Source organism: Chiloscyllium punctatum, chromosome 17, assembly GCF_047496795.1.
Source record: "Chiloscyllium punctatum isolate Juve2018m chromosome 17, sChiPun1.3, whole genome shotgun sequence".
NCBI classification, from domain to species: domain Eukaryota; kingdom Metazoa; phylum Chordata; class Chondrichthyes; order Orectolobiformes; family Hemiscylliidae; genus Chiloscyllium; species Chiloscyllium punctatum.
The window spans coordinates 48593511-48665599 of NC_092755.1; the positions used below are offsets into that span (position 1 = coordinate 48593511).

General features: G+C 48.6%; 2 protein-coding genes across 2 annotated transcripts in view; both read right to left on the reverse strand.

Annotated features, from left to right (window-relative positions):
• Positions 1–1745: 1745 nt before the first annotated feature.
• LOC140487685 (uncharacterized) lies at positions 1746–25385 on the reverse strand. The gene is made up of 5 exons (XM_072586955.1): positions 24854–25385; positions 21919–22062; positions 17743–17836; positions 2957–3011; positions 1746–2069 (listed from the first exon to the last, which is right to left on the reverse strand). The coding sequence occupies exons 1-5, from the start codon at positions 25362–25364 to the stop codon at positions 1971–1973; spliced, it is 903 nt and encodes a 300-aa protein (XP_072443056.1). The 5' UTR covers positions 25365–25385; the 3' UTR covers positions 1746–1970.
• Positions 25386–71074: 45689 nt separating this feature from the next.
• depdc5 (DEP domain containing 5, GATOR1 subcomplex subunit) overlaps positions 71075–72089 on the reverse strand; it is a 221816-nt gene continuing 220801 nt past the window's right edge. Inside the window, 1 exon segment of the mRNA XM_072587095.1 lies at positions 71075–72089. This exon segment is cut by the window's right edge and continues 153 nt beyond it. Within this exon segment, the coding sequence (XP_072443196.1) occupies positions 71947–72089 (143 nt within the window). The 3' untranslated portion in view covers positions 71075–71946.

Here is a 72089-nt window from a genome sequence, read left to right on the forward strand (position 1 = left end):
TATAAATCCTGCGCCTGTGTGCTTCCCTCCACTTCACCTGACAAAGGTGCAGCGCTCTGAAAGCTTGTGATTTCAAATAAACCCATTGGATTGTAACCTGGCATCGTGTGACCTCTGACTTGGTGAGAATATAAAGAAAGACCTCACCACCACACTGCACTGTCCGAACATAGCTCTTTCGAAAGGATTTAATGACCTTAGAGGAAGGAACCTTCATCAGAATCTCACCTGGATTGGGTTCTGAAGGAGAGATGGCGTGACGTGGATTCTTTGGAACGTTGCAAGTTAAAGCTGACTTGATTGAGGTTTTTAGGACCTTGAAAGGGACCAACAGCAGAGACAAATACACTTCCAGATGAAGAGGGAGGTTAGGAAAACAGGACGTTACCTTAGACTCAGAGCAGTTGGTGTGTTACGGGATCGGAGAAATTCTGAGATCCTGAATATTTGTTTGTATTTATTGGTGCGATCCTTACTGTGGATGACCCTCTGTGTGAGAAACAAGAAACTAAAGTCCAAGTGAAAGCAACTCTTCTGACAAATGTTGTGACCATGCACTGTCAGCTTCAGAGCTCCAGCCAATCACTGACCAGCTCAGAGCATCATGGGACACAGTACCTTGGCCACTGCTTCTCCTGTATCCGACAACTTACCGCATCGTCAGGGCAAAATATCTGCTGGAACTTAGCTTTGTTACGACGCTAGAGAAGGAGACGTGAGATGCAGAGGAATCAGCTTTGAAGGAATGACTGAACTCTCCAACCTCCAGGGGGGCTTTGGGGTCTTTCTGGATGGATGGATGGTTTAATCCAGTCTGCATGGCCTTCCACAGCCCAGACTCTACACCGGACTGTTCATCGCGGTTAACATCTCCATTGCTGAGCCCATAAGGGCCCTGTCCTACAAGCTTTCTAACGATTCATTTGGCACAGTGGGACTTTACAAATCCAAAAGGGAGGCGCAATCAAAATTTAAACAAGATAAACGAGTGGCACAGTCCTGTCTGTGAGCAAAGTCCTTGCAGGTTTCAATCATTTTTATCAGGATGAGCGTGTCACCTCTGTCTTCACTTCAATTGCTCAGCCAGTTTACTGCTTCCTGGGTCAGAAACTCCTCCACGTCTGAAAAGGCAGCTGTCAGTGTTACTCTCTGCACAACAGGAAGGGATGGGAGTCCCAGGACAGGCTCATTCCCACATCTCCGCCTGCACCAGTGGGTAGTGTTACCTGAGGGTGGCACCGGGAGAGAACTGGCAAATCAGCTCAGTGAGGAGTGGGAGAGTTTAATTTAGCCAGCGAGGGACTCCATTCCAGATGAGAATGTCTGACAGGGAAGTGGAAGCAGATGCCAGTAGGAGCTCTGGAAGGACATTGTAAAGATCAAATGGGCAGGTTGAGTCGGGGAGAGTGACCGTATGGATCAGGCACGGTGACCTGAACGGCCTCCCGCTGACCAGGTCAACTCTACAACCAGTAACACCAATCCACTGACCGTGGTCAAACTAGTCAGATCAGACTCCTGAATGGGATAACTAGTAATGCCAGGGCCCTGACCGCGGTATAACTAGTAACACCAGGGCCCTGACCATGGTATAACTAGTAACACCAGGCCTCTGACCATGGTATAACTAGTAACACCAGGCTCCTGACCGCGGTGTAACTAGTAACATCAGGCTCCTGACTGCAGTGTAACTAGTAATACCAGGCCTCTGACCATAGTGTAACTAGTAACACCAGGCCCCTGACCGCGGTGTAACTAGTAACACCAGGCCCCTGACCGCGGTGTAACTAGTAACACCAGGCCCCTGAATTCAGTGTAACCCCCTGGAAAGGGCTGTGTTGTAAGGTGGACCCAGTCACTGAGCCTGCATCAACGTCCCCTGACTCCAAAACACACCGAGATGATAGAAATATTGCCCGTTTGCTGGTTGTTCCTTTTCCTTACGAACCGTGCTGCTTTGTGACCGATGGTTAAAGTGTGTAGGCCTCTCCTCGGACATGTCTCCTCTGGGCCTCCGAGAGTTGGATCAGGGCCTGTGCTGCTATCTCCAGCTCACTCTCTGCTTCAACCTGAAAGAGAGTAAACAGGTGTCTCACTGCTTCCTCCCAATGGTCACCGCTCCAACCCCTGTCACTGACAGGCAGGTACCTCCTTACCTCTGTGTCCCAATCTACCAGACCTCGAGTTTACAAACCAGCCCCCACCCCTCCCTCCACAGTCTTGTTCTCCAATGTCTAAGGTGAGAGAAGAGAGATTTTAAAAAGACATGGGGGGGGGCAATTCTTTGATGCAAAGAGGGTGGTTCGTGTGTGGAATGAACTTGCTGAGGGTGTGGTGCACATGAGTACGGTTATGACACTTAGAAACGCACTTGAGCAAGAAAGGTTTCGAGGGATATGGGCCAGGGGCAGGTGGGAGTAGTTTACTTTGGGATAACAGACTGGTTGGAGTGAAGGGTCTGCTTCCGTGCTGTCTGATGCAATAAAGCACACCCTTACTGAAGGGTTTCCTCAGAAACACAAGTAGCGCATCTGGATCAGGAATGTGATAAAAACAGTTGCGCTTAAAGGTGGAAATCTTGGCAGTGACACCTGTGTTAGTGGTTATTGTATCACAACAACTTGTCTTAACATAGCACCTTGAACACAGTGGCATCTAACCTGTGAGCACTCCGTTAGACGTCACATCTCTGGCAATGATGGGGTTGGTGGTGAACAAAAGCTGGGGGTTAGCTCTGCTTTGCTGCCTGGCTGTGACTAGAGCGCAGTTTATCAAAAGGACAGCAAAGTCTGACAGACCTTTCCAGGAAAGGAGCTTCACTCTGTCACCAGTGTGCGATATCGGAGCCAGAGACTGTGTGCAGATCCAGAGCCCACACAGACCCTCAGGTGCAGGTCACCTTGGCTTGTTCAGTGTAAAAGGGAAGGGAGAGGTTTACTTTCGCTCGGTGACTGACCTGATTGCATTCCAGGCTGCAATTTTCTTCCGCCAGGACTTTCAGATGGGCCAACCTACAAACGCAACAGCGAAATGAAACATGACCGCTTTTTGTAAATGCAATCCATTGCTCTTTATAAAATGGCGTCCTGGTCAGCACAGCGCGTCACAATTAAACTCGTCCCATTGCCCGCAATTGCTCCATATCCCTCCATACCGATCCCATCCATCTACCTGTCCAAATGTTTCTGAAATGATGACATTCTACCTCCCTCTGCGAACAGCTGTCGCCGCTGAGTGTATCTGCAATGGAGGCTCGAACTCTCAAAACCTTGGAGGCTGTTTGAGATCAAAATCTGACAGCCCCGGTCTTTGGAACATAGCGCCCACTGTTTTCATGACAGGGATGGTCCCCAGATGTAGCTGTCTGCCTAAAACAGCAGGTGCTACAGTCAGCATTGACTTTCAGTGGCCAGGAATGGGGACACGGAGAGGTACCAATTGATCTGGCCAGAGCAGGTCTGAACTTGGCAGCGATGTAAGACACCCTGGTAGGGGCCGAGGCCCAGGACACCACTAGAAGGGGGAGGGAGGGGCGAAGGTGCTCTTTGTGGGAGGTCAGTCGTCCTTTGAGATGGTCAAAAATAGACACGTGTGTGTAACAAGTGAACAAACGTGTTTGAACGATCAAGCTGTTTGGAACAAGAGAGCTGTTAGAAGTAGAAAAAAGGAACTATCAGAAGGGGCTGTCGAAAGCAGTCTCCATCTGCCAAGGTAAGATAAATACCTACTGTTTACAGACACCTGCAGCACATTTCACACGGATTGACCCGAGTCTGAGGGTTAGCACTCCAGCACCAGCACTGTATGACTGGGGCCAATCCCTCCCACTAACTCAGTGGGATGCCTGCCACTTCACAGTTTGATTGGCTTAGTTGTTATAACCTGGTTAAGGTGAATTATGAGTTCCAACCCTTGATTTTACAGACTATTTGAGGTTAAACGTAGTGAATGGGCTCTTATAGATGTGGTGGTTTGTTTTATTACAGAGAATTTATCAACAGACACAACTTTTATTTTATCACTCCTCAGCCTGGGTCCCAGATATCGATCGATGGGGAACAGTGAGTGCTGGCACAGTGGGTGGAAGATCAGAAGGTGGTAACCAGGAAGGCCTGGCACTAAGCTGGTATTTGTCTCAAGAAGAACACGTGCGGCATTGGGGATGGGTGTAGGGTAGAGGGGCCCAGGTTGTCATGCAAAGTAGAGAGAGCCATGATGGGTAATTACATGGGTCTAGATTGTCATGGAGGGTATGAGTGGCTATGGTAGGGGGCAGTTACACAGGTATAAGGGACATGTAGAGGGTATGAGTGGCTATGGGGGTAATTACAAGGGTATAGGGACATGTAGAGGGGTATGGGTGGCTATGGGGGTAATTACAGGGGAATACGTCCACGTAGAGGGGTATGAGTGACCATGGGGGTAATTACAGGCGTATAGGGATATGTAGAGGGGTATGAGTGGCTATGGGGGTAATTACAGGGGTATAGGAACATGTAGAGGGTATGAGTTACCATGGGGGTAATTACAGGCGTATAGGGATATGTAGAGGGGTATGAGTGGCTATGGGGGCAATTACAGGGGTATAAGGGACATGTATAGGGGTATGAGTGGCTATGGGGGTAATTACAGGGGTATAGGAACATGTAGAGGGTATGAGTTACCGTGGGGGTAATTACAGAGGTATGGGGACATATAGAGGGGTATGAGGGCCCATGGGGGTAATTACAGAGGTATGGGGACATATAGAGGGTATGTTAGCCATTGGGTGTAATTACAGGGGTATAGGGACATGTAGAGGATATGATACCTCTTGGCAGTAATTTCAGGGGTATAGGGACATGTCGAGGGTATGAGTGACCATGGGGGTAATTACTGAGGTATTGAGACATGTAGAGAGTATGAGTGGCCATGGGAGTGGGTGATAGACATGGATGGGGCATGAAGGGTCGAAGCCCTTTTATATTTTACTGCTTCTTTTAAAATTTTGATGAAGTGCTGGAGGCAAGTCTCTCCGTGCCCCGCCCACCCACCGTGGGTCACCCTCGATCGGGCTAGGCCCGTGGATCTGGGAACTGCACCGGCTCTGTGTACATGACCCCAAACAGGCAGTGAGCCTCCGAGCCCTGTGACGGCACCTCCAGCGCCCGGAAAGGTCTCACTGTTTAAGGAAGGGTGGCGTGGGGCATATCCCCACTGAGTGGTGACCAATATTCATCTGTCAACACACTGAACCTGGGTTGTGGTAACCATAGCAATGCAGTGTCCAAAATGGCCGCCCCCTTTCCTGCTGCACCACAGTGACTACACCAAAAATATTTTACTGGCTGAAAAGCACTTTAGGGTGGTTATAAAGGCGCGACGTAAACACAGACTTTCCTTTCACAGATTCTTTGCCCTTTGTTCTGTTTCAACATGAGGATCTTGAAACTTGGTGTGAAAGAGCTGCCCCCGTAACACCCCACAACCAAGGGAGAAGAAGTCAGCCATTGTACCTGCTCGATCATTGAACTGGCAGCTATCAATTCCTGTCTTGAACCTGGGGTTAGAGATTTCCAAAGATTCACTATCTTCCCTGTGAAAACATTTCTCCTCAACTTAGTTATAAATGGCCTACCCCTTATTCTGAGACTGGTTTTAGATTCAGTAGGCGGGGGGGGGGGGGGGGGGGATTGTCCTATCGACATCCATCCTGTCAGAATTCTCATTGTTTCAAACTGTGGCGAATACAGACCCAGGTTCCTCCTTCTCTTCACGTAAAACAATCATGCCGACCCAGTGATTAATCTGGTGAACCTCTGCTGCATTCCCTCTGTAGTTATAGAGTCATAGAGATGTACAGCATGGAAACAGACCCTTCGGTCCAACCCGTCCATGCCGACCAGATATCCCAACCCAATCTAGTCCCACCTGCCAGCACCCGGCCCATATCCCTCCAAACCCTTCCTATTCATATACTCATCCAATTGCCTTTTAAATGTTGCAATTGTACCAGCCTCCACCACATCCTCTGGCAGCTCATTCCATACACGTACCACACTCTGCGTGAAAAAGTTGCCCCTTAGGTCTCTTTTATATCTTTCCCCTCTCACCCTAAACCTATACCCTCTAGTTCTGGACTCCCGACCCCAGGGAAAAGACTTTGTTCATTTATCCTAACCATGCCCCTCATAATTTTGTAAACCTCTATAAGGTCACCCCTCAGCCTCCGACGCTCCAGGGAAAACAGCCCCAAGCTGTTCAGCCTCTCATTATAACTCAAATCCTCCAACCCTGGCAACATCCTTGTAAATCTTTTCTGAACCCTTTCAAGTTTCACAACATCTTTCCGATAGGAAGGAGACCAGAATTGCACGCAATATTCCAACAGTGGCCTAACCAATGTCCTGTACAGCGCAACATGACCTCCCAACTCCTGTACTCAATACTCAGACCAATAAAGGAAAGCATACCAAACACCTTCATCACTATCCTATCGACCTGCGACTCCACTTTCAAGGAGCTATGAACCTGCACTCCAAGGTTTCTGTTCAGCAACACTCCCTAGGACCTTACCATTAAGTGTATGAGTCCTGCTCTGATTTGCTTTCCCAAAATGGAGCACCTCGCATTTATCTGAATTAAACTCCATTTGCCACTTCTCAGCCCATTGGCCCATCTGATCACGATCCCGTTGTAATCCTGGGAAATGTTTTCCGAACCCTCTCCAGGTTAATAATTTCCTTCCTCGAACAGGGCGACCAGAGCTGGACACCCCACCCCCTGAACAGGCCTCACCAACTTCCTGTCCAATCTCAGCATGGCGTCCCAGCTCCTATCCTCAAAGAACTGAGCAATAAAGGCAAGTGTGCAAAACACCTTTTGTAACCGCACCATCTGCATGTGACCATAAACTGCAAAGAGTTATGTACGTGCACCCCTCTCTGTTCTACGACAAGCATTTATTACTTTTCCTGAATTGCATTTGGGAAGGTGGTGAGTCACAGGAACACTAAGGTACAACAGGCACTTTTAACCTGAGGAGGGGCTCTGGATTCATTTTGTTTGCACGTGAAGTCCAAGGCAGAGTATCCTCACGGATGGAGCTTGCTCAGTGAGGATATGGAGATAAATGTGAAAGAAACCAAAGTGTTTTGCACAAACGTTTGAGCGTGACAATGTAATAGTCAGGCCTCATTTCTGGGAGTACCGCTGAAATGTAAAACAAGTCTATCAGCAACCGGGGAACACAACAGATTAAAAGCTGGCCGGCAGTGAATATCCCAACGTGGCTGGAACCCAGTTCCCTTCCTCCTGATTGTGGGGAACGTACTTGCGTCAGTCAGAGGGTTCACTGCGTCGAGTCTGCTCTTCATTCAGGAGGCTGCAGGCATCACTTCGTCTCCAGGCCCCAACCGGCTCAGAGAAGGAGCTGCCTTCTTCAAACACCGTGCTCCATCTGCTGTCGGAAGATCCGCGGTGCTCTTTGGGAGGGAGTTCCAGGATTTTGACCCAGCCAGAGTGAAGCAACGGTGAGATAGTTCCAAGTCAGGATGGGGTGCAGCACTGAGGGAAACCTTTCAGTGTGGTATCACATCTCTGCTGTTCTTGTCCTTCCAGGTGACAGAGAGGTTTACAGCATGGAAGCAGGCTCTTCGGCCCAACCTGCACATGCTTCCCAGTTTTCACCGAGGTCAGGGAAGGTTCTGTTGAAGGAAGCTTGGTGAGTTGTTGCGGTGCATCCAAAATCACGAGGGACACAGATAGGGCGAACAGCCAAGGTCTTTTCTCCAAGTTAATGGAGTCCAACACAAGAGGTTTAAAGTGAGAGAGGACCTACGGGGCAACCTTTTCACACAGAGGGCGGTGGGTATATGGGACAAGCTGCCAGAGCAAGTGGTGGAGGGCTGGCACAATTCCAACATTTCAAAGACAACTGAAGGTACGTGGACAGGAACAGTATTGAGGGATAGGGGCCAAAGCACAGGCAAATGGGAAACCGGTCGGAAAGGACGAGTTGGGCTGAAGGGCCTGTTTCTGTGCTCAGTCAACACTGGTGTTACTGAGCTGTTGGGTGAAAGGGGGGAATGTTTGCGGGTCAGGTATCAATTGTACGGGCTGTGTCCTGGATGACTGTAGAAGCTGTACGAAAGTGGAGTCTATTCCATCACATTCCTGACCTGTGCCTTAGAGATGGTGGACAGGCTTTGAGAAGTCAGGAGAAGAGTTACTTGCAACAGATGTCCTAGCCTCTGGGCTGTTGTCGTAGCCCCAGCATTTATCTAGCTAGTCCCATTCAGTTGCTGGTTAATGTCACCTCCCAGGATGGTGACTGTGAAAGATTAAGCAATAATAATGTAGCTGTTGAATGTCAAAGGTTCATGGTTAGATTCTCTGATGCTGCAGATGCTCATTGCCTGTCAGAAATGCCACTTACCAACCCACTGTCACAAAAACAGAAACTGCTGGAGAAACTCAGCAGGTCTGGCAGCTTCAGCAGAGAGAAAGCAGAGTCAATGACTTCAGGCCTGGTGACCCTTCTTCAGAACTGGATATTGTCCAGATCTTGTTGCATTTGAACATGGAATGCTTCAGTATCTGAGGAGTCGAAAATGGAGCTGAACATTGTGCAGTCATCAGTGGACATCCCCAGGTCTGACCTTCTGATGGAGGGAAGGTCATTGATGAAGCAGCTGAAGATGGTTAGGCTGAGGACACTCCCGTGAGGAACTCCTGCAGAGATGTCCTAGAGCTGAGATGACTGTCCTCCAACAACCACAGCCATCGTAATAACTCCTAAAACCACCACAGACCAAATTGGAAAGGAAACAGTGACCCCAAATGGAAGCCTAGGAAGAGGAAACCCTGCTAGCACACAGAAGGTCAAGCAGCCTCTGTGGAGGAAGTGACAGATAATTCTTCAAGTCACTGGCATTCCTTCAGAGTTCTCACATTCAGGCTAATGGTCATTGACCCAAACTGCCCTGGTATTTACAGAGCTGGCTGTCTGAGCGAGAGGAGAATCTTCAACTCTGGGTAAGGAGGACCTCGAGCCAAAGTTAGCCGCAGGCTCTTATTAACATTTTCCTTCTGTGTCAAGGTCAGGTGGAAGTCTTGAAGATAGAGAGTTCACAGAACCTTAGAGCCGTTCCAGTGCAAGAGGCCATTTGGCCCATCCTATGGCTCTCCAAATCGGCAATTCACTCAGCTGCTTTCTCCCTGCGACCCTCGCACTTTCTTCCTTCTCAGATCCTTGTCTAATTCCTTGCGGAGGTTTCACCTGAACCCGCCCCCAGCGCGCCCTCAGGCAGAGCGATCCAGACCCTAACCTCACTGTGTGAAAACAAATTTCCCCTTTGTCGTATACGCTGACAACTTCGAAGCCAGGGTCAGCGCCCCGGGGGGTCAAAGTGCAAATGATGATTTAAGTGACAAATCAAATATTGGCCAAGGAAAACACCGGGTCATTCCTTTGCCTCAACCCTGGTTTGTAGACTTGGGAAAATGGTTTGGAAGAAATCAGACAGGAGCCAGACCTTTAAGAGGTACATGTTTGAGATGGACATTTGCAGGAAAATGTGTAACGACATTAAAGCCCTAATCTAGGTCTAATCTCGACATATGGACTATTCCTGCTTCTACTCCTTAAGCTTCCACATGGAGCAATAAAACAGGTGCTGAGAAGACTTGGTGGAATGTGTCATGTGAGGGGGTAGTGATGTATGTGTGAATGTTTACTGTGTAAATCTCTGTATATTACTAAATATTCACCACTTGGATGTACTTGTGAATACTTAATGTGGAAATTTGTTCTCGTCAGTGATTCTTCTCTCTTGTAGGATGTATTTATGAATATTCACACGACAAATGCCCTGCAGTTGGCCTACTTATGTCATGTTTAACGCTTTCCCTCCTTCATCTCACTTTTTAACCACGCCTTGATCCAAGATTCTATCATTAGAGGCAACGTTCTCTCCACATCTACACTGTCAAGAACCTTCAGGATCGTAGATGTTTCAATCAATTTTCCAAACGTCAGCAGTCGTCAGCCTATCTTGTCCAACCTTCTTTCCAAAGACAGTGCCCCCATTCCAGGTTTTTGTGTGGTTAAACCTCCCTAGACTGCCTCTCGTTGAACCATCACTAACTCTGTTCTGCTCCTCAACAAGACACGGTTATAGAAACGTAAACGTTTGACAAAAATCGCAAGGAATAGTGGATTTTTGTTGTTAGTAGATGGGTAAAAAGTGCAATGGGATGCCTGTCAGAGAGGATTAGTGTAGATGTTAGCATAAAATTACAAAGGGAAATTGAGAGATTAAGTGAATGGGCAAGATGGCCTTCAATGTAAGCAAGGGTGAGGTTATCTATTTTTGGACCGATATAGGAGCGATTAGGGTACTTTCCAAATTCTGTGATGGAAAGTATAGTGGATGTCGAAAGAAACGAAAGAGTTCAGGTGCATAGATCTTTAAAATGTCACAAACAGGTACAGAAAGTAAATAAGGCGGCTGAAGGGTGCATCTTGAGGACTGGAATAGAAGGATGCAGAGGGTGATGCTGCAGTTAGACCCCACTTGGAGCAGACCCTGGGCATCACACCTTAGGAAATTTATATTGGTCTTGGAGGGAGTGTACTGCAGGTTTAAAAGAATAATACCTGGACTTTAGGGGTTAAGTTACGAGGTCAGATTATAAAAAGTAGGCACGTTTTCTCTGGAATTTAGAAGGTTAAGAGGAGATCTGATTGAAGTCTTAAAGATATTAGCAGGAAAATACAGGGTAGATAAAGACAAACTATTGCCAGTGGTTAGAGACAGGGACGACTGTAGATGTTGAGGATCAGAGTCAAAAAGCACAGCATCCCGTGGAGCAGGAGAGTCGACATTTCGAGTATCAGCTCTTCATCAATGGTTGGAGATTCTAGAAAGAGAGGGTAGTGTCTGAGGATGAGGGCCAGACCATTCTGGAGAGATGTTAGGAAACACTTTTACACACAAAGGGTGGGAGACTCGAATCTCTCTTCCACAAATGGCAGTGGATGCTGGATCAGACGTTAGTGTTAAATCGGAGGTAGATATATTTTTATTGGGCAGTGGCATCAAGGGACATGGTCAAAGGGAGGCATATGGAGTCAGGCTACAGATCAGTCATATTGAGGGGCTGAATGGCATCGTTCTGTTCCTATGTTCCAACAAATACACCCAGGTATCAGAACCCAGTCAGCCAACGCACTGCTGAATGCAGTGATGCGAAAATCTGAAGTATATGAAAATCAAAGTCCAGCATGTGGGTCTTTTTGTCAGAACGCTAAAAGAGCTGGGACAGAAAGGTCATCGCTGCAACCTGTCAGGATATCTCAGAGGGTCCAATGCCTCACTGCCCAGAGAGAGTGAGTATAACCCCCTCTCACTGTCCAGAGTGAGTATAACCCCCTCTCACTGTCCAGAGTGAGTGAGTATATCCCTCGCTCACAGCCCAGAGTGAGTGAGTATAACAATCTCTCACTGCCCAGAGAGAGTGAGTATAACAATCTCTCACTGCCCAGAGTGAGTGAGTATAACCCTCTCTCACTGCCCAGAGAGAGTGAGTATAACAATCTCTCACTGCCCAGAGTGAGTGAGTATAACCCTCTCTCACTGCCCAGACAGAGTGAGTATAACCCTCACTCACTGCCCAGAGAGAGTGAGTATAACCCTCACTCACTGCCCAGAGAGAGTGAGTATAACCCCCTCTCACTGCCCAGAGTGAGTATAACCCCCTCTCACTGCCCAGAGTGAGTATAACCCCCTCTCACTGCCCAGAGTGAGTATAACCCCCTCTCACTGCCCAGAGTGAGTATAACCCCCTCTCACTGCCCAGAGTGAGTGAGTATATCCCTCGCTCACTGCCCAGAGAGAGTGAGTATAACCCCCTCGCACTGCCCAGAGAGAGTGAGTATAACTCTCTCTCACTGCCCAGAGAGAGTGAGTATAACCCTCTCTCACTGCCCAGAGAGAGTGAGTATAACCCTCTCTCACTGCCCAGAGAGAGTGAGTATAATCCCCTCTCACTGCCCAGAGTATAACCCTCACTCACTCCCCAGACAGAGTGAGTATAACCCTCACTCACTGTCCAGAGTGAGTATAACCCTCACTCACTCCCCAGACAGAGTGAGTATAACCCTCACTCACTGTCCAGAGTGAGTATAACCCTCACTCACTCCCCAGACAGAGTGAGTATAACCCTCACTCACTGTCCAGAGTGAGTATATCCCTCGCTCACTGCCCAGAGTGAGTATATCCCTCTCTCACTGCCCAGACAGAGTGAGTATAACCCCCTCTCACTGCCCAGACATTGAGTAAAACCCTCCATCACTGTCCAGAGTGAGTATAACCCTCTCTCACTATCCAGAGTGAGTATAACCCCCTCTCACTGTCCAGAGTGAATATAACCCTCTCTCACTGTCCAGAGTGAGTATAAAGCTCTCTCACTGCCCAGAGAGTGAGCATAACCCTCTCCCAATGCCCAGACTGAGTAAGCATAACCCTCACTCACTGTCCAGAGTGAGTATAACCCCCTCTCACTGTCCAGTGAGTATAACCCTCTCTCACTGCCCAGAGTGAGTATAACCCCCTCTCACTGCCCAGAGTGAGTATAACCCCCTCTCACTGCCCAGAGTGAGTATAACCCCCTCTCACTGTTCAGAGTGAGTATAACCCCCTCTCACTGTTCAGAGTGAGTATAACCCCCTCTCACTGTCCAGAGTGAGTATAACCCCCTCTCACTGTCCAGAGTGAGTATAACCCTCTCTCACTTCCCAGAGAGTGAGCATAACCCTCTCCCAATGCCCAGACTGAGTAAGCATAACCCTCACTCACTCCCCAGAGTGAGCATAACTCTCTCTCACTCCCCAGACTGAGTAAGCATAACCCTCACTCACTCCCCAGACAGAGTGAGCATAACCCTCTCTCACTCCCCAGACAGAGTGAGCATAACCCTCTCTCACTCCCCAGACAGAGTGAGCATAACCCTCTCTCACTCCCCAGACAGAGTGAGCATAACCCTCTCTCACTCCCCAGACAGAGTGAGCATAACCATCTCTCACTGCCCAGAGTGAGTATAAGAGCTGAAAAAGTGTTGCTGGAAAAGCGCAGCAGGTCAGGCAGCATCCAAGGAGCAGGAGATTCGACGTTTCGGCATGAGCCCTTCTTGAGGATTCCTGAAGAAGGGCTCATGCCCGAAACATCGATTCTCCTGCTCCTTGGATACTGCCTGACCTGCTGCGCTTTTCCAGCAACACTTTTTCAGCTCTGATCTCCAGCATCTGCAGTCCTCACTTTCTCCTAGAGTGAGTATAACCCTCTCTCACTGCCCAGTCAGAGTGAGTATAACCCTCTCTCACTGCCCAGTCAGAGTGAGTATAACCCTCTCTCACTGCCCAGACAGAGTGAGTATAACCCTCTCTCACTGCCCAGTCAGAGTGAGTATATCCCTCTCTCACTGCCCAGTCAGAGTGAGTATATCCCTCTCTCACTGCCCAGAGTGAGTATAACCCTCTCTCACTGCCCAGTCAGAGTGAGTATATCCCTCTCTCACTGCCCAGAGTGAGTATAACCCTCTCTCACTGCCCAGTCAGAGTGAGTATATCCCTCTCTCACTGCCCAGAGTGAGTATAACCCTCTCTCACTGCCCAGTCAGAGTGAGTATAACCCTCTCTCACTGCCCAGTCAGAGTGAGTATATCCCTCTCTCACTGCCCAGTCAGAGTGAGTATAACCCTCTCTCACTGCCCAGTCAGAGTGAGTATATCCCTCTCTCACTGCCCAGAGTGAGTATAACCCTCTCTCACTGCCCAGTCAGAGTGAGTATATCCCTCTCTCACTGCCCAGTCAGAGTGAGTATAACCCTCTCTCACTGCCCAGTCAGAGTGAGTATAACCCTCTCTCACTGCCCAGACAGAGTGAGTATAACCCTCTCTCACTGCCCAGTCAGAGTGAGTATAACCCTCTCTCACTGCCCAGTCAGAGTGAGTATAACCCTCTCTCACTGCCCAGACAGAGTGAGTATAACCCTCTCTCACTGCCCAGAGTGAGTATAACCCTCTCTCACTGCCCAGAGTGAGTATAACCCTCTCTCACTGCCCAGACAGAGTGAGTATAACCCTCTCTCACTGCCCAGTCAGAGTGAGTATAACCCCCTCTCACTGCCCAGACAGAGTGAGTATAACCCTCTCTCACTGCCCAGAGTGAGTATAACCCTCTCTCACTGCCCAGAGTGAGTATAACCCCCTCTCACTGCCCAGAGTATAACCCTCTCTCACTGCCCAGAGTGAGTATAACCCCCTCTCACTGCCCAGAGTGAGTATAACCCTCTCTCACTGCCCAGAGTGAGTATAACCCTCTCTCACTGCCCAGACAGAGTGAGTATAACCCTCTCTCACTGCCCAGTCAGAGTGAGTATAACCCTCTCTCACTGCCCAGTCAGAGTGAGTATAACCCTCTCTCACTGCCCAGACAGAGTGAGTATAACCCTCTCTCACTGCCCAGAGTGAGTATAACCCTCTCTCACTGCCCAGACAGAGTGAGTATAACCCTCTCTCACTGCCCAGTCAGAGTGAGTATAACCCTCTCTCACTGCCCAGTCAGAGTGAGTATAACCCCCTCTCACTGCCCAGACAGAGTGAGTATAACCCTCTCTCACTGCCCAGAGTGAGTATAACCCTCTCTCACTGCCCAGAGTGAGTATAACCCTCTCTCACTGCCCAGAGTGAGTATAACCCTCTCTCACTGCCCAGTCAGAGTGAGTATAACCCTCTCTCACTGCCCAGAGTGAGTATATCCCTCTCTCACTGCCCAGAGTGAGTATAACCCTCTCTCACTGCCCAGTCAGAGTGAGTATAACCCTCTCTCACTGCCCAGAGTGAGTATATCCCTCTCTCACTGCCCAGAGTGAGTATATCCCTCTCTCACTGCCCAGAGTGAGTATAACCCTCTCTCACTGCCCAGTCAGAGTGAGTATAACCCTCTCTCACTGCCCAGTCAGAGTGAGTATAACCCTCTCTCACTGCCCAGTCAGAGTGAGTATAACCCTCTCTCACTGCCCAGAGTGAGTATATCCCTCTCTCACTGCCCAGAGTGAGTATATCCCTCTCTCACTGCCCAGAGTGAGTATAACCCTCTCTCACTGCCCAGTCAGAGTGAGTATATCCCTCTCTCACTGCCCAGAGTGAGTATAACCCTCTCTCACTGCCCAGTCAGAGTGAGTATAACCCTCTCTCACTGCCCAGACAGAGTGAGTATATCCCTCTCTCACTGCCCAGAGTGAGTATAACCCTCTCTCACTGCCCAGTCAGAGTGAGTATAACCCTCTCTCACTGCCCAGACAGAGTGAGTATAACCCTCTCTCACTGCCCAGACAGAGTGAGTATAACCCTCTCTCACTGCCCAGACAGAGTGAGTATAACCCTCTCTCACTGCCCAGACAGAGTGAGTATAACCCTCTCTCACTGCCCAGACAGAGTGAGTATAACCCTCTCTCACTGCCCAGACAGAGTGAGTATAACCCTCTCTCACTGCCCAGACAGAGTGAGTATAACCCTCTCTCACTGCCCAGACAGAGTGAGTATAACCCTCTCTCACTGCCCAGACAGAGTGAGTATAACCCTCTCTCACTGCCCAGACAGAGTGAGTATAACCCTATCTCACTGCCCAGTCAGAGTGAGTATATCCCTCTCTCACTGCCCAGACAGAGTGAGTATAACCCTCTCTCACTGCCCAGACAGAGTGAGTATAACCCTCTCTCACTGCCCAGACAGAGTGAGTATAACCCTCTCTCACTGCCCAGACAGAGTGAGTATAACCCTCTCTCACTGCCCAGACAGAGTGAGTATAACCCTCTCTCACTGCCCAGACAGAGTGAGTATAACCCTCTCTCACTGCCCAGACAGAGTGAGTATAACCCTCTCTCACTGCCCAGACAGAGTGAGTATAACCCTCTCTCACTGCCCAGACAGAGTGAGTATAACCCTCTCTCACTGCCCAGACAGAGTGAGTATAACCCTCTCTCACTGCCCAGACAGAGTGAGTATAACCCTCTCTCACTGCCCAGACAGAGTGAGTATAACCCTCTCTCACTGCCCAGACAGAGTGAGTATAACCCTCTCTCACTGCCCAGACAGAGTGAGTATAACCCTCTCTCACTGCCCAGACAGAGTGAGTATAACCCTCTCTCACTGCCCAGACAGAGTGAGTATAACCCTCTGAGAGGAGAGGATGCTGCCTAACTCACGGTGGATGGAACCGTTTTGAGTTGTTCATTCACTGATGTTGGGTGTTGTTAGTTGCACCTACATTTATTTCCTTGATGCATATTGCTGAGTCAGATGGGCTTTTTACAACAATCAACAGTGTGTCCACGTTCACCATTTAGCTGACTTCATGTTCCCTGTCTTTACTTAATGTGTCATATATAAGATTTGGATGTTAACATGGGCGGAATGGTTAGTATGCTTGTGAATGACCCCAAAATTGGTGTTTATGGTGGTCAGTAAAGAAGGTTCTCTAAGATTGCAGAGATCTTGATCTATTGGGTTAATGGGCTAAGGAGTGGCAGATTGAGTTGAAGTTTTATAAATGTGAGGCATTGTATATTGGTAAAGCAAACAAGAGCAGGGGTTATAATGGTAGGGCTTTAGGTCGTGTTGCAGAACAGAGAGACTTCAGGGTTCAGGTACATAGCTCCTTGAAAGTTCCGTCACAGGTAGAAAGGGGGTTATAAGAAGGTGTTTGACACACGAGACTTCATTGGTCAGACCTGTTGGGATGTCATGCTGTGACTATACCAGTCTTTGGTGAGGCCACTTTTGGAGTACTCTGTATAGTTCTGGTCACCCTGCTATAGGAAGGACAGTATTTAATTAGAGAGAGTTCACAAAAGGATGTTCCAGGATGTGGCCCGGATTGGAGGTTTTGAGTTATGAGGAGAGTCTGGATAAGCTGAGACTTTTTTCACTGGAGCATTGGCGGTTCAGGAGTGATCTTAGAGAGGTTTATAAAATCATGAGGGGCGTAGGTAAGGTGAATAGCAAAGGTCTTTTCCCTAGAGTCGAGAAGTTGAAAACCAGGCGGCATAATTTTAAGGTGAGGGGAGAAAGATTTAAAAGGCACCCGAGGGGCAGTGTTTAAACACGGGGTGGGTGGGGGGGGGTTCCTATGTGGAATGACCTGCCAGAGGAAACAGCAAATGCAGGAACAGTTACAACATTTACAGACATTCAGATAGTACGCAAATAGGAAAGGTTTCGAGGGATATGGGCCAAATAGGACTAGTTTAGTTTGGGATACTTGGTCGTCATGGACAAGTTGGGTGCAAGCGCTTGTTTCCATGCAGATCAACTATGACTCGATCTGCCACCGTGAGATATCAAAGCCATGACCCTAGAACATGACTCTGGGGTTCTCACATTACTGCTACATCACTACCTCTCCTGCATTTGAATTGGGGGATGGAGACAGAAAGAGTCAGTGAAGGTTTCCTGACTTTAGCTGCAGCCCTTTGCTGCTTGTGTATCCCGGTGACTGGGAAGGACGGTGGATGAGGTTAGACACCTGGTTGGGTACAGTAGTCTTGTCTCGGGTTTTTTCCTTTTTTTCCAAACTGTAGCCGGAAATGTGAGGCAAGTCCTGTCAATATTGTGCGCTATTTAGACTTCCATTTAAAAGATCACTCACAAAATCACTAGAAAGCCCTGCAGCGCACAAGATCCTTCCTTGAGCCTACACACCTTCCACAACGTATCTCGCCATGTTCAGTGTTGCTTTGTGGACTGGCATCTACAGAGACGGCTCTGGGGGTCCATTGTGACTGCTGCCTGAAATCTGAAGGAAGAGGTTAGCGTGCAGCACACAGTGACTCCACTAACAGGAGGACAGGATAATAAATACAGACATTTCATAACAAAGCACCTGAAAATTGCTAAAAGCTAAATTGCTAAAGCTGAATTGATCACCACTCTTTTTTTCCTGTGGTATAAATTGGTCGTGATTGTTGGAAATAGGATACTCATCCTAATGAGGGCAAGACAGTAAAAATAACGGTCAACAAAATACCTCTCTCGATACAGAAAAAGGATAAAATAATGTGAAGGGGTAAATGGAATTTTTTTTCCCGCCTCAGGCGACTGACTGTGTGGAGTTTGCACGTTCTCCCCGTGTCTGCGTGGGTTTCCTCCGGGTGCTCCGGTTTCCTCCCACAGTCCAAAGATGTGCAGGTCAGGTGAATTGGCCATGCTAAATTGCCCGTAGTGTTAGGTAAGGGGTAGATGTAGGGGTATGTAGGGGTTGCGCTTCGGCGGGGCGGTGTGGACTTGTTGGGCCGAAGGGCCTGTTTCCACACTGTAAGTAATCTAAAAAAAATTCCCTCTGAACCAGACCTGGCTCCTCATTTCCCGAATCAGAGACGCAGTTCTCAGTCAGTGTTTATAAGCTGAGGTGAAATGGAGCCTGATGGATCTGTTGTAATTCCCAGGTTAGACGATATCTCAGCTGGCTTGGGCTGAGCTTTGACATGCTGCCATTAGCCTGGTCTGAGAGAATTCAACCCATCCTGGAGTGTCCCCATCTCTCTAACGCTTGACGAGCTCTCTTCTGAGGGTCAAGGAGAGGACGAGAGTTTAGCTGTTTTGGCGTCCCTAGTCTACCAGACTGCTCTGAACAACTCCTGAGAATCACAGAGTCCCCTCAAGAGTGGAAGCACGTCACTTGGTCCATACTAATGCTCTGAAGGGTATCCCAGCCAGACCCACCCCATCCCTCCATTCCCCGTGGCCAATTCACCTGCTCTGCACATCTTTGGACTGTGGGAGGAAACCAGAGTACCCGGAGGAAACCCACGCAGACACGGGGAGAATGTGCAAACTCCACACAGTCAGTCGCCTGAGGCTGGAATTGAACCCTGGCGCTGTGAGGCAGCCGTGCTAACCTGCCTCTTGGCTGAGGTAAACAAGTTGTCAGTGTTCTCGAGGGAATGTGTGAAAAAGGATAGATAGGTTTGAATGAGGGGGCTTGACATTTGAATATAGTGACGTGAACGAATGGAAAATCACGTCCCCTCCTCAGATGAAGGCAGTTCTGGGCAATGATAACCCAGTCACCAGGGACTCTCAGTTCAACATCAACTTTCCAGTGATTCCTAAAGGCCACAGGACATGAGACAGTGCACAGTGAACCAGTCAGTTTGACTGCTGAGAGGTTTGATCAGAGATTGGGTGGGAGTCTGCAATCACTCAGTAAGACTATGGGCACCATACATGTCACAGTGAGGGAGAGCTGTCCTGCATCGCGGGTTTGGGACTCTGTGCAGGAATATGACTTGACAGAACTGTCAGCATTGATCCATGGCCAGGGACTGTCTTCCAATAACACTCACATCATTTACTTCGGATAGTCACAATCCCGTCACCCGTTCCAGGCCCACTCTTTTCCATGCACGTCCTGGGATAGATCTCGCTCCCAAATTATACACAATGGCACTTACTGTCCACCTATTGTTCTCCAAGTCCCATTCCACTCCGGCAAAATCGATCGGCTCAGCGACTCGCTCACCCATCTCACTCTGCCTGTATCCCCAGAGAATATACCCATCTCACCAGTTCACTCCCCCACACTGGGTTACCCTCCACCAGCTCCCAGTTCACTCCCCCACACTGGGTTACCCTCCACCAGCTCCCAGTTCACTCCCCCACACTGGGACACTCTCCACCAGCTCCCAGTTCACTCCCCCACACTGGGTTACCCTCCACCAGCTCCCAGTTCACTCCCCCACACTGGGTTACCCTCCACCAGCTCCCAGTTCACTCCCCCACACTGGGACACTCTCCACCAGCTCCCAGTTCACTCCCCCACACTGGGTTACCCTCCACCAGCTCCCAGTTCACTCCCCCACACTGGGTTACCCTCCACCAGCTCCCAGTTCACTCCCCCACACTGGGACACTCTCCACCAGCTCCCAGTTCACTCCCCCACACTGGGTTACCCTCCACCAGCTCCCAGTTCACTCCCCCACACTGGGTTACCCTCCACCAGCTCCCAGTTCACTCCCCCACACTGGGTTACCCTCCACCAGCTCCCAGTTCACTCCCCCACACTGGGACACTCTCCACCAGCTCCCAGTTCACTCCCCCACACTGGGACACCCTCCACCAGCTCCCAGTTCACTCCCCCACACTGGGTTACCCTCCACCAGCTCCCAGTTCACTCCCCCACACTGGGACACTCTCCACCAGCTCCCAGTTCACTCCCTCACACTGGGTTACCCTCCACCAGCTCCAAGTTCACTCCCCCACACTGGGTTACCCTCCACCAGCTCCCAGTTCACCCCCCCACAGTGGGTTACCCTCCACCAGCTCCCAGTTCACTCCCCGACACTGGGTTACCCTCCACCAGCTCCCAGTTCACTCCCCCACACTGGGTTACCCTCCACCAGCTCCCAGTTCACTCCCCCACACTGGGTTACCCTCCACCAGCTCCCAGTTCACTCCCCCACACTGGGTTACCCTCCACCAGCTCCCAGTTCACTCCCCCACACTGGGTTACCCTCCACCAGCTCCCAGTTCACTCCCCCACACTGGGTTACCCTCCACCAGCTCACAGTTCACTCCCCCACACTGGGTTACCCTCCACCAGCTCCCAGTTCACTCCCCTACACTGGGTTACCCTCCACCAGCTCCCAGTTCACTCCCCCACACTGGGATACCCTCCACCAGCTCCCAGTTCACTCCCCCACACTGGGTTACCCTCCACCAGCTCACAGTTCACTCCCCCACACTTGGATACTCTCCACCAGCTCCCAGTTCACTCCCCCACACTGGGTTACCCTCCACCAGCTCCCAGTTCACTCCCCCACACTGGATTACCCTCCACCAGCTCCCAGTTCACTCCCCCACACTGGGTTACCCTCCACCAGCTCCCAGTTCACTCCCCCACACTGGGTTACCCTCCACCAGCTCCCAGTTCACTCCCCCACACTGGGACACCCTCCACCAGCTCCCAGTTCACTCCCCCACACTGGGATACTCTCCACCAGCTCCCAGTTCACTCCCCCACACTGGGACACTCTCCACCAGCTCCCAGTTCACTCCCCCACACTGGGTTACCCTCCACCAGCTCCCAGTTCACTCCCCCACACTGGGTTACCCTCCACCAGCTCCCAGTTCACTCCCCCACACTGGGACACTCTCCACCAGCTCCCAGTTCACTCCCCCACACTGGGTTACCCTCCACCAGCTCCCAGTTCACTCCCCCACACTGGGTTACCCTCCACCAGCTCCCAGTTCACTCCCCCACACTGGGTTACCCTCCACCAGCTCCCAGTTCACTCCCCCACACTGGGCTACCCTCCACCAGCTCCCAGTTCACTCCCCCACACTGGGATACTCTCCACCAGCTCCCAGTTCACTCCCCCACACTGGGTTACCCTCCACCAGCTCCCACTCTGGGATGTATTGGTTTTGACAGTTCATTTGGAGACCACCAGGACAGCACACTCACCAACACCATCGCACAGCTCAGTGGCACGTGAGGTTTGTGAGCTGGAATGTACAATGATTGGGCTGATAACCCCGCTCTGATTAACCCTTCACAGTCTGACTGTAACAGGCTGTAGGAGCACACAGCCGCTGTGCCTGACCCCAGCTCACTTGTTGTTCTCTCCGGGTTCAGTATCACAGCTGCTTCCTTACACCCCGATGGTGGGCGCATATCCAAATTCCTCCACTCAGTGGACGGCCTGAACTCGCCGACGGCGCTACGTAAATGTACCTGTTTAAAAATTGGTCCATCCCACGACGGTGATTCTGCATCTTCCATCAACTAGAAACCCTGTTGTTACGTGAAAATATCCCACGGAATTCAATAAATGGCTGGAAGACCGTGGAACCAACCAGAGAGGGGCTGCTCCTTACCTTCTGCGTCTGTCTGTCTGTCGGCCTCAGGATCCTGTCTGGTCACAGCGCACGATATCGGACCAGCCTCTCCCACACTCATCCCACGGTCAACAAGATCATATCCAGCAGGAAATGTGACCACATCGCCATACCGGGAAGGAGCTGTGGGCCAAATACAGCATAATGTGACCAGCCTTAATAACTCAAACTGGGATCGTGGACTGATGTCATCCCACCTTCCTGGGAATTTCATGCACATCAGACACTCCCCAGGTTGGATGTAAGGTTCCCTCGGCACTATCCCAGCAAGAACTACACAACAGCTTTCTTGCAATCTGGGTCCCATCCAAAGCTGTGTCGGAGACCCACAGCGGACTGACTATGCTTGTCTGACCTGGTCAGTCTGCTCTCAGCCCGGGACGGTCAATCCACTGACAGTTTCTGCCCTTAGAATCGAAAACAGATGCCAAAGGTCAGCTTGTGTGTGATATATATATATATACACAGAGCGGCCTCTCAGTGCATCGAACCGGCCTGGAAACTCCATTCGGAGGAAATTGATGCTTTCGCCAGGAACGAGAGCAGCAAACAGACCTTTCTAACAGGCGAAAATGACAACAATGTTTTAATGCTATTCCCTGGAGATCAGGGCCTGAGGGAGAGGGATCGGGATACAGTTAGTAAGATACTTCCCCCATGGTGCATCGCTTCTGTTCCTGTGGGGGACTGTGGTGTCACTGGGATCTGCTGCCCATACCTTGCGACTCGACCCAAGTGACTTGATGGTCCATGCCATGGGGCATTTAGGAGCCAACCACATTGCTGTGGGTCTGGAGTCACATATGGGCCAGACCAGGTAAGGACAGCAGTTTCCATCCCCAAAGGGCATGAGTGAGCCAAACAGCTCCCTACAATTAGCAGGTTTGCTTTTATTGGTCAGTACTTTAAGTGTAAGAGTTGGGAGGTCATGTTGCGGCTGTACAGGACATTGGTTAGGCCGCTTTTGGAATACTGCATTCAATTCCGGTCTCACTGCTACAGGAAAGACATTCAACTTGAAAGGGTTCAGAAAAGATTTACAAGGATGTTGCCAGGGTTGGAGGATCTGAGCTACAGGGAGAGGCTGAACAGGCTGGGGCTGTTTCCCCTGGAGCGTCGGAGGCTGAGGGGTGACCTTATAGAGGTTTACAAAATTATGAGGGGCAGGGATAGGATAAATAGACAAAGTCTATTCCCTGGGATGGGGTGTCCAGACTTAAGGCAAGAAGGGAAAAATTTAAAAGGGATCTAAGGGGCAATTTCTTTTCACACAGAGGGTGGTGCGTGTATGGAATGAGCTGCCAGAGGAAGTGGTGGAGGCTGGTACAATTACAAGGCATCTGGATGGGTATATGAATAGGAAGGGATTGGAGGGATGGGAGTCAAATATGGTGCCATGACCCTCACTACTTCGAGCTCACAAATATCTCTCAATGTCAGATTTAAAGTGAGACAGGGCCCGCTGCTGTGTGTGTGGAGAGATTTCCAGACTTTCACTATCCCCTGTGGTCAGAAATGTTTCCCGTCCTCAATAACCTGGCTGTGACATTAAAGGTGACCTTCTCTTGACCCATTCCCAGTGGAAAATTGCTCCCTGCCCACCTCTTTGGTTCCTCCCAAAACTCCTCGAGACCTCGGTGAAATCACTTTAAACTTGTGTATTCAATGGAATCTAAACTCGGCTGACGTGATCTCGCTCACTAATCTAACCCGTCAATTGCAAGTGAAACTGCACCTCAGGGTCACGATATCTTTCTGGAGATTTGATGCTGAGAACTGTACACCATATTCCGCCCTAGTTTTGGGAGATTTGTACAACAGCAGCTGAGTCTCTTCCCCTTCAGATTCCAGCTCTCCGGTTATAAAGACAAACATTCCACTGGCATTTGGGTTTTTTTAATTTCTCTGACTACTGCAGTTTATGAACTTGTCTACTGGGACCACTAAATCTCTTTGGGGTTCCCCTCTTGCCAGCTTTTTACCTTTTAAATAATTTTTGCATCTGTACTCTGGTCCAAATTCTCACACTTACCTGTGATGAAATCTACTTGTCCTGTTTCACCTGTTTTATTTGATCAGTTTCTCTCTTGATAGTTCATATGCCTGCTCACAGTACTCAAGTCATCATCACACAGTCATTCAGCACGGAAACAGACCCTTCCGCCCAACTCATCCATGCTGACCAAGATTCTCAAATTAAACTAGTCCCACTTGCCTGCGGTTGGCCCATATCCCTCTAAATAGAGTCAGAGAGATGTACAGCACGGAAACAGACCCTTCAGCCCAACTTGTCCATGCCGACCAGATATCCCAACCCAATCTAGTCCCACCTGCCAGCACCCTGCCCATATCCCTCCAAACCCTTCCTATTCATATACCCATCCAAATGCCTTTTAAATGTTGCAATTGTACCAGCCTCCACCACATCCTCTGGCAGCTCATTCCATACACGTACCACCCTCTGTGTGAAAAAGTTGCCCCTTAGGTCTCTTTTATATCTTTCCCCTCTCACCCTAAACCTATGCCCTCTAGTTCTGGACTCCCCGACCCCAGGGAAAAGACTTTGCCTATTACCCCTATCCATGCTCCTCATAATTTTGTAAACCTCTATAAGGTCATCCCTCAGCCTCCGACGCTCCAGGGAAAACAGCCCCAGCCTGTTCAGCCTCTCCCTGTAGCTCAGATCCGCCAACCCTGGCAACATCCTTGTAAATCTTTTCTGAACCCTTTAAGTTTCACAACATCTTTCCGATAGGAAGGAGACCAGAATTGCACGCAATATTCCAAAATAAGGATTATTTTTTATGAATGAAGTACACTTTTGTAATAAAACAAAACAAAAATAAAACTCAGCACAGACTGCTGTCCCTCCCTCTGGCACATCACCCAGACACGAGAGGAAGGACACACTCACCCATTGGGCCCAGTGTCGGGGAGGGAGGGTCTTTGTTGCTACCGAGGCAACATGTTGGGTTGCTTGGCGATGCCCTTAGCCAATCGTGCTCACAGACAGTACCCTCTGAGTGGATCTGGCTGTCGTCAAGTACACCATATCCCGTGACAGTTGGGCACATCAGCAGCCATCTTGGCAGCTGCCCAGCAGAGGCCGTTCCCTCCTTTAGCTGCACTCCAATGGCAGGCCGCTGCTGGCTGCTCAGGAAGGCGTCACTGAAGGGGCTGGCGCTGGTCGGCTGGTACAACATTGTTGGCAGAGAGACTGGCCGCACTCGGGAGCCGCCGCACACACCTTGAAGGGGATGGTCTTCACTCGGGTAGCAAGGGGCCAGGCCCGTCGGCTTCTCAAACCCACTACCTGGGGGCTGGCATTCAGACAGCCTGGTGGTGTAGGCCATCTGGAGAGGAGCCGTGGTTGGATAGGCACAGGCAGGATCTGCAGCCATCGATGACCAAGGGCAGAGGGCCATGTCTGCCTGGCACTGGGCGCTGGTTCGCTCTGGTAATCCGTGCCAGTGCATTGGGCCCAACATGGCGGCTGGACCCATCTTGGTTAGCCACAGCTGGTCACTGGAGACTCCCAAACAACACCCCCTGCTGGAATGAAAGACACGGTGATCAGCACAGCGGCTACTCATTCTTCACTCAGCCTTTCCTTCTCTCCTGCACCATCCCCCGTCCCTCAGCCTTCACCTTCCTTTCCCCATCCCTCTATCTCCCCCTGACTCCCTCTCTCGGCTCCAATGATTCTAAAGAAACAGTTACTTATATGGTGCACGGCTCTTTAAAGTTGTTTTTTGGTGATATTTCAGGACATGAATTTAAGTCTGTTTAATTGGGGTTTAATATTGCAGCCATACAGCCCAAAGGGTCTTCTTCACTGCCACTATTGTGACCATGTGGCTTTAGCCACAGGAAGGTGGAGCCTAACATTCCGAAGATTAATGAGACTTTGGACTGTCTCCAATCCTCGAAGGTAGATTTCCCAACCATCCTGGATTTCCCAGTTAAAATCTGGACTTTAATTTCTCAATTATTTTACTTGTCTTTTCATTGTCTGATGTAACTTAACTCTCGACATTCCTTTCTTTGCTTGATCGGTAACTTAATTCAATGGGTCGACCACTCCTTCCATGAGGAAGAATTTTGTGATGTCAGTCTGAGAATCACCACTTCGTTATTTCTGCCCTCACATCTGAATGCAGTTAAAACTTAAAATAATCTCTTGGGTTGATTTTCACTGGTAAAAACAATGACTACAGATGCTGGAAACCAGAGTCTAGATCAGAGTGGTGCTGGAAAAGCACAGCAGGTCAGGCAGCATCCGAGGAGCAGGAAAATCGACGTTTCAGGCAAAAGCCCTTCATCAGTACAGACTACAGATTCAAAAACACCAGCAACAGTTCTCCTTCAAGATCCTCTGCTCCACGCTTGCAACCACACCGCCCCATGGCCCAACATTTCAATTCCCCCTCCCACTCTGCCGAGGACATGGAGGTCCTGGGCCTCCCTCACCGCCGCTCCCTCACCACCAGACGCCTGGAGGAAGAACACCTCATCTTCCACCTCGGAACACTTCAACCCCAGGGCATCAATGTGGACTTCAACAATTTCCTCATTTCCCCTTCCCCCACCTCACCCTAGTTCCAAACTTCCAGCTCAGCACTGTCCCCATGACTTGTCCGGACTTGTCCTACCTGCCTATCTCCTTTTCCACCTATCCACTCCACCCTCTCCTCCTTGACCTATCACCTTCATCCCCTCCCCCACTCACCCATTGTACTCTATGCTACTTTCTCCCCACCCCCACCCTCCTCTAGTTTATCTCTCCACGCTTCAGGCTCACTGCCTTTATTCCTGATGAAGGGCTTTTGCCCGAAACGTCGATTTCGAAGCTACTTGGATGCTGCCTGAACTGCTGTGCTCTTCCAGCACCACTAATCCAGAATCTGGTTTCCAGCATCTGCAGTCATTGTTTTTACCAGGAATACAGCCCATGCAATTCTTCAAAGGCTTCATGAATCCACAGTTTAACACAAACACCCATTTCCACCTTTCCCCTCTGGACTCGTTTCCCTGTCCAACTCCCCAGTTGGGAGAAACCCAGCTTACTTTTCAATAAATAATTCCAATCAGCAAATTAACAAAAAAAAACAAAACCCAGCTTTGAAGACTGCTCTCCAAGGGGAGAGTGATATTACAAACAGAATCAATAAAGAGGGAGATCCCATGGGTCCAGGACTGGCAGATGGAGTTTAATTTAGATAAATATGGGGATTTGCATTTTGGAAAGGCAAATCAGGACAGGACTTATACACTTAATAGTTAGGTCCTGGGGAGTGTTGCTGAACAAAGAGACCTTAGAGTGCAGGTTCATAGCTCCTTGAAAGTGGAGTCGCAGGTCGATAGGATAGTGAAGAAGGCATTTGGTATGCTTTCCTTTATTGAGTACAGGAGTTGGGAGGTCACGTTGCGGCTGTACAGGACATTGGTTAGGCCACTGTTTCGATCCTGATCTCCCTGATAAAGGAAGGGTTTTGTTAAACTTGAGTGAAGGAAAGAATTACAAGGATGTTGCCAGGGTTGGAGGATTTGAACTATAAGGAGAGGTTGAACAGGCTGGGGGCTGTTTTCCCTGGAGCGTCGGAGGCTGAGGGGTGATCTTATAGAGGTTTACAAACTCATGAGGGGCATGGAGAGGATAAATAGACAAAGTTTTTTCCTTGGGTTGGGGGAGTCCAGAACTAGAGGGCATAGGTTTAGGGTGAGAGGGGAAGGATATAAAAGAGACCTAAGGGGCAACCTTTTCACGCAGAGGGGGGGGGGTACGTGTATGGAATGAGCTGCCAGAGGATGTGGTGGAGGCTGGTACAATTACAGCATTTAAGAGGCATCTGGATGGGTATAGGAATAGGAAGGGTTTGGAGGGATATGGGCCAAGTGCTGGCAGGTGGGACTAGGTTGGGTTGGGATATCTGGTCGGCATGGACAGGTTGGACCGAAGGGTCTGTTCCCGTGCTGTATGATTCTATGACTGGAGTTGGGGCGGGGGCGGGGGCGGGGGCGGGGGGAAAGAGGGCATCGAATCCAAAATGGTGTTTATGGGGGAGCTTCCACAGCCCAGCCTCAATGGTACCCATCTCCCTCTAAGGTACTAGCTGACACAACATGCTCCCTCTAAGGACGCTCAGGCAACAAGTACAGCCACAGAGAAGAGGCAGAAAGTCAGGAATTGTTTTAAATAAACCTGTACCTGCGTCACAATGTAAACATTTAATGAATTACAAGCCCTAACCACCAGGGCCTGGGCACTGCAACAAAAATAGGGGGAAGTGGGAAGTGAGGGATTGGCCCAAATGAAATGATTGGCTGTAAATGGATGATAGTCTGTGATATAGACACCACCGATTCAGGAGCAGAATGGGGTGGAGGAGAGGTCAGACAGTGAGGTCCTCACCCCTCACAGCCCCAAGGTGGCACCAAGCAAGACTGGGCTCAGCCACTCATCCACTCTCATCACTGGAGTCACGCAGGGAGATGTGCTTTTTAAATAGACACAGGAGAGCGTGTTAAATTTGGACACTAGCTAATTGCATGTTACAGTTGTATAGGACTTTGGTTTGGCCACATTTGGAATACCGTGTACAGTTCTGGTCGCCACATTAGCAAAAGGTTGTGGATGCTTTGGGGAGGGTGCAGAGGAGGTTCACCAGGATGTTGCCTGGTATGGAGGGCACTAGTTAGGAAGAGAGGTTGAGTAGATTAGGATTGTCTTCATTAGAAGGATGGAGGTTGAGGGCGACCTGATTGAAGTCTACAAAATCATGAAGGGTATAGACAGGGGGGGATAGCAAGAAGCAAGTGGGGGACTGAATTGCTAGGGGTCACGAGTTCAAAGTGAGAAGGGAAATGTTTTAAGGGCAAAATAGGTGGAAAGGTCTTTACGCAGAGGGTGGTGGGTACCTGGAACGCATTGCTAGCGGAGGTGGTAGAGGTGGGTAAGATAGATGGATCTGGACAGAGACATGAATGGGCAGGGAGCAGAGGGATACAGAGCCTTAGAAAATAGGCAACAGGTTTAGATAGAGAATCTGGATCAGTGCAGGCTTGGAGGGCCGAAGGGCCTGTTCTTGTGCTGTAACGCTCTTTGTTCTTTGCTCACCAATAACTCACCAATAACATCACTCACCATATTCCCTCCCATTCATTTTGAATACAAGGACCATCAATCACAGTATCTCACAGCCTTTTAATTTAATATCCTCCTCAATAACGCTCTCTGAAGGGAGAGTTAACTAACTGAGGGAGATTGTCGTGTCTGACCTTCCCAAGTTGTAAAACATCTTGGATTAACTGACTGAGCCACTCAGCCTTCCTCAGTCCGTGACAATGTGTTTTCAAAGCTCTGGTCTGCTTACTGTTCATGCTGCTGTATTACTGTCTGCCCTACTGTCTGCTCTCTGTTCCTGCTGGAACCATCCAGTGGCTGCTCCTCCTTCACAATGCAAGGGGATTCGGCAGCAGTGTCACCACCTGTTGACAGAGCAGAAACCTACAACAGCACAGCTCACAGAGAAACACACGCATGAGACATCACTAATCATCTCCCAAGGTTCCAAGGGGTGGGTGTGTGTTTGTCTGTGTGAGAAAGTGTGTGCATGTGTTGTGTGTGTGTGTGCTAATGTGTCAGTGTGGGTGTGAGAGAGAGAGAGAGAGAGAGTGTGTGCATGTGTTGTATGTGTGTGTGAGTGAGAGAGAGAGAGAGTGTGCATGTGTTGTGAGTGTGAGAATGTGTGTGTGTGCATATGTGAGTGTGTGTGTGTGTCAGTGAGTATGTCTGTGCGTGTGTATATCTGAGTGTCTGTGAGTGTGTGTGCATGTATATATGAGTGTGTGTGTTTCTGTTTTTGTGTTTGTGTGAGTGAGAGAGTGAGCATGAGTGTGTTTATGTGAGTGTATATGTGTGTGCGAGTGTATATGTGCAAGCAAGTACATACGTGTGCGCGAGTGTATATAGAACAGAGAACAATAGAGCGCAGAATAGGCCCTTCGGCTCTCGATGTTGTGACGACCTGTGAACTCATCTAAGCTCATCCCCCTACACTATCCCATCATCATCCATGTGTTTATCCAAGGATTGTTTAAATCTCCCTAATGTGGCTGAGTTGACTACATTGGCAGGTAGGGCATTCCACCCCCTTACCACTCTCTGAGTAAAGAACCTGCCTCTGACATCTGTCTTAAATCTATCACCCTTCAATTTATAACTATGACCCCTCTATAAGCCGACATCATCATCCTAGGAAAAAGCCTTTCACTGTCCACCCTATCTAATCCTCTGATCACCTTGTATGTCTCTATCAAATCCTGAGTTAGCCTTCTTCTCTCCCATGAGAACAGCCCCAAGTCTCTCAGCCTTTCCTCATAAGACCTTCCCTCCAGACCAGGAAACATCCTGGTAAATCTCCTCTGCACCTTTTCCAATGCTTCCACATCCTTCCTGAAATATGGGGACCAGAACTGTACACAATATTCCAAGTGTGGCCGCACCAGTGTTTTGTATAGTTGCAGAATGATATTGTGGCTCCGGAACTCGATCCCTCTACCAATGAAACCTAACACACTGTATGCCTTCTTAACAGCACTATTCACCTGGAGGCAACGTTCAGGGATCTATGTATATGGACTCCAAGATCCCTCTGCACATCCACACTACCAAGAATGTTTCCATTGACCCAGTACTCTGCCCTCCTGTTATTCTTCCCAAAGTGAATCACCTCACATTTAGCTGTACTGAACTCCATTTGCCACCTCTCAGCCCAATTCTGCAGTTTATCCAAGTTCCCCTGCAACCTGTAACAGTCTTCCACACTCTGCACTACTCCACCGATGTTAGTGTCATCTGCAAACTCACTAACCCATCCACCTATGCCTGCGTCTAAGTCATTTATAAAAATAACAAACAGCAGTGGTCCCAAAACAGATCCTTGTGACACACCACTAGTAACCGGACTCCAGGCTGAATATTTTCCATCAACCACCACTCGCTGCCTTCTTTGAGAAAGCCAGTTTCTAATCCAAACTGCTAAATCACCCTCAATCCCATGCCTCTGCATTTTCTCCATCGGCCTACCATGTGGAACCTTATCAAAAGCTTTACTGAAGTCCATGTACACCACGTCAACTGTCCTACCCTCATCTACATGCTTGGTCAACTTCTCAAAAAACTCAATGAGGTTTGTGAGACACGACCTGCCCTTGATGAAACCATGTTGACTATATCCAATCATATTGTTGCTTGTTAGATGATTATAAATACAATCTCTTAGAATCCTTTCCAAAACTTTTCCTACAACAGACATAAGGCTCACTGGGCTATAATTACCTGGGTCATCTCTAATGCCCTTCTTGAACAAGGACACAACATTTCCAATCTTCCCGTCCTCTGGTACTAAACCTGTAGACAATGACGAGTCAGAGATCAAATCCAAAGGCTCTGCTATCTCCTCCCTAGCTTCCCAGAGAATCCTCGGATAAATCCCATCTGGCCCAGGGGACTTATCTACTTTCACACCTTCTAGAATTGATAACACTTCCTCCTTACTAACCTCGATCCTTTCTAGTCTAATATCCTGTATCTCAGTTTTCTCCTCTACAAAATTCTCCTTTTCCTGAGTGAAAACAGACGAGAAATAGTCTTTGAGCACCTCTCCAATCTCCATAGGGTCCACATACAACTTCCCACTTCTGTCTTTGAATTGGCCTTATTCCTACCCTAATCATCTTTTTATTCCTCACATACCTATAGAAAGCTTTAGGGTTCTCCTTTATTCTATTTGCTGAAGACTGCTCATGTCCTCTCTTTGTTCTTCTTAACTCTCTCTTTAAATCCTTCCTAGCTGATCTGTAACCCTCCATCGCCTCATCTGAACCATCTTGTCAAAGATGTGGGCAACACGGTGGCACAGTGGTTAGCACTGCTGCCTCACAGCACCAGAGACCCGGGTTCAATTCCCACCTCAGGCGACTGACTGTGTGGAGTTTGCACATTCTCCCCGTGCCTGCGTGGGTTTCCTCCGGGTGCTCTGGTTTCCTCCCACAGTCCAAAAATGTGAAGGTTAGGTGAATTGGCCATGCTAAATTGCCCGTAGTGTTAGGTGAAGGGGTAAATGTAGGGGAACGGGTCTGGGTGGGTTGTGCTTCGGAGGGTCGGTGTGGACTTGTTGGGCCGAACGGCCTGTTTCCACACTGTAAGGTCTGTGTGAGTATATATGTGTGTGTACATATGTGTGAGTGTATATGTGTGTGCGAGTGTATATGTGTGTGCGTTTATGTGCGTGAGTGTATATTTGTGTGCAAGTGTATATTTGTGTGCGAGTGTGTGTGTGTAAATATATATGTGCGCGCGAGTGTATATGTGTGTACAAGTATTTATGCGTGCGTGAGTATATGGGTGTGTGTATTTGGGTGTGCGCGTGTGTGTATACATGTGTGTGTATACGTGCGTGTGTATACGTGCGTGTGAGTGGATATATGCGTGCGAGTGGATATGTGCGTGAGTGTATATGTGTGTGTGTGTGTGTACATACGTGCGTGTATATAAGTATATATGTGTGTATGTGTGTATGGGTTTGTGTGTGAATGTATGAGTGTATATGGCTGTATGTGTGTCTATGTGTGTCTATATGTGTGTATATATATGTATGTGCGTGAGTATACATGTGTGTGAGAGTGTGTGTGTGCATATGTGTGTGTATATGGCTGTGTGTGTGTATATGTCTATGTGTTTGTGTGTGAGCATGTATGTGTGTGTGAGTATATGGCTGTGTGAGTGTAAATGTCTATGCGAGTGTATATGTGTGTAGGTGAGTGTATATGGCTGTGTGAGAGTGTGTGTGTGTATATGGCTGTGCGTGTGTGTGTGTACGTGTGTGTGAGTGCGCATGGCTGTGTGTGAGTGAGTGTGTATGGCTGTGTGTGTATATATGTGTGGGTGTGAGTGTATATGGCTGTGTGTATGTATGTATATGTGTGTGTGCATATGGCTATGTGAGAGTGTATATGGCTGTGTGAGTGTATATGTGTGTGAGTTCATATGGCTGTGTGAGTGTATATGTGTGAGTGAGTGTATATGGTTGTGTGTGAGTGAGTGTATATGGTTGTGTGTGTGTGTGTGTATGTGGGTGTATATGTGGCTGTGTGTAAGTGTATGTGTGTATGAGTGTATATGGCTGTGTGTGTATATGTGTATGTGAGTGTATATGGCTGTGTGTGAGTGAGTGTATATGGCTTTGTGTGTATGCGTGTGTGTGAGTATGTGTGTGTGAGAGAGTGTATATGGCTGTGTGTGTGTATATGTGTGTGTATGAGTGTATATGTGTGTGTGAGTGTATATGGCTGTGTGTGAGTGAGTGTATATGGCTGTGTGTATGTATGTGTGTGTGTGTGAGTGTATATGGCTGTGTGTGTGTGAGTGTGTTTATGGTTGTGTGTGTGTGTATATGTGTGAGAGTGTATATGGCTGTGTGTGATTGTATATGGCAGTGAGTGTATATGGCTGTGTAAGAGTGTATATGGCTGTGTGTGTGTACGTGTGTGGGTGAGTGTACATGTGTGGGTGAGTGTACATGGCTGTGTGTGAGAGTGTATATGGCTGTGTGAGTGTACATGGCTGTGTGTGAGAGTGTATATGGCTGTGTGAGTGTACATGGCTGTGTGTGAGAGTGTATATGGCTGTGTGAGTGTACATGTGTGTGTGTGAGTGTACATGGCTGTGTGTGAGTGTATATGGCTGTGTGTGTATATATGTGGGTGAGTGTGTATGTGTGTGTGAGTGTATATGGCGGTGTGTGTGTGAGTGTATATGGCGGTGTGTGAGTGAGTGTATATGGCTGTGTGTGTGTCAGTGTACATGGCTGTGTGAGTGTATGTGTGCATGTGTGTATATGGCTGTGTGTGAGTGTATGTATTTGAGTGTTTTTATGGCTGTGTGTATGTATATGTGTGGGAGTGTATAGGGTTGTGTGTGTGTGTGTGTGTGTGTGTGTGTGTGTGTGTGTGAGAGAGAGTGTACATGGCTGTGTGTGGGTGTGTGTGAGCGTATATGGCTGTGTGTGTGTATATGTGTGAGAGAGTGTATATGGCTGTGTGTGAGTGTATATGGCTGTGTGTGTGTATATGTGTGTGTTTGAGTGTATATGTGTGTGTGTATATGGCTGTGTGAGAGTGTATGTGCGTGTCTGAGTGTATATGGCTGTGTTTGTGTGTGTATATGTGTATGTGTGAGTGTGTGTGTGAGAGTGTATATGGCTGTGTGTGTATATGGTTGTGTGTGAGTATATATGGCTATGTGTGAGTATATATGGCTATGTGTGAGTGTATATGTGTGTGTGTGAGTGTATACGGCTGTGTGTGTGTATATGGCTGTGTGTGTGTATATGGCTGTGTGTGTGTGTATATGGCTATGCGTGAGTGTGTGTGTGAGAGTATATATGGCTGTATGTGTGAGAGTGTATATGGCTGTGTGTGTGTATATGTGTGTGAGTCTGTTTATGGTTGTATGAGTGTATATGTGTGTGTGATGCTGCTGTCCCTTTAACAAGATTACATTGACCTTAGTGTTTTTTGCAGTGAGCTTGTAAACATATTCATTCCAAAATGTCTGGGTTTATCTATTTGAAGAATTTTTAAAGTTTTTAAACAAACACTTGTACAATGAAAGGACAGTGGCCAATTCTTCCAGCTCAACTTTTCTCTAGTTTGGTTCGGTTTGGCTTTAGCAAGTCAGTCAGTTTTTGTGGCTAAGAGTAAAAGATCAGCCAGATGGAAGAAGGTGTTCCATGCTAAATCTCTCTGCCATCTCGCTCTCTCCTGTAAGACCCTGTGTTTGATTCTGTTTTGTTTAAAACTGAGGGGGTTTTGAGCAGCTGCATCACTCCTCGAATATCCACGTTACACCTGCACAAAATGACCCGAAAAATTAGGGTCTGGGCTATCTTTCTGATATATTATGAGAGGGTCTGGCCTGATCCACAATGGATGTGTCTGAGTGCAAATGTGTGTGTGAGAGAGAGATTAGGTTAGATTCCCTAAAGTGCGGAAACAGGCCCTTGGGCCCAACCAGTCCACACCGACCCTCCGAAGAGTAACCCACCCAGACCCATTTCCCTCTGACTAATGCACCTAACACTACGGGCAATTTAGCATGGCCAATTCACCTGACCTGCACATCTTTGGACTGTGGGAGGAAACTGGAGCACCTGGAGGAAACCCACACAGACACGGGGAGAATGTGCAAACTCCACACAGACAGCTGCCCGAGGCTGGAATCGAACCTGGGACCCTCGTGCTGTGAGGCAGCAGTGCTAACCACTGAGCACTGTGCCACCCTCTGTAACCCACCCTTAGAGAGAGTGCCTGTGAATGTCTCTGTATGTGAATGAGTGAGTACATGTTTGTTAGTGTGTGTTTGTGAATTGTGTGAGAGTGTGTGCGTGCATGTGTGTGTATGTCTGAGTGTTTGGCTATGTGTGACTGTGCATCTGTGATAGTGTGTCTGAGTGTGTTTTTGTGAGTGCATAAAAATATATAAAGGTGGATTAAATTCCCAAGTCCTGATCAGGTGTCCCAGAACTTTGTGAGAAGCTAGGGAAGTTATTTCAGACCCTTTACTGAGATACTTGTATAATTAACAGCCACAGGTGAGGTGCTGGAAGACTGGATGTTGGCTAATGTAGTGCCACTGTTTAGGAAAGGCAGTATGGAAAGCCAGGGGATTAGACACTGGTGAGCCTGACATCAATAATGGGCAAGATGTTGGAGGGCATTCTGAGGGACAGGATTTATATACATTCAGAAAGGCAACGACTGATTAGGGATAGTCAGGATGGCTTTGTACGTGGGAATTTGAGTCTTACGAACTTGATTGAGTTTTTTGATGAGGTGACAGAGAAGATTGATGAGGGCAGAGCAGTATACATTGTCTACATGGACTTCAGTAAGGCACTTGACAAGGTTCCATGTAGTAGACCTGGTCAGAAAGGTTAGATCACGTGGGATCCAGGAGGAGCTAGCCAATTGGATGCAAAATTGGCTCAAAGGTAGGAGACAGGGTGTTTGGATGTAAATATAGGAGATATGGTTGGTAAGTCTGCAGGTGACACCAAAATAGGTGGTGCAGTGGATAGTGAATAAGATTATCTCAGAGTACAACAGGACCTTGATTAAAAAGGCCAAAGGTCCAAGGACTGGCAGGTGAAGTTTAATTTAAATAAGTGTTTGGTGTTGCATTTTGGTGAAACCATCCGGGGCACGACTTGTTAGTTAATGCTAGGGCCCTGGGGAGTGTTACTGAACAAAGAGACCTAGGGGGCACAGGTACATAGTTCCATGAGGAAAGTGGAGTCACAGGTAGACAGGGTGGTGAAGAAGGCATTGACCGTACTTGCCTTCATTGGTCAGAACACTGAATAAATGAGTTGCCAGGGTTGGAGGGTTTGAGCTACAGGGAGAGGCTGAACAGGCTGGGACTGGAGGCTGAGGGGTGACCATATAGAAGTTTATAAAATCATGAGGTGCATGGATAGGGTAAATAGACAAAGTCTTTTCCAGGAGTGGGGGAGTCCAGAACTAGAGGGCATAGGTTTAAGGTGAGAAGGGAAAGATATAAAAGGGACCTAAGGGGTAACGTTTTTAAACACAGAGGATGGTACGTGTGTGGAATGAGCTGCCAGAGGAAGTGGTGGAGGCTGGTACAATTACAACATTTAAAAGGCATTTGGATGGGTATATGAATAGGAAGGGTTTAGGAAGATATGGATTGAGTGCTGGCAAATGGAATTAGATTAGGTGATATCTGGTCGGCATGGACGGGTTGGACCGAGGGGTCTGTTTCTGTGCTGTATGACTCTATGGTCAGTTGGTAGAGATAGCTGATGTGAAGGTGACTGCTCACTCAGCTTTGGAGAGGCCGAATGGCCTTTCTGTGCTAAAGACAACTTCTAGCTCATTTGAAATGAAGAACGTGGACACTGTAAGAATGCGGTTCCCAGTCTGTGGCCTGTGAAATCCTAACCCCACTGGGAGACTACACTGACTGGGAAATCCAGAACTGCTGCTCTAAGGAGAGGACAGAGTGACCGACCTGATCGAGGGACACTGCTGCTGTTGCTGTCCCTGGAGGATATTTCTGGACATTTCATCAGTGAGTTGTGGGTCTTCTTGCTGTGACGGGTTGTTCTGGGTGTGAGATCCCCATTCGACTCCTGCTGACAGTTGACCCTCCTCTCTCGCCGCCTGAAGTTTGCAAACCAGTTGTAGACCTGCTGTTTGCTGAGACCGGTCTCTCTGGTCAGCAGCTCCTAGATAAGAGATAACACAGGGCTCAGTGTGTGACTCAGTCAGATACCGGGAGGTATGACAGTGCCTCACACTGACCCAATACACTTAGGCACCCAGCATCAAACTGACCGAATACACTGAGGGACCCAGCCTCAAACTGACCCAATACACTGAGGGACCCAGCCTCACACTGACCCAATACACTGAGGGACCCAGCCTCACACTGACCCAATACACTGAGGGACCCAGCCTCACACTGACCCAATACACTGAGGGACCCAGCCTCACACTGACCCAATACACTGAGGGACCCAGCCTCACACTGACCCAATACACTGAGGGACCCAGCCTCACACTGACCCAATACACTGAGGGACCCAGCCTCACACTGACCCAATACACTGAGGGACCCAGCCTCACACTGACCCAATACACTGAGGGACCCAGCCTCACACTGACCCAATACACTGAGGGACCCAGCCTCACACTGACCCAATACACTGAGGGACCCAGCCTCACACTGACCCAATACACTGAGGGACCCAGCCTCACACTGACCCAATACACTGAGGGACCCAGCCTCACACTGACCCAATACACTGAGGGACCCAGCCTCACACTGACCCAATACACTGAGGGACCCAGCCTCACACTGACCCAATACACTGAGGGACCCAGCCCACACTGACCCAATACACTGAGGGACCCAGCCTCACACTGACCCAATACACTGAGGGACCCAGCCCACACTGACCCAATACACTGAGGGACCCAGCCTCACACTGACCCAATACACTGAGGGACCCAGCCTCACACTGACCCAATACACTGAGGGACCCAGCCTCACACTGACCCAATACACTGAGGGACCCAGCCTCACACTGACCCAATACACTGAGGGACCCAGCCTCATACTGACCCAATACACTGAGGGACCCAGCCTCATACTGACCCAATACACTGAGGGACCCAGCCTCACACTGAGCCAATACACTGAGGGACCCAGCCCACACTGACCCAATACACTGAGGGACCCAACCCACACTCCCTCTACACCGGTTTACACCCAGCCCACACTCCCTCTACACCGGTTTACACCCAGCCCACACTCCCTCTACACCGGCTTACACCCAGCCCACACTTCCTCTACACCGCCTGACACCCAGCCCACACTCCCTCTACACCGGTTTACACCCAGCACACACTCCTCTACACCGGCTTACACCCAGCCCACACTCCCTCTACACCGGCTTACACCCAGACCACACTTCCTCTACACCACCTTACACCCAGCCCACACGCCCTCTACACCGGGAGTGCACTCGGGGCAGACTCACTCTACACCGGGAGTGCACTCGGGGCAGACTCACTCTACACCGGGAGTGCACTCGGGGCAGACTCACTCTACACCGGGAGTGCACTCGGGGCAGACTCACTCTACACCGGGAGTGCACTCGGGGCAGACTCACTCTACACCGGGAGTGCACTCGGGGCAGACTCACTCTACACCGGGAGTGCACTCGGGGCAGACTCACTCTACACCGGGAGTGCACTCGGGGCAGACTCACTCTACACCGGGAGTGCACTCGGGGCAGACTCACTCTACACCGGGAGTGCACTCGGGGCAGACTCACTCTACACCGGGAGTGCACTCGGGGCAGACTCACTCTACACCGGGAGTGCACTCGGGGCAGACTCACTCTACACCGGGAGTGCACTCGGGGCAGACTCACTCTACACCGGGAGTGCACTCGGGGCAGACTCACTCTACACCGGGAGTGCACTCGGGGCAGACTCACTCTACACCGGGAGTGCACTCGGGGCAGACTCACTCTACACCGGGAGTGCACTCGGGGCAGACTCACTCTACACCGGGAGTGCACTCGGGGCAGACTCACTCTACACCGGGAGTGCACTCGGGGCAGACTCACTCTACACCGGGAGTGCACTCGGGGCAGACTCACTCTACACCGGGAGTGCACTCGGGGCAGACTCACTCTACACCGGGAGTGCACTCGGGGCAGACTCACTCTACACCGGGAGTGCACTCGGGGCAGACTCACTCTACACCGGGAGTGCACTCGGGGCAGACTCACTCTACACCGGGAGTGCACTCGGGGCAGACTCACTCTACACCGGGAGTGCACTCGGGGCAGACTCACTCTACACCGGGAGTGCACTCGGGGCAGACTCACTCTACACCGGGAGTGCACTCGGGGCAGACTCACTCTACACCGGGAGTGCACTCGGGGCAGACTCACTCTACACCGGGAGTGCACTCGGGGCAGACTCACTCTACACCGGGAGTGCACTCGGGGCAGACTCACTCTACACCGGGAGTGCACTCGGGGCAGACTCACTCTACACCGGGAGTGCACTCGGGGCAGACTCACTCTACACCGGGAGTGCACTCGGGGCAGACTCACTCTACACCGGGAGTGCACTCGGGGCAGACTCACTCTACACCGGGAGTGCACTCGGGGCAGACTCACTCTACACCGGGAGTGCACTCGGGGCAGACTCACTCTACACCGGGAGTGCACTCGGGGCAGACTCACTCTACACCGGGAGTGCACTCGGGGCAGACTCACTCTACACCGGGAGTGCACTCGGGGCAGACTCACTCTACACCGGGAGTGCACTCGGGGCAGACTCACTCTACACCGGGAGTGCACTCGGGGCAGACTCACTCTACACCGGGAGTGCACTCGGGGCAGACTCACTCTACACCGGGAGTGCACTCGGGGCAGACTCACTCTACACCGGGAGTGCACTCGGGGCAGACTCACTCTACACCGGGAGTGCACTCGGGGCAGACTCACTCTACACCGGGAGTGCACTCGGGGCAGACTCACTCTACACCGGGAGTGCACTCGGGGCAGACTCACTCTACACCGGGAGTGCACTCGGGGCAGACTCACTCTACACCGGGAGTGCACTCGGGGCAGACTCACTCTACACCGGGAGTGCACTCGGGGCAGACTCACTCTACAGCGGGAGTGCACTCGGGGCAGTCTCACTCTACAGCGGGAGTGCACTCGGGGCAGACTCACTCTACAGCGGGAGTGCACTCGGGGCAGACTCACTCTACAGCGGGAGTGCACTCGGGGCAGACTCACTCTACAGCGGGAGTGCACTCGGGGCAGACTCACTCTACAGCGGGAGTGCACTCGGGGCAGACTCACTCTACAGCGGGAGTGCACTCGGGGCAGACTCACTCTACAGCGGGAGTGCACTCGGGGCAGACTCACTCTACACCGGGAGTGCACTCGGGGCAGACTCACTCTACAGCGGGAGTGCACTCGGGGCAGACTCACTCTACACCGGGAGTGCACTCGGGGCAGACTCACTCTACACCGGGAGTACACTCGGGGCAGACTCACTCTACACCGTGAGTACACTCGGGGCAGACTGGGAGTGTAGACAGTAGACCAACCCTACTCCAGGTGGATAGTCAGTACTGACTCTCTCTACCTGGCTCCTTTGGCTATTTTCAGTTTAGCCTGATATAGACAGTGCAGTAGGAGATAATTCACCCCTTGCTTTCTCTCCAGAATTAAACCTGCCTATGAGTTACACTTTCCCCATCACCCTGCTTCTGATGCAGTTTTCAAAGGCCTGTTTGAACTGTCAATTCTTGATGACCTGCTTGCCCCTGACCTTTTGACCAGGGCATCTCCGATCACAGCACGTACCATCTTCACCTGGCCCTGCCAACACTGGCTCTGCTCTGAGCACTAAACTCGACGAGGGACTCCACCTTGGCTAAGAGGGTGTGCAGCCATCAGACAAAGGTGTGTGGTCTGGTTGTTACTGCATGTCCCTTTAAGGAGCTTGCCCTGCAGATAAAGCACTGTCTGGGTCAGCAGAGGCTAAGGTCCCTCTGCATTGTCGTCCTCTCGGCACAAGGCGTGTATAGAGATCATAGTGAATTGGTTAGGTTAGCTAGAAAGAAACCCAGCAGAGATCTCCGAGTAAACCGAAGCCACGTACCTCACTTTGGTGCCATACAGACAACCAGGCAGTCACTATATGCTCCTCACTGGATTCAGGAATCACCTCACGCTGGACACGCTAGTAGTTCTACAGACGCCCTTTTCAGTACTGATCTTTGTGTTCACTGCATCCAGTTCCTATCAGCTGGTGGAGATTTTAATATTCAAAGCAAGTTGTGTTCCAAAATGTAGTAAATCCATTAAAGGGCAGCGCAGAGGTCAAAGAGTCTTTCCTGGACTGGAGAGGTCTGTGCAGAGTGAAACCGATCTCAGTCACACAGCATTCACACTTGGAATCAGGCCATTCGGCCCGGCTGGACTGTACTAGCACTTCCCCTCCACGGCTCAATTTGTTCTTATCAGCTCTCTATGCTGTTCTCCCTCAAATGGCTACCTCGAGTCTTTTTGTATATACATCTGTCTCAAACACTGTAGGGTGACCAGTGGGTGAGTGATGAGGATTCCCCTCCAAATGTGATGGTGAAGATGCTGTATACAAGGCTCTGTGCTGGACAGTGGGGATTAGAATGGACGGCTGTTTGATGACCAGCACGGTCGCGATAGGGCAAAGGGCTCCGTTTCATGGTTTACAAACTGTGTGACGATTGTACTTTCAATCCAGGTATCAGTTATAGGCAGGATTCACAGTCCTGAGAATCAGGAACCCGAGGTTGTTCAGCGGAGACCGTGTCTGAATTGGCCCCTTTAGGTTACGGCGCATACACAGACGGGCAAAATCAAAACATTTAAAGGAAGCTCACACTTATGTAAATAATGCAAGCCACACCAACATAAAATGAGAGACAGTGTTGGTGACACAGCATTGCTTAGTGTGCCTGGGAGGTTGGAATCTGGAGCGGTCAGGGTGGGAATGTTTCCGATTGGATCAGGATGGAAATGGATGTGGGTTGTTGGAGGGTCAGTCATCTCAGCTCCAGGACATCTCTGCAGGAGATCCTCACGGTAGTGTCCTCGGCCCAGTCTTCAGCTGCTTCATCAATGACCTTCCCTCCATCAGAAGGTCAGAAGTAGGGGGGGGGGGGTTCACCGATGATCGCACAATGTTCACCTCCATTTGCGACTCCTCACTGAAGCATTCCATTTTCAAACACAACAGGATCTGGTCAATATCTGGGCCAGGGCTGAAAAGTGGCAAGTATCATTCACACTATATAAATGCCAGGTCAACGATTATCTCTTATAAGACGCAATCTATCCTCTCCTCCTTGACATTCAACGGTGTTACCATCACTGAATCTCCCCCCTCCCCCCCCCGTATCAACATCTAGGGGGTTACCATTCACCAGAAATTCAATTAGACTCACCACAGACACACAGTGGCTACAAGAGCATGTCAGAGGTGAGGAATACTGCAGTGAGTAACTCACCTCCTGATTCCTCAAAGCCTGGTCCACCATCTCCAAGGCACAAGTCACGAGTGTGGTGCAATACACTTCCTTAGCTGGGTTCGGTGTCGAAAAGTGTGGTGCTGGAAAAGCACAACTGGTCAGGCAGCATCCGAGGAACAGGAGAGTCGACATTTTGGGCATAAACCCCTTCATCATAAATGTGATGACCGAAGGGGTACAGTGAGAGAGAGAGAGAGACTCACGGAGATCCTTGGGGAGGGTGGGCATCCTTGGAAGAGCCTTCGCAGTGAGGCTACAGCGACTGGGAGAAAGTGAGGACTGCAGATGCTGGGAGATCAGAGTCGAAATGTTTACTGTTGGGAAAGCCCAGCAGGTCAGGCAGCATCTGAGGAGCAGCACAGTCAACATTTCGGGCATAAGCCCTTCATCAGGAATGAGTGCAGCCCCCAAAACCCTCAAGAAGCTTGACACTGTCCAGGACAAAGCAATCTGCCTGACTGGCACCACATCTGCCACCTTCACCATCCACCGCCTTAACCACCAACCCACAGTCGCAGCAATGTGTACCATCGACAAAGGGCACTGCAGTCATGTATCAGGGCTCCTCGGACAGCACCTTCCAAACCCACGACCACTTCGATCTAGAAGGACAAAGGCAGCAGATGCATGGAACATCACCACCTGCAAGTTCCACTTTAAGCCACTCGCCATCCTGACTTGGAAATATACTGCTGTTTCTTCAATGTGATTGGAGTTGTATTGCCCCCTCCCCTCACAGCATGGTGGGTGTACCACACCAAATGGACCACAGCAGCTCAAAACCACCTCCTTCTGGACAGACTGAGCTGGGTAATAAATGCTGACCCCGCCAGTTGTGTCCAAGTCCTGGAAATTAATAAAACAAGAGGATCCACAATTTGGTCGCTGCTCCGACATTGCTGTCTGGATCCTTTGGTCATTTCCCAATTGACCAATCAATACAAAAGGAGGCCATTTTTGCGGAAATTTATCCCATCTCCTCAGTCTTTTCCAAGTGTCATGGTCTGGTGGGAATACTGCACTGGAAAGAAGCCCCAACATTCCAGAATTGTTACAAATATGAAATATGACCAATTCCATCTCCAGGGTGGTTAATACCTAACCATAAGCACAATCTAGGTTAAAAGAAATTGATACCAGGTTTCATCAAAATAGAAAAACAAAAAATGTATTTATTACAGCAAATTGATTCTCTAACATGAGGTAAAAACAGATTATTAACTACTAACCTGCAAATTTAAACTATAGCTTTTTTAAATCCAAGTGCACACACATCCTCATTCATTCATATGTACGATGCACAAACACTTAAGACAAATACTCCTTTTGGGAATATCGTAGATGGAAATTTGGACAATACAAGTACAAAGTCTGTGGGTCTAGACAAAAGGGATGGAATGTCTCACAGTTCCCTTAGGGTTTGTTGATGATATTTTGTGGTGATTCTCAATTTAATAGCCGGTCAGTTGGACCTAGGTCTTAGCTTGCAGTTGAAATTTTACTTCACTTTTTGAAAAGTCTTTGCACATAATCTCTTTGCCAATTAAAAAGAGAGTGCGATTTGGCTTTTAGCAGATCCTTGTCTCAACTGATCACCAGTCTGTAATAAACTACAGCAAACATGTTATTAACCGGGCATCCATGGACCCAAGAGTGTGTGAATTGATCAAACATTCCAGATAGTCAAGAGATCCACATCATCAATGTAAGAACACACAATAAGTAATAGAAACATAATGCAGGGGCGAAACACACCATGTTATACTTCATTTACATCATAACTCACTTAAATAATGATGCAACTTTGCCTTAAATAAAACTTACCAGCAAAGAGCCTTCTCACTCACACCCTCAACTAACTAGTTGGTCATCGCAAAGACTACGGTAATACGGTAAAATTCCGGTAATGCCGGTTTATCGAGAGTGCCGGTTCATAAGGTGCCAATTAAATGTCTGCTGTATTTAAACAAATCAAAATTCTGTTGCTGATCTTTATTCCCAAGACACTTACACCACCATCTCACAATAATATTCACTTCACCTGACGTTACGCTCCCATAGCTTGTGACTTCTAATTAACCCGTTGGACTGTAACCTGGTGTCACGCGAGTTCTGACTTTACCCGCCCCAGTCCAACACCAGCCCTCCACATCATCACAGAAGTATTGAATTCTAACTTCTTGTGAAAAACATACGACATGTCTTTGTGGGACCCATGTGACCACACAGTTCCACTTTTCTTCAGGTTATAATCCCTGCAGCGCAGCACCTCAAACTTCCATTTGCTGCAGTTTATATGTCCCAAGGAAATATCTGTCGCCCTAACGCTGTGACCCTGCACATTTCTCCTTTTTGAATATTTGTTCAACACCACAGAATTGTTGAGGGAAACTATTGAGCCCACCAGGTCCCCACTGAATGAGCACTGTGGCTCAGTTCCATTAGCTTGCCTCTTCCCCGCACCCTGTACATCATTTTCATTTAATTAAACACTCTGCGCCTCCATTGAACTCACCTCCACCACAGTCCCAGACCCTGACTTCCTTTTGAAGTCCATGACTGAAGCTGCTCCCACTGCCCTTTCAGGCTGTTCCACAACTTGGGGGACAGTACAGTTCAGGGTCATCCTACTGCCAGTACAGAGTGGCCCACTGAGCCTGGGTGTGTAGCCTGGTATAGAGGCTGTACCTCAGTCCCAGTATGGGGACAGGATGGGGACAAAACTGGGCAAAGGAATTCCCATACTTGTGCCACGAATGTGCTGCCTCCCCCAGCATCAGCAAGTGGGAATCAAGGGAGAGAGCTGCACCGGGTCCCTCACTGCAGCCAGACACTGTTCAGGAATCAGGCCAGAGGCTTGGTCACACATTTCAGGCTGAGGTGCTGTGTTTTAGATAAACCAAAAGGCCTGCACACCACCTCCCCGCTCCCCCTCAACTCTCCCTCTCAAGTGATGCTCTTTCATTACCTCACTTGTCATAGAGTTGTGCAGCGTGGAAACAGACCCTTCAGTCCAACTCATCCATGCCGACCAGGTGTCCTAAACTGGCCCAGATCCCTCAAAACCCTTCCTTTCTACTTAGGATTTGTACCTAGGTACTTTGTACCTAATATAGCACAGTGTTGTGACATTGTATATTTTTCACTGTTCTTATATAACTTGAGTACACGTGACAATAAACCTCATTAAACCCATCCAGATGCCTTTTAAATGTTGTAATTGTACCAGCCTCCACCACCTCCTCTGGAAGCTCATTCCACACATGCACCACCCTCTGCGTGATAAAGTTACCCCTTGTATCTCTTTTATATCTTCCCCCTCTCACCCTAAACCTATGCCCTCTAGTTCTGGACTCCCCCACCCCAGGGAAAAGACTTTGCCTATTTATCCTATCCGTGCCTCTCATAATTTCGTAAACTTCTATAAGGTCACCCCTCAGCCTCTGACGCTCCGGGGAAAACAGCCCCAGTCTGTTCAGCCTCTCGTTATAGCACAAATCCTCCAACCCTGGCAACATCCTTGTAATTCTTTCCTTCACTCTCTCAGGTTTAACAATATCCTTCTTTTATCAGGGAGATCAGGATTGAAAAAGTGGCCTAACCAATGTCCTGTACAGCCGCAACATGACATCCCAACTCCTGTACTCAATACTCTGACCAATAAAGGAAAGCATACCAAACACCTCCTTCACTATCCTATCTATCTGCGACTCCACTTTCAAGGAGCTATGAACCTGCACTCCAAGGTCTCTTTGTTCAGAAACACTTCCTATGACCTTACCATTAAGTGTCTAAGTCCTTCCCTGTGTGTCTGTGTGTCTGTGTGAGTGTGTGTCATAGAGTCATTAAGTCATCGATGTACAGTACAGAAATAGACCCTTCAGTCCAACTGGACTGTGCTGACCAGATATCTCAATCTCATCTCCTTCCATTTCCCAGCGCTTTGCCCACATCCCTCTGAACCCTTCCTATTCAAAGACCCATCCAGATGCCTTTTAAATGTTGTAATTGTACCAGCCTCCACCACATCCTCTGGCAGCTCATTCCATACACGTACCACCCTCTGGGTGAAAAAGTTGCCCCTTAGTTCTCTTTTATATCTTTCCCCTCTCACCCTAAACCTATGCCCTCTAGTTCTGGACTCCTCCAACCCAGGGAAAAGACTTTGCCTATTTACCCTATCCATGCCCCTCATAATTTTGTCGACCTCTATAAGGTCACCCCTCAGCCTCCGACGCTCCAGGGAAAACAGCCCCAGCCTGTTCAGCCTCTCCCTGCAGCTCAAATCCTCCAACCCTGGCAACATCCTTGTCAATCTTTTCTGCATCCTTTCAAGTCGTCCTTGTTGATATTTATCCCTTGGCCAACACCAGTTATAAACTGACCGGCCATAATTACATGGCAATTGGTGGGAGCTTGCTGTGCGTAATCTGGTTGCTGAGTTTCCTCCTTCACGGGTGACTACACCCCAAAAGGCTTCCATGTCCAATAAAGGACACTTTGAAGTGAGCTGAGGCTATAAAGGACACTATATAAATGCAAACGTTTCTCTCTTTACCCTCTCGGGCAGACTGGGGCTGCAGTGGTTGGCTGCTGCCCAGGCTTTCAGGTACTGCCTTGCCTCCTGGGGTAGGCTCCTCATCTTGACTTCCTTGGGACACAGGGAGCGGGGTGGAGGATTCCTGCAACAGACACGGAAAACCATCACTAAACCCAACAATAGCCCGAGGTATCCCGAATGAGTGTAGACTTACTGATGACTGACTCTCTCGCATTGGCGCCAAAACCCACAAACATACAGTCTTAGAAATATACAGCATGGAAACAGACCCTTCGGTCCATCTCATCCATGCCGACCAGATATCCGAAACTGATCTAGTCCCATTTGCCAGCACTTGGCCCATATCCCTCTGAATCCTTCCTATTCATACACCCTTGCAGATGCCTTTTAAGGGGCAGCACAGCTGCTTCACAGCGCCAGAGACCCGGGTTTGATTCTGTCCTCAGGTCACTGCGTGGAGTTTGCACATTCTCCCCATGTCTGTGTAGGTTAGGGTGGATTGGCCATGCTACATTACCCAAAGTGTTCAGGGACGTGTTCGTTAGGGTGGATTGGCCACGCTAAATTACCCCATAGTGTTCAGGGGTGTGTAGGTTAGGGTGAATTGGCCATGCTAAATTACCCAAAGTGTTCAGGGATGTGAAGGTTAGGGTAGATTGGCCATGCTAAATTACCCCATAGTGTTCAGGGATGTGTAGGTTAGGGTGAATTGGCCATGCTAAATTACCCCATAGTGTTCAGGGGTGTGTAGGTTAGGGTGAATTGGCCATGCTAAATTACCCAAAGTGTTCAGGGATGTGAAGGTTAGGGTAGATTGGCCATGCTAAATTACCCCATAGTGTTCAGGGATGTGTAGGTTAGGGTGGATTGGCCATGCTAAATTACCTCATAGTGTTCAGGGGTGTGTAGGTAAGGGTGGATTGGCCATGCTAAATTACCCAAAGTGTTCAGAGATGTGAAGGTTAGGGTGAATTGGCCACGCTAAATTACCCAAAGTGTTCAGGGATGTGAAGGTTAGGGTAGATTGGCCATGCTAAATTACCCCATAGTGTTCAGGGGTGTGTAGGTTAGGGTGAATTGGCCACGCTAAATTACCCAAAGTGTTCAGGGATGTGAAGGTTAGGGTGGATTGGCCGTGCTAAATTACCCAAAGTATTCAGGGACGTGTCCGTTAGGGTGGATTGGCCATGCTAAATTACCCCATAGTGTTCAGGGATGTGTCGGTCAGGGTGGATTGGCCATGCTAAATTACCCATAGTGTCCAGGGATGTGTAGGTTAGGGTGAATTGGCCAAGCTAAATTACCCCATAGTGTTCAGGGGTGTGTAGGTTAGGGTGAATTGGCCATGCTAAATTACCCCATAGTGTTCAGGGATGTGTAGGTTAGGGTGAATTGGCCATGCTAAATTACCCCATAGTGTTCAGGGATGTGTAGGTTAGGGTGAATTGGCCATGCTAAATTACCCCATAGTGTTCAGGGATGTGTAGGTTAGGGTGAATTGGCCATGCTAAATTACCCCATAGTGTTCAGGGATGTGTAGGTTAGGGTGAATTGGCCATGCTAAATTACCCCATAGTGTTCAGGGATGAGCAGGTTCGGTGAATTGGCCATGCTACATTACCCCATAGTGTTCAGGGGTGTGAGAGTTAGGTGGATTAGTCAGAGGAAAGTGGAGCAATTGGGTAGGGGAATGGGTCTGGGTGGGTTACTCATTGGAAGGTCGGTGTGGACTTGTTGGGCTGAAGGGTCTGTTTCCACACTGTCGGGATTCTTTTCTATGAAATGCTGCAATTGTGCCAGCCTCCACCACTTCCTCTGGCAGCCCGTTCCAGATTTCAACGCAGGAGTCCGAAAGCGGCCTCACCAATGTCATGGATAGCCGCAACCGGAACAACTTATGGTCTCGTGGCCAGCCTACCTCTTCCTGCAGCGGAACCGTTGGACGGGAGTCAGGCTGTCCTTGCCAAGCTGCTCCTTCAGCTTCATGTAATGGACTTCATACCACAGCGACGTGACATCTCCCGTCTCCTCACTCCTGCTGGCCTGGCGTCAAACAATCTGCCTGTTACTGAACTGAACTCCTTCCAGTGTTTGTGCTGAGATCCAAATCTCTGACAGTGAAACATCTGTTACTGGACCAGGGGACGCCAACACAGGGCACCAGCCTCTCCCCGACATTGTTACCGACAGCCCCCCACCGCTTGCCTTGCATGTCCAGGATAGACTTACCCTTGGTACAAGAATGGAAACGAATACAGCACGGCCAACAGAATTCATTCCAGTTAACTGGGACACTTGGTTAGCCCTGGTCACCATTCTCACTCCCTCACTCAATCCATCCCAGCAGCTTTTTAACTCTCTCACACTGGGACACAAGGATTCCAGTGGAAGGGGAACAAGCTCCAAGTTCAACTTCGACCATTCTGGTCGTGACAAGTTATAATTGTGCTGAGCTTACAATAGTCATAGAGTCATACAGCACGGAAACAGACCCTTCGGTCCAACCCGTCCATGCCAATCATAATCCCCAAACTGAACTAGTCCCACCTGCCTGCGCTCCAAACATTTGTTATTCATGTACTTAGCCAAATGTCTTTTAAACATTGTAACTGTACCCGCATCCACCACTTTCACCCTTTGATTAAAAAAATTGCCCAAGTCTTTTTAAAATCTTTCTCCTCTCACCTTAAAAATAAGCCCCCGGTCTTGAAATCCCCCACCCTAGGGAAAAGACACCTACCATTCACCTTACCTACGCCCCTCATGACTTTATAAACATCTATAAGGCACCTCGCAACCTCCTACACTCCAGTAAAAATGTCCCAGCCTATCCCTATAACTCAAGCCCTCCATTCCCAGCAACATCCTGGAAAACCTCTTGTGAATCCTCGCCAGTTTAATAATATCCTTCCTATAACAGGGCAGCCAGACTGGGCACAGTACTCCAGAAGGGGCCTCACCAATGTCCTGTACAACCTCAACATAACGTCCCAACTCCGATACTCAAAAGGGCTGAGCGATGAAGGCAAGCATTCTAAATATCTTGTTAACTACCCTATGTATACCTGCTGCGCTTTTCCAGCACCACACTTTCGACTCTAATCTCCAGCATCTGCAGTCCTCACTTTCTCCTATGTATATGTGACACAAACTTCAAAGAATTATGTACCTGGACCCTTAAGTCTCTATGTTCTACAACACCAGTGTGGAAGACATTTACAAAGATGTTGCCAGGACTCAAGGGTCTGAGTTACAGGGAGAGGTTGGACAAGCTAGGACTTCTTTCTTTACAGCCTAGGAAACTGAGGGGGGACCTTATAAAAGTGTATAAGAAATGACATCACCACCAACCCCCAGAACCCCCATCCAGGAGAAAGATATAAATAGAAAGCAGGAGACAACAGCTTCGCTTCACTTGGAGGTCGCCACTGATGACGTTACCTAGCCAGGTCTGGATATCAAACCTACAGCTCAGTGAGCAAACCTACACCCTAAAGTGTATAAGATCATGGAGCGAGAGTGAATGCACTCAGTCTTTTACCCAGGATTGGGGAATCAAGGACTAGAGGGCATCAGTTTAAGGTTAGAGGGGCAAGAATAAAAGGGAACCTGAGGGGCAACTGTTTTACACAGAGGGTGGTACACATATGGAATGAGCTGCCAGCGGAAGTAGTTGAGGTGGGTACATTAACATTTAAAAGGCATTCGGATAAAGACATGGATAGGACAAGTTTAGAAGGGTATGGGCCAAGTGTAGGGAAATGGGGTTATTGTGGTTGGCATAGCACAGTCTGGGCTGAAGGACCTGTCTCCGTGCTATAGGACCCTATGACTACCCAAAGCCCTACATCTAATTGTACAACTCCTGCCCTTGTTTGTTTTACCAAAATGCAATACTTCACATTTATCCAAATTAAACTCCAACTTCCACTCTTCAGCCCAGTTATTCAATTGATCTTAAGAGCTTCTTAACGCATCAGTTGACCTGACATCTCCTGCTGAACTTCATCCCTTCAGAATCCTAAATTATTAAAGGATCGGCTGAAAATCCCTGAAGATTTTGTTTCTGTTTTCTATAACTAAAGCCTCTGTGTACGTGGATATTTTCCTTATAGTCTCTGTGTGTCCTACACCCTAGGATTACTTTACAATAGGATTCTGGTGGTGCTGGGTTAATGTGGTGGAAGGTGTGTTGAAATGTGATTATAAGGGTCGATTGTCAGTCTGTAAATCCTGCCAGTATGTCTGAGGGCAGGTAACCAGAGCAGGAGAGTCTTCAACACAGAAGGCAACAGCTCGCCACTGTAGCATTACTGCCTACAAGCATGGACCATCCATACTAGGTGGACTGGCCATGCTAAATGCCCCTAGCATCCAGGGATGTGCAGGCTCGGTGGATCAGCCATGGGAAATGTGGGGTTACATGGATAGGGTAGAGGGATGGGTCTTGGTGGGACGCGGGGTCCAATGGCTTGCTTCCACATTGTAGGGAATCTATGATTGTATGAGTGATCTCTGTTCAACCCTCAGGGATGAAGGTTGAAGGACAGACAAAGTTCCCTGCAGTAGAGTTCCATTAAAGAACGCAGTTCTCCAAGTAAGATCTGGTCATTGTACTGTACACATTGAGACAGCATGGTGGCTCCGTAGTCTGCACTGCTGCCTCACAGTACCAGGGATCCAGGTTCCCTCCCACCCTCAGATGATTGTCGGTGTGGAGTTCACAAGGGGCAGCACAGTGGCTCTGCAGTCAGCACTGCTGCCTCACAGCACCAGCGTCCCAGGTTCGATTCCAGCCTCAGACTGTGTGGAGTTTGCACATTCTCCCTGTGTCTGCGTGGGTTTCCTCCCACAGTCCAAAGATGTGCAGGTCAGGTGAACTGGCCATGCTAAATTGCCCATAGTGTTAGATACATTAGTCAGAGGGAGTAGGTGGATTACTCTTCGGAGGGTCAGTGTGGACTTGTTGGGCTGAAGGGCCTATTTTCACACTGTAGGAAGTCTAATCAATAAATCCTTGGCACAACGTGTGGAGATTTCCCCATTCCTTTCTCTCTTTTTACTCTGAGACTTCCATCGTTCAATGCACCATTTACAACTGTCGGTATGTGCTGCTGGCCCCTCTGAGAAGGAGAAATTCAAGGTTATTTTATTGCAATTCACCAATTAACCCCACTACCCCAGTCACTGGGGACAGGAACAGTCACAATTCTCACTCTCTCATTCTCACACTCCTTTTGTACAGTCTCATCGTGTGGAGATGTTTGGTGAGGGCCGGCTCATGCGCAGAGGCTGCTGTCATTTGTACCTTCCTGCACTGAAAACGGTTTTGCTGGTAAATCATACCCTGGGTTTCTGCTCTTTGTTATTGTACGGCACAAGTATGTACTGCAGATGCTGGAGATTACAGTCAAGAGCGTGGTGCTGGAAAAGCACAGCAGGTCAGGCAGCATCCGAGAAGCAGGGGAGTCGACGTTTCGAGCAAAGGCCCTTCGTCAGGAATGATGTTCTTGTTGGATGTCAGGTTTTGGCAGTTTGTCCAAATTGTACACACCTGCTCTAGCGTCCCATACCATTTAAAAATAACATCCAGTAATAGCTCTACAATCCAGCACCTTTCCAAAGGGAATGTGATCTATACATGAAAAGGAAAATGTTGAGGGATTACGTTGCAAGCTTGCGGGATAGATAGTACAGTGTTAATCATGTTTATCCTTTACAATGTGCAAGAAACCTGCCTAAATCAGGTTTAATTATACAATTCAAAAGGGAATTACACGCATTTGAAGAAAGGGGGAAGACAGAGAATGATGCTGGTGAAGTGCTCACTCAGACAATCGGTGCAGATACAATACGCTGACTGACCTCCTTCGGAGCTGTGATCCTCTAGTGCAGTACTGAGGGAGGGCCACATTGTCAGAGGCACACCTTTTCAAAGAGACGTTAAACCAAGTCTAATCTACTCCCTCAGGCAGACATAAAAGAGGAGCAGGAACGTTATTCCCAGTCTCCTGGTCTCCATCCACATTGAAATGAGATTCTAGGTGGTTACCAGATTGTAGACGACCCAGCTGACAGTTTTCTATAGTGACAACAGTTGCTTCCAAAGGTAATACCTGCAATATTCCTGAAGAGTAAATACTAAACAAGTCTTTACTTCAGTTGCATTCTGCTTCCCCCCTTATTTATTTCTGGATTCTAAGGCTTGAGGATTTTTTAATAGAATCCTACAGTGTGGAAACAGGACCTTCGGCCCAAGTCCATAATGACCCTCTAAAGAGTAACCCACCCAATCCTATTCCCCCATACCCTATATTTACCTCTGACTAATGCACCTAACCTGCACATCCCTGAACACTATGGGTAATGTAGCATGGCCAATTCACCCTAACCTACACATCCCTGAGCACTATGGGGGTAATTTAGCATGGTCAATTCACCCTAACCTACATATCCCTGAACACTATGGGTAATGTAGCATGGCCAATTCACCCTAACCTACACATCCCTGAGCACTATGGGGGTAATTTAGCATGGTCAATTCACCCTAACCTACATATCCCAGAACACTATGGGTAATTTAGCATGGCCAATTCACCCTAACCTACACATCCCTGAGCACTATGGGGGTAATTTAGCATGGTCAATTCACCCTAACCTACACATCCCTGAACACTATGGGGTAATTTAGCATGGTCAATTCACCCTAACCTGCACATCCCAGAACACTATGGGTAATTTAGCATGGCCAATTCACCCTAACCAACACATCTTTGGATCGTGAGAGGAAACCCACACAGACAGTCACCCGAGGCTGGAATTGAACCCAGGACCCCGGTGCTGTGAGGCAGCAGTGCTAACCGCTGAGCCATCGTGCCGCCCTAGCCTCAGAACATTAGTGCTGAAGTAACAGAAATGAAGTGTTGAAATAGCAGAGGGAAGTACTGAATGAGATCTGAAGAATTGCCAGCATGCCACCCTTACACTGTTCCAGATCAAAGCTGGAGTTACTGGGTCCAGTTCCTGAAAATCTTCAACTCCCAGGCACTGGCGTGAAGGGTCAGAGGCTGGTTGCAGGCCATAGGATTGAGTGCTGAGGAGAGACTGGAGGAACTTGTATTGGAAAGGGATAGAGAGTTTAATAATGATGTTAGAGTATTGTTAACTAAAGTCACAGTAGGGAAAAGTAACACAGTAAAATTAAACATGTCATCTGTATCAGTACACAAAGCATTTCAAACTTAGGTTAACAGAACGAATACAAGTAAATGGATATAATTATTGGGGTGTGATTTGTTGTCACCAAAATTGGAAATAATGCTTTTTTTCTCTTCACTCACAGGACACGGGTATCTATTGCCCTTGAGAATGTGGTGATGAGTTGGAAAAACAGACTTTAATTTAACCCATTCAGAGATGCTGTCACACACCCCTGAGAAACTGACCTTCAGAAGCAGACAAATGGACCACCAGAATAACAAAGGGTGAAGATCATGGGGAGCAGGGTCTCAGTCCAGGAAATTGGGATGGAGGACATGGAAGGAACTGTGAAAGGTGGCTCAGTGCCAGGGACCCGGGTTCAATTCCAGCCTTGGGCAACTGTGTGGAGTTTGCACGTTCTCCCCGCGTCTGCGTGGGTTTCCTCCGGGTGCTCCGGTTTCCTCCCACAATCCAAAGCTGTGCAGGTCAGGTGGATCGGCCATGCTAAATTGCCCAGAGTGTTCAGGGATGAGTAGGTTAGGCATGTTAGTACGGGGTAATTGAATTGAATTTATTGCCATGTGTACCGAGGCACAGTGAAAAGCTTGGTCTTGCCAGCAATACAGGCAGATCCCAGAGTTAAGTAAATAATAGGTAAACAGCAGCGAAAACAAAAACACAGGTACAGGCGAATATTACGAGTTTGTGAGTCCATTCAGTAGGAGAATAGGTCAGGATGGGATACTCTTCGGAGGGTTGGTGTGGACTTGTTGGGCCGAAGGGCCTGTTTCCACACTATAGGGATTCTATGGGAAAAGAGTATTGGAAATGTTTTTTTTTAGGGGCCTCCTAACAGTGATCATAATGTTGGACAGAGGGAATTTTAACCCTCATTTCAACTGTGCAATCCAAATTGGCAAAGTCAGTTTGGAGGACAAGGTCATGGGATGTCTTTAAGACAATTACCTCAAATTGAGGGAACAGGCTATGTTAGATTCAACCTTTTATAATGAGATAGAGTCAATTCAGAAGGGCTCTCTGTTAGTGGTTATAACATGATGGAATTTCATATTAAGTTTCAGACTAATGTGTGATTATATTTAAAACTATAGTCTTTTAAACAATTCTGGAGTTTGTAAGAGGTCAATTAGTGAGGTAGGTTAGGGAGTTAGATTAAACAATACGCGGGTGGTGGCAGGTGGGACTGGATTGGGTTGGGATATCTGGTTGGCATGAACGGGTTGGACCAAATATGACACTTGACAGTCATTCAATGAAATAATTCATAGTTCTCCATAAATATCAAAGCTTGCCTCGAGGAATAAAACCATTCCTGGAAAATTGAAACAAATGTGTCTCATGGACAGAAATTAAGGAGAGTGTCAGATTGACAGACAAAGCTTACAATGTTGCCAAGAAAGGTAGAAAGTCTGACTTTTGGAAGGGTTCTGAAAATAATTAACAGATGACAAGTAACATGATCAAGAGGGAAAAGACAGAATGAGAGTATAATGACAAGAAATATAAAATCAGATTCTAAAATCTTTCACCGGTATGTAAAAAGGAAGAGGTGAGTGAAAGTAAATGTTGGTGTATGAGAGGTCTTCGAAGAGGTGACCTTGTAAAGGGGATTAAGTATAAATTAAAAACACTTTGTATCTGTCTTCAAGTTAAAACATGCACAAATCACATCAGAAGCTGTGTGTGTGGTAATCCCTCAGAATGAGTCTTTTAACCGGGGAGGCTTGTTCGGCTGCTAGGCTGCAGCTCGTCTCTTTATAACTCAGAAATTCTCCCATTCTTATCAAAGTCATATAGCACGGAAACAGACCTTTCAGGCCAACCATAATCCCAAACTAAACTAGTCCCAGATGCCTACTCCTGGCCCAAATCCCTCCAAGCCTCATTGCTCATGGACAATTTAGCCAAACTAACGCACACCGTTCCCGAGTCAGAGACTGTTCCAGCACACAGCAGCTCCATCAGAAATGTCTGGAAATGAGGGCTGCAGAAGGGTGAGCACCGGGAAATAATCGTTATGAAGAAACCAGCCGGGTAAGAGGTACCACATCCCCTGGACCTGACCGCATGTTTATATTAGGTTTCTGTGGGGAGAGTGAGCACATTAATTCTCACTGTTAGGAATGAGGGCTAACAAGGGCTGAGAATGAGGCAGGTCTAACAGATGTCGGGGGGGGGGGTCTGGGGGGTGGGGGGAGGGGTGGGGGGAGTCTGGGGGGGTCTGGGAGGGGTGGGGGGGTCTGGGGGGAGGGGGGGGTCGGTCAGTGTGGGGGGGGTCGGTCAGTGTGGGGGGGGGGTCGGTCAGTGTGGGGGGGGGGGTCGGTCAGTGTGAGGGGGGGTCAGTGTGAGGGGGGGGTCAGTGTTAGGGGGGGGTCAGTGAGGGACCTGAGGGCCAGTGAGGGACTTGAGGGTCAGTGAGAGTGAGTGAGGATGAGTGAGGGTCAGTGAGAGTGAGTGAGGATGAGTGAGGGTAGGTGAGAGTGAGTGAGGATGAGTGAGGGTAGGTGAGAGTGAGTGAGGATGAGTGAGGGTAGGTGAGAGTGGGTGAGGGTAGGGGGGGTGAGGGTAGGGGGGGTGAGGGTAGGGGGGGTGAGGGTAGGGGGGGTGAGGTTGAGGGTGGGGGGGGTGAAGGGGAGGGGAGGGTGAAGGGTAGGCGAGGGTGAGGGAGGGTAGGCAAGGGTGAGGGTAGGGCAGGGTCAGTGAGGGTCCTGAGAGTCAGTGAAGGTGAGGGAGGATCGGGGGGGGGGGGGGGGGGTCAGTGTGGAGGGGGGGGGGTCAGTGTGGAGGGGAGGGAGGGAGTCAGTGTGTGGGGGGGGGTCAGTGTGTGGGGGGGGGTCAGTGTGTGTGGGGGGGGGTCAGTGTGTGGGGGGGTCAGTGTGTGGGGGGGGTCAGTGTGGAGGGGAGGGAGGGAGTCAGTGTGTGGGGGGGGTCAGTGTGGAGGGGAGGGAGGGAGTCAGTGTGTGTGTGGGGGGGTCAGGTGAAGGAGGTCAGTGTAGGTCAGTGAGAGCGAGTGGGGGTAGGTGAGAGTGAGTGAGGGTAGGTGAGTGACTGAGGGTAGGTGGGTGAGTGAGGGTAGGTGAGGGTGAATAAGGGTGAGTGAGGGTGAGTGGGGGTCAGTGAGGGAGAGTGTGAGGGTGTGTGAGGGTGGGTGAGTGAGGGTAGTTGAGGATGAGTGTGAGGGTAGTTGAGGGTGAGTGTGAGGGTAATTGAGGATGAGTGTGAGGGTAGTTGAGGGTGAAGGTGAGGGTAGTTGAGGGTGAGTTTGGTTGAGGGTAGGTGAGTGTGAGGGAGGGTCCTACCTGCAGGAGGGAGGTTGCTCTCCCGAACTCCCGGAGTTGGAGCAGCTCCCGGACGGCGACCCCGATCTCCTGCCCGTGTCTGTGCCGTGTCGCCGGGCTCCCGGAGCCTGTACAACCGCCCTCCATCCTCCAGGGGAGGGTCAGGGAGGGGCCGGAGGGCCTCCAGGGGAGGGGGAGCCTGGGCTCCGGCCTGGGGAGGGGGGAGAGGCTTCAATCCAAACCGGGCAGGAGCCTGCACCTTCCCAGCGCCTTCACCATCTCCCCCAACTTCCCCTTGGAAAGGGAGGGGGGCAGAGACCCCACCCCAAACTCTCCAGAGGACTGGGCCAACCTCAGCCTGACCCTGGGTCACCCAGACCAACCCCCCCCCACCACTACCACTACCACTACCACTCAGAGAAAACTCCCCCCACTCAGACCAACCCCCCCACCCAGAACAACCCCCCCCCACCCAGACAAAACCCCCCCCCCCACTCAGAGCAAACCCCCCCCTCACCCAGAGCAAACCCCCCCCCCCACTCAGAGCAAAACCCCCCCTCACCCAGGACAAACCTCCCCCACCCAGAGCAAGCCTCCCCCACTCAGACCAACCCCCCCACCCAGAGTAAACGACCCCCCACTCAGACCAACCCCCCCACCTTGAGCAAGCTCCCCCCACTCAGACCAACCCCACCCTGCTCAAGGTGAAAAAAAAGTCCTTTCTGATTTGGCAGCTGCAGCAAAGCAGAGACTGTTATGGTCAGCACCTCCCTCAATCCTTGCTTCAAAACAACCAGCAACTCAACCAGGGTCATCCAACAGAAATCATTGATACACCATCTTAAACACAACAACTAATTTCAGTATCATACTGCTGATGTAGTCAGCCCTTGGGAGTGTTTGATGGCACAGTACAGAGAGAAATCTTTTCTGTATAGTCACAGAGGTCTACATCACAGGAAAAGGTCATTTGGCCCATACACCTCTGCTGGTCAAAAACCACCACCTAACTATTGTAATGGATTTTGCACCATTAGATTACTTACAGTGTGGAAACAGGCCCTTCGGCCCAACAAGTCCACATTGACCCGCCACCCGCCCATACCCCTACATTTACCCCTTACCTAACACACTATGGGCAATTTAGCATGGCCAATTCACCTAATCTGCACATCTTTGGACTGTGGGAGGAAACCAGAGCACTTGGAGGAAACCCACACAGACACGGGGAGAACGTGCAAACTCCACACAGTCAGTCGCCTGAGGCGGGAATTGAACCAGGGTCTCTGGCGCTGCGAGGCAGGAGTGCTAACCACTGTGCCACCGTGCTGCCCACATGGCCTTGTATGTCTTGGCATTGCAAATGCACATCGAAATACCTCTGAAATATGATGAGGGTTACTGTCTTTATCACCCTTACAGTGAGTTCCAGAGTCGAGTGTGCGGTGCTGGAAAAGCACAGCCGGTCAGGCAGCATCTGAGGAGAAGGAGAGTTGGCGTTTCGAGCATAAGCCCTTCATCAGGAATGCTCCTACTCCTCAGATGCAGCCTACCCGCCCGTGCTTTTCCAGCACCGCACACTCGACTCTGATCTTCAGAATCTGCCGTCCCCACTTTCTCCTCGTGAGTTCCAGATTCCCATCACCCTCCGAGTGAAAAGACTTCTCCACGTCTCCTCTGAACCTCTTACCCCTTACTCTAAACCAATGCCCCTTGGTCACGGATCCCTCCACCAAGAGTTTCTTCCTGTCTACCATATCCACATCCCTTATAATTTTCTCTCTCAATCTCCTCTGCTCTGAGGAAAACAATCCCAGTCTGACCACTCTCTCTCCATCACTGAAACTCTCCAGCCCAGGGCAACATCCTGGTAAAGCTCCCTCTGCACCCCCTCCTGTGCTATCACATCCCTCTGATAATGTGGACTCCAGAACATCACACAATACTCCAGCTGTGGACTGAGCCATGTGTTATACAGTTCACAGGATCACCTCCCTGCTCTTAATCTCTGTACCTCGGCTAATAAAGGTAAGTGTCCCATATGTGATTTCTTCACCACTTTATCTCCCAGTTCTGATAACCTTAAGAGATCAGTGTACCTGCGCACCAAGTTCCCTGTGGTCTATGGTGCTTCCCAGGATTAGATCATCCATCATGTATTCCCTTCCCTTGTCTGTCTCTAAAAGTTGCTCTGTGCCTGCAATGGGAATATTTGATATCTGATTGTAGAAGGGCCGTTATAATATAACAAGGGATGTAACAATCTGATGCTGTATCTGATCTGAGAGTGTTTACTGGGACTGAACCTGTCCTGGAAATATGATGACAGAATGTAGAGGATTCAGGTCTTATACTGTATTAAACCCCATGTTGTACTCATCCAGGGAGTGTTTGACAGGGACATTGTAGAGGGAGCTTTACTTTGTATTAAACCCCATGTTGTACCCATCCAGGGAGTGTTTGACAGGGACATTATAGAGGGAGCTTTACTCCGTTTCAAACCCCATGTTGTACCCAACAAGGGAGTATTTAACAGGGACATTGTAGAGGGAGCTTTACTCTGTATTAAACCCCATGTTGTACCCATCCAGGGGAGTATTTGATGAGGACATTGTAGAGGGAGCTTTACTCTGTATTGAACCCCATGTTGTACCCATCCAGGGAGTATTTGATGGGGACAGTGTAGAGGGAGTTTTACTCTTTATCTAACCCTGCGCTGTACATTTCCAGGGAGTGTTTATTGGGGACAGTGTAGAGGGAGCTTAATTCTGTACTACATTCCATGTTTGATGGGGAAAGTGTAGAGAAAGCTTTACTCTGTATCTGACTCCAACACTGAGAAAGCTTGATTGAACTGTGTATAGGACTTCATTTTCGAACACCATACTTACCTGAGCTGGCAATGTATGATGGGAAAGTGTTGAGGACACGGTAGCCTCCAGCTAAACCAAACCCCTGGCATATTTGAAGGGACATATTAGCGGCAGCTTTACTCTGCATCTTGTCTTGTACCCTGTAATGCTGTTGCTGCCAGGCAATATTTAATAGGACAGTGCAGAACGTTAGCCTCTATCTCATGGGTGAGGTACCTGGGTGTATTTAGTGGGGTAGTACAAAGGCAACTTTACCTTTATACTATAATGCTGAACTTGTTCTAGGATGTTTGAGGGAGAGGAAAGTGCACCTGAGATTAGTATCTTAAACTTAAATAAGAGGAAAGATGAGGAAAGGAGAATAGAACCAGCTGGAGTGGATTGACAGATTGGAGTGAGGATAGGTCATGAGATAATATAAAAAACAGATAATGAGTGTTTCAACAGATATTTTAAAGAGAAAACAGTGAACACAATGACAATTGGTTATAAAGATGTTGGTTATAAAGATTTACAAGGATGTTGCCAAGGTTGGAGGATTTGAGCTACAGGGAGAGGCTGAACAGGCTGGGGCTGTTTTCCCTGGAGCGTCGGAGGCTGAGGGGTGACCTTATAGAGGTTTATAAAATCATGAGGGGCATGGAGAGGATAAATAGACAAAGTCTTTTTCCCACGGTAGGGGAGTCCAGAACTAGAGGGCATAGGTTTAGGGTGAGAGGGGAAGGATATAAAAGGGACCTAAGGGGCAACTTTTTCACGCAGAGGGTGGTACGTGTATGGAATGAGCTGCCAGAGGAAGTGGTGGAGGCTGGTACAATTACAACATTTAAAAGGCATCTGGATGGGTATATGAATAGGAAGGGTTTGGAGGGATATGGGCCAGGTGCTGGCAAATGGGACTAGATTGGGTTAGGATATCTGGTCGGCATGGACGGGTTGGACCGAAGGGTCTGTTTCCGTGTTGTATGATTATACATAGAAAGTGAGTCTGGGGAATGGGAAATGAAAAGAAGATAGGGGACAAATTAGGGTGGCACAGTGGTGAGCACTGCTGCCTCACAGCACCAGGGTCCCAGGTTCAATTCCAGCCTCGGGTGACTGTCTGTGTGGAGTTTGCTCCGGTTTCCTCCCACAATCACAAAGATGTGCAGCTCAGGTGAATTGGCCATGCTAAATTGCCCATAGTCCTAGTGTTAGGAGGGAAATGGTTCTGGGTGGGTTACTCTTCAGAGAGTTGGTGTGGACTGGTTGGGCCGAAGGGCCTGTTTCCACACTGTAAGGAATCTAATCTAATCAAGTATTTCACATTAGTATTCACTATAGTGGATGTGACTGCCCAGAAATAGCTGCAAATCCAGAAATAGAGGTGAGGGAGGAACACAAGAGGATTACAATCATCGATGAAGTGAATCTTAGCAATTTGTTGGAGTTCTGTGTGTTCGGCAAGTGTCCAGCTCATGAGGGACTTCATTCTAGGGCCTTAACAAGGCGAGCTCATGAGAGAATTGACCTGCCTAATTTATCGATATCCTGAGGTTATCAGTAACCAGAAATTGAAAGAGATTATATGACAAATATAAGTGCAGTGGTTACAAATATAACTCAGAAACTAGAAATACTGCAGTGAGTAACTCACCTCCTGACTCCTCAAAGCCTGGTCCACCATGTCCAAGGCACAAGTCACGAGTGTGGTGCAATACTCCCCATTTGCTGAGCTGGGGGCTGCTCCAACAACACTCAAGAGATTTCACACCATCCAGGACAAACCAGCTCCTTGATTGACACCACATCCTCAAGCACCCACTCCCTCCACCACCGATGCTCAGTAGCAGCAGTGTGTACTGTCTCCAAGATGCATTTCAGACATTCATCAAAGATCCTCAGGCAGCATCTTCCAAACCAACTTCCAACTAGAAGGACAAGGCCAGCAGGTACATGGGAACACAAGTTCCCCTCCGAGTCACTCCCCATCCTGCCTTGGAAATCTATCTCAGTTCCTTCACTGTCGCTGGGTCCAAATCCCAGAATTCCCTCCCCAAGGGCATTGTGGGACATCCTTCAGCACATGGACTGCAGTGGTTCAGGAAGGCAGCTCACCACCAGCTTCTCGAGGGCAACTAGGGATGGACAATGAATGCTGATCTAGTCAGCGATGCCCACGTCCCCGTAGAAAAAAAGAATGCAAAAATCTCTAGATTTGGATGAGGTCCCATTAGAGTGGATGGGCATAAATGGGTCTTTTTCAGATTGGTGAGACCTACTGAGCGCTGTGCTTCAGGTCAGGGGACCCCAACCCCTCACAATTAATATAAAGGACTTGGATGTTGGGATCAAAGGTATTTAACAACATTCTTCCTATAGGAGGGAAACTAGAATTGCACACAATATTCCAACAGTGGCCTAACCAATGTCCTGTACAGCCGCAACATGACCTCCTAACTCCTATACTCAATGCTCTGACCAATAAAGGCAAGCATACCAAACACCGCCTTCACTATCCTATCTACCTGCGACTCCACTTTCAAGGAGCTATGAGGTCTCTTTGCTCAGCAACACTCCCCAGGACCTTCCCATCAAGTGTATAAGTCCTGACCTGATTTGCCTTTCCAAAATGCAGCACCTCACATTTATCTAAATCCACCACTCATTGGCCCATCTGATCAAGATCCCGTTGCACTCTGAGGTAACCTTCTTCGCTGTCCACTACACCTCCGATTTTGGTGTCGTCTCCTGACCAAACCTCTTATGTTCACATGCAAATCATGTATATAAATTGACTGAGACAGAGAGGATCCTGTGGGTCTTGGCAGGGTGGATATGGAAAGGAAGTCTTATTTTGGTGAACTCAGGTAGCATGTTGGGAGACTGAGACCACAGTGTGGGGAGATGACGGGCTATAGAAGGACTGTAACATTTATCTTCTAACTTTGTTTCTTTACCTTCCTAATTATACCACAAAGAACTGAAATGTAGAACTTTTAGTTTTTCTCTTTATTTCTCTATTTTGTACCTAATCTATTTTCGCAGCTAAAGCTTGTGCTTTGTACCTAAGATGGTGCCTAGTGTGGCAGTAACATTGTACACATTTCACTGTATTCCTGTAGACAGGAACCTCGATCATCCGGCATTCGATTAACTGAATTTCAGATTATCCGATCAGGATTACAAGGTCCCCGTGCGAGGCTAACTATGTTATTTGGCATTGATTATCCGGTATTTGATGAACCAAATGAAATACTCCCTGCCTGTATCCTTCAAATAACTGAGGTTCCTCTGGACTTGAGTAAACATGACAACAAAACCCCAATCCTAAAACAGAGCTGAGAAGAATCATTTTCTCACAGATTGTGGTGAATCTTTGGGACTCCTAGCAATCCAAGGAAGCAGAGTATTTGAATATTTTAAAGATGCTGGCAGGTAGATTCTTTGTAAACAAGGGGGTGAAATAATTTTGTGGGAATGTGGGGTAATCAGATCAGCCATAAGCTGACTGCATCCTTTTTCTGGGCCCTACAATGATTTTCTAACTGACCTTTTCCACATAAAGCAGCAGCTCTGCCTCTGTATTGCTTATTATGGTGACACGGGAATCAAGAATCAAGACAGAAATGTTCCCCGATAACCTTTTGAATACCAGCTGAATTTGGCTCTAACAATATGACAGTGACTTATGGCTTGTTAACATTATTTTATTGTTTTCTTGAGTACAGTGCCCAATGCTGAATATTTATACACCATTGGGTCTGACTATATTCATCATTTTCATCTAAAACATATTAAGGCTATGAATAAATTAGATTAGATTCCCTACAGTGCGGAAACAGGCCTTTCAGCCCAACAGGTCCACACCGACCCTCCGAAGCACAACCCACCCAGACCCATACCCCTACATTTACCCTTTAGCTAACACTACGGGCAATTTAGCATGGCCAATTCACCTGGCCAGCACATCTTTGGACTGTGGGAGGAAACCGGAGCAACCAGAGGAAACCCACGCAGACACAGGGGAGAATGTGCAAACTCCACACAGACAGTTACCCGGGGTGGGAATTGAACCTGGGTTCCTAGTGCTGTGAAGCAGCAGTGCTCACCACTCTGCTGCCCCTCAGGTTCAGATGATTGAAAGAATTTGACTTGGTTCAAGAAACAAGAGAACTTGCTGGGACATGGGAACATGGCACAGTGGTTAGCATTGCTACCTCACAACACCAGGGACCTAGGTTCAATCCCAGCGTTGGGCAACTATCGGTTTGGAGTTTGCACATTCTCCCTGTTTCCTCTGGGTGGTCTGGATTCCTCCCACATCCCAAAGATATACAGGCTTGGCCATGCTAAATTGCCTGTAGTGTCCAGGGATGGACGGTGTGGGCTGAAGGGCCTGTTTCCATTCTGTAGGGATTCTATGACAGGGGATGCAGCCCGTTATGGGAGAGACTAAAATGTGGGCTCCATTCTAAGATTGGGATGTGAGTATATATTTTTTTCCCTCTCTGAGGGTCAGCAGCCCATGGGGTTCGCTTCCCTCAGTTGCTGGAGGCAACAACATTGAATAAGTTTAGGGCAGAGATTCAATGGGGAGTGGGGATGTTGAGTCCTTGTGTATATCTACGAGGAGAAAGTGAGGACTGCAGATGCTGGAGGTCAGAGCTGAAAAATGTGTTGCTGGAAAAGCGCAGCAGGTCAGGCAGCATCCAAGGAGCAGGAGAATCGACGTTTCGGGCATGAGCCCTTCTTCAGGAATGCTCTGGGCAGAGGAGATGACCTGGGGTGTGCAGTGAGAGAGGGACTATCTTTTTGCAGGGACTATTGCATTCCTGAAGAAGGGCTCATGCCCGAACCGTCGATTCTCCTGCTCCTTGGATGCTGCCTGACCTGCTGCGCTTTTCCAGCAACACATTTTCAGCTCCTTGTGTATATGTAAAGCTGAGGTAGGTAGATTATTGATGAGTGGGGAAATCGAGGGTGAGGGGGAAAGGGCAGGAAAATGGATGCAAAAAATGTCAGGTCAGCTCTGTTCCTATTGAATGGCAGAACAGGCTCGAGGGGCTGAATGGCCTCCTCCTGTTCCTATGGAGCAACCAGTGGAACATCTGGTTATGAATGTAAAAAGAACTATTAAAGTCAAACTTAGAATCCCTACAGTGTGGGAGCAGACCATTCAGCCCAACCCTCTGACAACCATCCTAGCCAGACCCACCCTGCAGCCAGTCCACCTAATCTTCACACCTTCACATTGTAGGAGGAAACCAGAGCACTGGGGTGAAACCCATACAGACACAGGGAGAAGGTGTAAACTCCATACAGACAGTCTCCCGAGGCTGAAACTGAACCTGAGTTCTTGGCACTGTGAGGCAGCAGTGCTAACCACTGTGCCACCCCAAACTTTGCACATTTGAAGTAAAGATGAATTTTCAGAGTTCTACATAATTGTCCGCACTACACAGTCTAACACTCTATGCCCCATTTTAACCTCATCACAAGATAGTTTGAGCTGATCTTCCACAGAACCTGCCTTTTCTGCCCTAGTCATAAGGGTGATGGACTGAACAGTTATTGGAGATTGATATAGTCTTTCTCTTGCATCAGACTTTGTCTCTGATTTGGACTGCACACTGGAGCTGGTTTTAGCGCAGTGTATTTTCTGCTTGGATTGAACCAGCCCATTTATAGTCACGTCATGAGGAGTCAAATCTTAGCCAACCAGTCTGCAGTTATATCCCCACGTGCCTGTATACCACACACATTTTAGTTGAAATATAAAAACAGAAAATGGAAATTTGCGCTGCTGTGTTGCAGAAAAAGATCTGGTCTTTTTTTATGCAAAACAGGAATTGTGTGCTGTTCACTCATTGATTACACAAGGGCATGAAATGTTGTTGAGAGGTTTGTTTTGAACAAGCTGTCCTCAGGCGCCTTTGGATTTCAAAACAAAAACTGCCCAGCAACAACTTTTCCGATTGGTCTTACAGTGAATGTTTGTCACAGATTTGAGAGACTGTCGCACTCAGCCCACCAAAGCAGGAGAATTATGAACTCAAACAAATACCTAGGTCAAACTGACCAGCCATCAAATTCAGGATCACCATGGTGTAGAACTACCAAAAAAGGAATTTGAAAAAGGCACCTCATTTTCCCTTGGGGCACTTTTTAAAATTCCTGATGAAGGGCTTTTGCCCGATTGTCCTGCTCCTCGAATGCTGCCTGACAGGCTGTGCTTTTCCAGCACCACGCTAATCTCCAGCATCTGTCTTTTTTATTCCTGTCGGTCCTCTTTGTGAATGTGTGTGTGTGTTTCGATTTAAACGGAGTATAGTTTAAGGTTGCAAGTTAATAATTTTCTCACTGGTTAAAGGATACGTTTGCACATGAGAAGTAAGTTTTCAGTATCTTGTTTATTAATAAAACCTGTAGTAAGTTTCTTTTATCATGAGTGGTCACAGTCAGACACACTAACCATCCCAGTGAGTAACTTGGTCATTTGTGGAAGAGTGGGGCTTGATTTCAATCAGAGTCTTGACACCACATAAACATTCAGGCTGATTCTCATCAAAGCTGATCCTTCTCCTGAAATTAAACATAGAATATTCCAGTGCAGTACAGGCCCTTCGGCCCTCGATGTTGCACCACCCTGTGAAACCAATCTGAAGCCTATCTAACCTACACTATTTCATTATCATTCATATGTTTATCCAATGACTATTTAAATGCCCTTACTACTCTCTGAGTAAAGAAACACCTCTGGCATCTGTCCTATATCTATCACCCCTCAATTTAAAGCTATGCCCCCTCATGCTCGCAGTCACCATACTTGGAAAAAGGCTCTCCCTGTTCACCCTATCTAACCCTCGGATTATCTTATATGTCTCTATTAAGTCACCTCTCAACCTTCTTCTAACAAAAACAGCCTCAAGTCCCTCAGCCTTTCCTCGTAAGACCTTCCCTCCATACCAGGCAACATCCTGGTAAATCTCCTCTGCACCCTTTCCAAAGTTTCCACATCATTCCTATAATATGGTGACTAGAACTGTACGCAATACTTCAAGGGCGGCTGCACCAGAGTTTTATACAGCTGCAGCATGACCTTATGGTTCCGAAATTCAATCGCTCTACCAATACATGCTAACATACCGTATGCCTTCTTAACAATCCTATCAACTTGGGTGGCAACTTTCAGGGATCTATGTACGTGGACACTGAGATCACTCTGCTCGTCTACACTACTAAGAATCTTACCATTAGCCCAGTACTCTGTATTCCTGTTACTCCTTCCAAAATGGATCACCTCACACTTTTCCGCATTAAACTCCATTTGCCACCTCTCAGCCCAGCTCTGCAGCTTATATATGTCCCTCTGTAACCTGCAACATTCTTCCACACTGTCCACAACTCCACCAACCTTAGCGTCATCAGCAGATTTACTAACCCATCCTTCTATGCCCTCATCTAGGTCATTCATAAAAATGACAAATTACAGTGGTCCCAAAACAAATCCTTGTGGTACCCCACTAGTAACTAAACTCCAGGATTTCCTATCAATCACCACCTTCTATCAGCTAGCCAATTTCTGATCCAAACTGCTAAATCACACTCAATCCCAAGCCTCTATATTTTGTGCAATAGCCTACTGTGGGGAACCTTATGAAATGTCTTACTGAAATCCATATACACCAGATCAACTGCTTTACCCTCATCCACCTATATGGTCACCATCTCAAAGAACTCAATAAGGTTTGTGAGGCACAGCCTACCCTTCACAAAACTGTGTTGACTATCCCTAATCAACTTATTCCTCCCTAGATGATTATTAATCCTATCTCTTATAATCCTTTCCAACACTTTACACACAGTTGCAGTAAGGCTGACTGGTCTATAACTTCCAGGATTGTCTCTACTCCCCTTCTTAAACAAGAGAGTAATATATCCTATCCTCGTCTCTGGCACTATTCCTGTAGACAATGACGACACAAAGATCAAAGCCAAAAGCTCTGCAATCTCCTCCCAGGCTTCCCAGAGAATCCCAGGATAAATCCCGTCCGGCCCAGGGGACTTATCTATTTTCACACTTTCCAGAATTGCTAACACCTCCTCCTTATGAACCTCATTCCCGTCCAGTCTAGTAGCCTGTATCTCAGTATTCTCCTTGACAACATTGTCTTTTTTCCAGTGTGAATGAAAAATATTTAGCGCTCCCCCTATTTCCTCTGACTCCACGCACAGCTTCCCACTACTGTCCTTGATAGGCCCTAATCTTTCTTGAGCCACTCCTTTATTCCTGATATACCTATAGAAAGGGTTTTCCTTGATCCTATCTGCTAATGATTTCTCATGTCCCCTCCTGGGTCTCCTTAACTCTCTCTTTAGGTCCTTCCTGGCTAACCTGTATCTCTCAAGCGCTCTAACTGAGCCTTCATATTTCATCTTAACAGAAGCCTCCTTCTTCCTCTTGACAAGACATTCAACTTCTTTAGTAAACCATGGCTCCCTCGCTCAACAACTTCCTCCCTGTCTGACAGGTACATACTTATCAAGGACCCGCAGTAGCTGTCTCTTGAACAAGCTCCACATTTCAGTTGTGCCCATCCCCTGCAGTTTCCTTCCCCATCCGATGCATCTTAAATCTTGCCTAATCGCATTGTAATTGCCTTTCCCCCAGCTATAGCTCTTGCCCTGCGGTATATTCCTATCCCTTTCCATTGCGAAAGTAAACATAACCGAATTATGGTCACTATCACCAAAGTGCTCACCTTATTCCAAATCTGACACCTTGCCGGGGTCATTACCCAGTACCAAATCCAATGTGTCCTCGCCCCTTGTTGGCTTGTCTACATACTGTGTCAGGAAACCATCCTGCACACACTGGACAAAAACTGACCCATCTGAAGTACTTGAACTATAGTATTCCTAGTCAATATTTGGAAAGTTAAAGTCCCCCATGTCAACTAACCTACTGAGAATCATCTTTGCTATCCTTTCCTCTACATCTCTGGAACTATTTGGAGGCCTATAGAAAACTCCCAACAGGGTGACCTCTCCTTTCCTGTTTCTAACCTCAGCCCAAACTACCTCAGTAGACAAGTCCCCAAACATAGAGATGTACAGCATGGAAACAGACCCTTCGGTCCAACCCGTCCATGCCGACCAGATATCCCAACCCAATCTAGTCCCACCTGCCAGCACCCGGCCCATATCCCTCCAAACCCTTCCTATTCATATACCCATCCAAATGCCTCTTAAATGTTACAATTGTACCAGACTCCACCACATCCTCTGGCAGCTCATTCTATATATGTACCACCCTCTGTGTGAAAAAGTTGCCCCTTAGGTCTCTTTAATATCTTTGCCCTCTCACCCTAAACCTATGCCCTCCAGTTCTGGACTCCCCGACCCCAGGGAAAAGACTTTGTCTATTTATCCTATCCATGCCCCTCATAATTTTGTAAACTTCTATAAGGTCACCCCTCAGCCTCCTACACTCCAGGGAAAACAGCCCCAGCCTGTTCAGCCTCTCCGTATAGCTCAAACCCTCCAAACCTGGAAACATCCTCTTAAATTTTTTTTCACAACATCCTTCCAATAGGAAGGAGACCAGAATTGCAGACAATATTCCAACAGTGGCCTAACCAATGTCCTGTACAGCTGCAACATGACCTCCCAACTCCTGTACTCAATGCACTGTGCCTGTCTGTGCACGTGTGTGAGTGCACGTGTGTGTGTCTGAGTGTGTGTGCATGTGTGTGTATGTGCACGTTCTGCTCCTGTATCTTCTGGTCTTATGGAGATTGACAGTGTACTTGTTAGATTTGCAAAATCTTTTGTGGTCATTCAATTGTTCAACTCAATTGTTCGAGATAGAATTACAAAAATTGGACAAATGAAGGTTTGTTTTTTTTTTGGTTTTTCTTTTATTCGCAAATATAAAATTTTGAAGATCAAGCTCAGGATGTGACCTTGGTGTTTGCTTCATTTTAGATCCATCGGTGAAGTGCACTGATAAGGTCAGGACCACTCTGACTGGAGACCATGGCCTAATTCACACTGATCAACAGCTAATCAGTCACTCACCAAGTGGGCACTCTGGTGCTCACACCTCAGTTACTGCCTAGACAAGAGGAATCAACAAGGATTGCATCGTCGTTACAACCTTCCATAACCTCTGGGTTCAGGGATTGCAATGAGATACTCTGCCAGTTAATGTGGAAAACACGATGAATAAATATTGAGTCAGGTCTACCCCCAACACTTGGGCATTATCCACTTACTGACGACACGGTCTCTACAAAACAATGTCTCCAAGATGCATGAAGTGAGCCCTGTGGCAGTGATGGGGTCTACCACTGTCAAGGGGTTCTCTGTGCAGGGTTGGAGTGGTGTCATACACTCAGGACCAGGCCATGGACACCAGTGCATGGTTTCTGTGCCTTACCCACCTGTTCACGTAACCCCGATGACCGAGGAATGCAGACAAACATCGGACAAATTATATAAACAGACTGAAACTTGAGTGTTCATTTTTAGGGCCCGTTTAATCAAAGTGACGGAGATTCAATTAACCTCATCTCTGGATCCTCCCTTCCTCTCCCGCGGCAGAATCCTCAGAGGATTCTTGTCCTTCCTGAAGCCGATTCCAAACTAATGACGAATACACGCCCCAGGGTTGGGTGTGCTTAAAAGGGAGGCCAAAACAGTGGGAAATACAAACAAAACACTCAGAGGAGACACTGAAGGAAAGAGCTTGTGATTCTGGTCGGCAGTGTGTACAAGTGCCTGAAGGGGTCACGTTCTGGAGCCGCGTCACAATTCAGAGGGTGGTCACTGTCTATAGTCCTCATGGTCAGCACTGTGCCGTTCAACACCAACCCCAGGCAAGTTTATACAAGACCACGTTTGGCCAAGTTCCCATTTCCAAATCCCATTGGAACATCCGCCTTCCCATGATGCATTGTGCCATTGCTTCAGTTTTCTTGCAAACGGAAAATATTCCGCATACAACAGCTTCAACAAACACTCGATTCAGAGTGCCAAGTGTGTCATTATCCAAGCACGACCTCTCAGCACAGTCGACTGCAGAAGGCAGTGCAGCGAGCTGTTGTTTTAATGAGCTTCTGCAACCAAGCTTGGAAATGAGGCCAGAGCAGAGCAAGCAGGCTGTGTCGTTTTGAGAGAGCAGTTTGTTCACCCAGAGATTTGACCGGATAGCGGAGGAGTCGCAGCTCCTTCCTCTCGGAATTTCTCCAATGATTCCTTTCAAAGCTGTCGCTGCTTTTCACTGGTTTGCTGAATGTATTCCAACGGGTGATGGGTAAGCGGAAGTGGTGCCAGCTGGATATCCCAGGATTCCCGGGCATTCCCAGCTGGTGTATTCCGGCTCTCCCCTTCTCAGGGTGCACTGGAGTGCATCTTCTCCAGGCAGCTCTCCCAGAAGCTGACCAGACGGTTGTCCTTGTTGGAGCAGAAGTCGCTAAAGTCCTTCAGCAGCCGATCGGCGAATTTCTCATCGCCAGTGGCACTGGATCGCCAGG

What these genes read in the sequence shown, in the direction of transcription:
- LOC140487685 (XM_072586955.1), bottom strand. Translation starts at nt 25,364, where the DNA reads ATGGCCCTCTGCCCTTGGTCATCGATGGCTGCAGATCCTGCCTGTGCC. An exon ending in CAGACAGACAGACGCAGAAG is followed by an intron (nt 17,837 to 21,918) that starts GTAAGGAGCAGC and finishes CTCTTCCTTCAG; the next exon opens with ATTTCAGGCAGCAGTCACAA. An exon ending in GCAGCCTGGAATGCAATCAG is followed by an intron (nt 2,070 to 2,956) that starts GTCAGTCACCGA and finishes ACTCTCTTTCAG; the next exon opens with GTTGAAGCAGAGAGTGAGCT.